Below are 72089 nucleotides of genomic sequence, written 5' to 3'. Positions count from 1 at the left end.
TCGGAAGATTCTTTGAAAGATCCCTTTAGCCAGACAGCGTTTGTAAGCTTGCTCACTGAGGCACCACAGCATTCCGCCGGCTCCCCTTCCATCATTCGCGGTTTCACAGTGAAGGTCTTGAGCCACAAGCCGAAGTGTGGAGGAGTTCACAGGAAGGCTTCGCACATGACGATGAACGCTGAGATAAGAAGAACAGAGTTCGGGGCGAGATCGTGAAAATCTAACCCGTAATAGAACATGAGCCCCCGCACGAAGGGATGGAGGGCAAACCCTAATCCTTGGATAAAGTGGGAAAAGAACACGACCCTCTCGCCGGATCTGGGGGTAGGGATGACCTGCCCCTCCGCGGGAAGCCGATGGAGGATTTCTGCGGTCAGGTATCTGGCCGCCCTAGGCTTTGCGATATCCTCCTCTGTGATAGAAGAAGCCACCCACCAGCCTTGACGGCTGGATCCGGACATGACTGAGGCTTATGGAGGGTGAAACCTGGGTGTTGGAACTCAAAGTAGTAAGAGTCAAGGAAGAGGCAAGCGTGGAGAGGAAAGGCGGGTCTATGCCCCTTCATAAAGGCCGAGAATATCGAACGCCTCCTCCCGGGCCTTAAAATTTGCCTATTCCCAAGGAGTTGTACCCTAAAGACGGTTGGGTTACCCACGTCCGTGTCGATAAAAGAATCCCTTAATAAGGGGACACGATCTCTGCTTGGATAAGACGTGTCGATGACAACCACGTTTAGGAACGTGATGACGCAGGCGAAACAACGGTTTGAAATTACGACGGGCAGATATGACGTCATCAGCAGATTAGATCCGTGGAATATTATATTCTCTCTGCATTTGTGTATGGTGTGTGTTACAGGTCCGGATACAATCATCACGTCCGGAGACTATCTTGGAGTTCGGAAAGAAGGGAACCCGCCTTGCAATGCCAAAGACAAATCTGCGCGCCGGACTCCTTGTCATTGTAGCCAGGTTCAGGGGCTACTGAGGGAGTCCTGGACTAAGGGGTCCTCGGGCGTTCGGCCTATTAGCCATGAGCCGGACTGATGGGCTATGAAGACATGAAGACCGAAGGCTGCACCCGTGTCCGGATGGGATTCTCCTTGGCGTGGTAGGCAAGCTTGGCGACCAAATATGTAGATTCTTTTCCTCTGTAACTGACCTTGTGTAACGCTAGATCCTCCCGGTGTTTATATAAACTAGAGGACTTAGTCCGGAAAGGACACATGCTCATTACCATAGTCATACAGGCTAGACTTCTAGGGTTTAGCCATTACGATCTCGTGGTAGATCAACTCTTGTAATACTCATATTCATCAAGATCAATCAAGCAGGAAGTAGGGTATTACCTCCATAGAGAGGGCCCGAACCTGGTTAAACATCGTGTCCCCTGTCTCCTATTACCATCGACCTTAGACGCACAGTTCGGGACCCCCTACCCGAGATCCGCCGGTTTTGACACCGACACTTGGCTTCCTTGTTCCGCCTTTATGACTCCTTCCCTATCGCCTCGATTTCCACACGCTAGGCGAATGCGAACAGTCCACCATTTTTTATTAGAAAGAAAACACCCAGTCACACAGGGACATCGCCTATATAAAGAGGTCAAATCCTCCAAGTTCCATCCACATTGCGCAAAAAGAACGCCAAGATTAGCCCCGAAAAAGCTTCCAAACATGGCCAGCGCCCCAGGCTCTTCTTCGCGCCCCCATGGCCCACAAGAGGGTGATTGGCAGAGTGCTCAGTGCCTCATCTTCAGTTTGAGTCGACTCCAAACGCAGGGATATCTTCCCCTCACATATCTAGTCTCCGTTCGAGCGGGATTGGCCTCAATAGGTAACGACATGATGGCCGAAATTTCCCCACCCCCAATAAGGAGGAGAGGGTGTGCTTCCTTCCATTACTTTTGTGGGGCTTAAGATTTCCAATCCATCCCTTTCTCAAGGGTCTATTGTAATTTTACGGCATCCAACTGCACAACCTCACCCTAGGTTCGATTCTGGACATCTCAGGTTTTGTCGCCCTCTACGAGCTGTTCTTGGGCACCGAGGCCCATTTCGAACTATGGAGAAAGTTCTTTTGCCTCGTCCCTCGCCATCGAGGAGGCTCTATATTTGAAGTGGGTGGTGCCGATGTATGACGTATAGCCGGATCCGGATACCCCGTTGGAACTCCCAAAGTGATATATCCACAGTGGTCCTCGGAGTGGTTTTATATGGATGGCGTCCCACTGCCGGACCCAGTTCGGCGCGGCCTTCCTGAATTTTCCAGTGCTCCCCTAAAGAAGCACCTCAACTGGCGTCCCCGAAGTCCTAAGGAGGAGTACAGAGCGGAAATAAAAAGATTGGTCAACAAGGTCAGATTATTAGCCCATACCAAGCTCTCGATAATCGAGGTTATGGCCATCTCAAGAAAAAGATGCGTCCAGCCTCTCTAGTCCAGAGTAACTCCCTTATGGTGCTACAACGAAGAAGGCGACGCATCTCGTTACAGACGCAAGGGTCTGGATACCCCAGCCGAACCGGTTGTGATCTTGGCCGATCTGTACAAGGGCAAAAAGGAAGACTTCCTCCGTAAACTGTGGAGAAGGTTACTCCATGTACAACCCCATTGAATGGGTAAGATTTCGATTACCTGTGTTGCTTTATTGCTATCACGGCATGCTAATCCAATTGTTCTTTGTTGTTACAAAACAGTCATGGAGGAACATGATCGGGGACGTTCACTGTCCTGCCCCACAGCGACAGGATCACAATCGCGATGAAGACCCTAGCTTCCACGAGGATCCGGATATATACGTAGAGTTCGATGATGGGGTATTTTATCAAGCGAGCCTTGATGGCTCGGAAGTGGCTATTACAGCCGACTACCCCCGCCCCTATTCCTTCTCCATCGTAATTATTCAAAGAGCTTTCTTAAGAAGAAACCCCTACTAGCACCTTTATCTGTTATACTAAACCGTACTTTGTAGGATCGGCGCTCGGCAGGACACACCTCCTCGAGAGCGACCCCTGCGCAGGGTAGTCGTTCAAAACGAAAGGAGACCGGGAGCGCCGTAGAAACCCTACAGTCTTCAAAGAGGTACGTCCGCTTAAAACATGCCTAGGCACGAGTTTGGATCGTTAAAGTTCCCTTCTATCCGTGATTTAGGAGGAGCACACGGCAGACTGTGGGAAAATGCCCTGCTAGCCGAATGTCAGCCAATCTTGCGCCAGACTCATCAACAAGGGTCGACGCAATGCCAGTTCCGCCACCTTATGAGGATTCGGATGACATATCTGTCATGAATTCCAAGGTGGAGAGCGTCATGAATCACCGTCGACTGAAAGAGGCCATGCGCGCTCCAACCTTTTCCAAGCAGGAATTTACCGCGCTCAGTTCGGTGGATGCATATATCCGAGCCGCTCGAGACGGACTTGCCGGAGTTACCCAACTGTTCTCAATGGATATACAGGTAAGAGCTTGTGCAGTTTTAATAGACATATGCCAGTAGCCCCCGAGACTTGAAGCGGTGAGGCCAACCGATTTAAGGGTCAATATAACTTGCAGGTTCTCAAGGAGAAGAATATTGTGCTATCCCAGGAGCTAAAAACAAACCAGACGCAGCTGAAAGCCGTCACCGCCGAACTAGCGGAAATGAAAGAGGACACAATGAGCACGGCCCAGAAGAAAAAACAAGAGGAGGAAAAAGACAAACAATCCAAAGAGATAGAGAGCTTAAAGGCTCAGCTATCGGCCGCCCAGAAGGAAACTAAAAATTTGAAGGGCGGCATGTTCGGTATGACTTTTAAAACCACCATAGAGATTCATGTTTAGTCCACAATTCAGAATGTCATAACTCTGTTGCTGCAGGTCTATTAACTGGTCGGCCGGAAGAAGTGTCCGGATTTCAAGGCGATGTGCTGAAGGAGCTGTTTGTGGTACATGCGCGGGTCCGGAAATCCATGAGGAGTATGGTTAAAGCTTTATGGCCATTCGAAACCCCTCCTAAAAGTATGGAGGGTTTGGCAAGCCCGTTCAAAGGTGCCCGGTGCCGCTTTGAGCTATGGAAGACGTCCACCTACCGTGAAGGCGCGCGAGAAGCCTGGGCGATGGTGAAAACATGCTTCACCAAGCTAGATCCGAATCATATGGCCCGAGTGGGTCCACAGGGACCAGATGGGAAAGAAATTCCGTTGAACTTGGTGTACGACCAAGTAATGATAGCTGCAAAATATTCACAGGAAGACTGTAGGTTAGACAGTCTGATAGATGGAATAGATAAGGAATAGGCATTTTGATTCAATGTATTAATGTACTTTATGATCAACCTGTATCTTCAGCCGAACATGTCGAAAATTTGTCATCGCAGGCTTTCGGCTTTGACCTCCAAACCAAAAAGGTGGAGTGCTTCTGGACACTATTAATGAAAGAACATTCATTATGTCCAGAAACCAGGCAACCCAGTCATTGTGCTCGAACAAACAAAAAAATTTAGTTCGGGAGGTATGTTATATTACGTATGTAAGAAACATCTTCCAAGGAGAATAGTTCCGTTAAGGGTTCCTTTCCTTGGGTTGGCATGTTGTAATTGTGCGTGCCAAGGCTTTGGTCCGTATTCCGCATTGTTTTAAGAGTTACTAGAATGTAACAATCTGTTGTTTGATTGCCGACCAATTATTCTCTTAAGAACGCTAGCTTTCAGCTTCACCCGTCTGAGGTACAGTTCGAGATTACCCGGTTGTAACAATCGCAGAGGTGCTCCCTTTATGCCCAAGCCGAACAATCGGGAACATAGGGCATAAACACAGGAGCGAGGCAACCCAGCTTGGCAAAAACTTAAGTCATAGAGGTGCATATAATGGCAAAAGAGTGTATATAAACAAAAGACATATAAACTTTGAGCTCTAGGCTCTGAGTAATAATAAGCTTCGGTTAAAGAAGCCCCCAGTCATGGTGGGGTGTATACATTTTAAGATGTGCACCCCTTAAGAGTTCGGCCTATCCGAACACATCCTAGGAAGCGTATAAGAACGAGAAAACAAAAACAAATGAAGAGGCAAAAAAGGAATGAAAAACAAACAGCTGAACTTATGCCTAGAATCTTCGGAGCCGAGCAGCGTTCCATGGATTCGGCTCTAGGCGATTATCCGATCCATTACGAAGGCGATAGGCTCCTCCTGTGAGAACTTCATGTTGGGGAACATAGTATTTCAAAAAAATTCTGACGATCACGCAAGATCCATCTAGGAGAAGCACAGCAACGAGCGGGGAGAGTGTGTCCATGTACCCTCGTAGACCGAAAGCGGAAGCATTAAGTAACGCGGTTGATGTAGTCGAACGTCTTTGCGATCCAACCGATCAAGTACCGAACGCACGGCACCTCCGCGATCTGCACACGTTCAACTCGGTGACGTCCCTCGAACTCTAGATCCAGCTGAGGTCGAGGGAGAGTTTCGTCAGCCCGACAGTATGGTGACGATGATGATGAAGTTACCGACGCAGGGCTTCGCCTAAGCACTATGACAATATGACCGAGGTGGAAAACTGTGGAGGGGGGCACCGCACACGGCTACGAAATCAACTTGTGTGTCTATGGGGTGCCCCCTGGCCACGTATATAAAGGAGGGGAGGGAAGAGGTGGCCGGCCCTAGGGGGCGCGCCAGGTGTGGGGAATCCTACTAGGACTCCCCAGTCCAAGTAGGATTCCCCTCCTCTTTCCTACTCATAGTAGGAGAAGGAGGGAAGGAGGAGGAGGGGAGAAGGAAGGACGGGGGCGCCGCCCCCTCCTAGTCCAATTCGGACCAGCCCATGGGGGGCACGCGGCCACCCCTTGAGGCCCTTCTCTCCTTTCCCGTATGGCCCATTAAGTCCCACTACTTCCTCCGGCGAATTCCCGTAACTCTTTGGTACTCCGAAAAATACCCGAATCACTCAGAACCTTTCCGATGTCCGAATATAGCCTTCCAATATATGAATCTTTATGTATCGACTATTTCGAGACTCCTCGTCATGTCCGTGATCTCATTCGGGGCTCCGAACAAACTTCGGTCATCAAATCACATAACTCATAATACAAATCGTCATCGAACGTTAAGCGTGCGGACCCTACGGGTTCGAGAACTATGTAGACATGACCGAGACATATCTCCGGTCAATAACCTATAGCAGAACCTGGATGCTCATATTGGCTCCTACATATTCTACGAAGATCTTTATCGGTCAAACCGCATAACAACATACGTTGTTCCCTTTGTCATCGGTATGTTACTTGCCCGAGATTCGATCGTCGGTATCATCATACCTAGTTCAATCTCGTTACCGGCAAGTCCCTTTACTCATTCCGTAATGCATCATCCCGCAAGTAACTCATTAGTCACATTGCTTGCAAGGCTTATAGTGATTTGCATTACCGAGAGGGCTCAGAGATACCTCTCCGATACACGGAGTGACAAATCCTAATATCGATCTATGCCAACCCAACAAACACCTTCGCAGACACCTGTAGAGCATCTTTATAATCACCCAATTACGTTGTGACGTTTGATAGCACACAATGTATTCCTCTGGTATTCGGGAGTTGCATAATCTCATAGTCAGAGGAACATGTATAAGTCATGAAGAAAGAAATAGCAATAAAACTAAATGATCATAATGCTAAGCTAACGGATGGGTCTTGTCCATCACATCATTCCCTAATGATGTGATCCCGTTCATCAAATGACAACACATGTCTATGGCTAGGAAACTTAACCATCTTTGATTAATGAGCTAGTCAAGTAGAGGCATACTGGGGACACTCTGTTTGTCTATGTATTCACACATGTACTAAGTTTCCGGTTAATACAATTATAGCATGAATAATAAACATTTATCATGATATATGGAAATATAAATAACATCTTTATTATTGCCTCTACGGCATATTTCCTTCAGTCTCCCACTTGCACTAGAGTCAATAATCTAGTTCACATCACCATGTGATTTAACACCAATCGTTCATATCTTTTTGTGATTAACACCCATAGTTCACATCGCCATGTGACCAACACTCAAAAAGGTTTACTAGAGTCAATAATCTAGTTCACATCGCTAAGTGATTAACACCCAAGAGTAATAAGGTATGATCATGTTTTGCCTGTGAGAGAAATTTTAGTCTATGGGTCTGCAACATTCATATCCGTATGTATTTTGCAAATTTCTATATCTACAATACTCTGCACGGAGCTACTCTAGCTAATTGCTCCCACTTTCAATATGTATCTAGATCGAGACTTAGAGTCATCCAGATCGGTGTCAAAGCTTGCATCGACGTAACTCTTTACGATGAACTCTTTGTCACCTCCATAACCGAGAAACATTTCCTTATTCCACTAAGGATAATTTTGACTGATGTCCAGTGATCTACTCCTAGATCACTATGGTACTCCCTTGCCAAACATGCTAAGGTATACCATAAGTTTGGTACACAGCATGGCATACTTTATAGAACCTATGGCTGAGGCATAGGGAATGACTTTCATTCTCTTTCTATTTTCTGTCGTGGTCGTGTTTTGAGTATTACTCAACTTTAAACCTTGCAATACAGGCAAGAACTCCTTCTTTGATTGTTCCATTTTGAACTACTTCAAAATCTTGTCAAGGTATGTTCTCATTGAAAAATCTTTATCAAGCGTCTTGTCTATCTCTATAGATCTTGATGCCCAATATGTAAGCATCTTCACCGAGGTCTTTCCTTGAAAAACTCCTTTCAAACACTCCTTTATGCTTTCCAGAAAATTCTACATCATTTCCGATCAACAATATGTTATTCACATATACTATCAGAAAGGTTGTAGTGCTCCCACTCACTTTCTTGTAAATATAGGCTTCACCGCAAGTCTGTATAAAACTATATGCTTTGATCAACTTATCAAAGCGTATATTCCAACTCCGAGATGCTTGCACCAGTCCATAGATGGATCGCTGGAGCTTGCACATTTTGTTAGCACCACTAGGATTGAATAAACCTTCTAGTTGTATTATATACAACTCTTCTTTAATAAATCCATTAAGGAATACAGTTTTGATATCCATTTGTCAGATTTCATAAAATGTGGCAATTGCTAACATGATTCGGATAGACTTTAAGCATCGATACGAGTGAGAAAATCTCATCATAGTCAACATCTTAAACTTGTCAAAAACCCTTTTCGACAAGTCGAGCTTTGTAGATAGTAACACTACTATCAGCGTGTGTGTTCCTCTTGAAGATCCATTTATTCTCTATGGCTTGCCGATCATCGGGCAAGTCAACCAAAGTCCACACTTTGTTCTCATACATGGATCCCATCTCAGATTTCATGGACTCAAACCATTTCGCGGAATCTAGGCTCATCATCGCTTCCTTATAGTTCGTAGGTTCGTCATGGTCTAGTAACATGACTTCCAGAACAGGATTATCGTACCACTCTGGTGCGGACCATACTCTAGTTGACCTATGAGGTTCAGTAGTAACTTGATCTGAAGTTTCATGATTATCATCATTAACTTCATCACTAGTTGGTGTAGGCATCACTAGAACTGATTTCTGTGATGAACTACTTTCCAATTCGGGAGAAAGTACATTTACCTCATCAAGTTCTACTTTCCTCCCACTCACTTCTTTCGAGAGAAACTCCTTCTCTAGAAAGGATCCATTCTTCGCAACGAATATCTTGCCTTCAGATCTATGATAGAAGTTGTACCCAATAGTCTCTTTTGGGTATCCTATGAAGATGCATTTCTCCGATTTGGGTTCGAGCTTATCAGCCTGAACCTTTTTCACATCGCAACCCCAAACTTTAACAAACGACAGCTTAGGTTTCTTGCTAAACCACAGTTCATATTGTGTCGTCTCAACGGATTTTTAGATGGTGCCCTATTTAACGTGAATGTAGTTGTCTCTAATGCATGACCCCAAAACGATAGTGATAAATCGGTAAGAGACATCATAGATCACACCATATCTAATAAAGTACGATTATGACGTTCGGACATGCCATTATACTGTGGTGTTCTAGGTGGCGTGAGTTTCCAAACTATTACACATCGTTTCAAATAAAGACCAAACTCGTAACTCAAATATTTGTCTCCACGATCAGATCGTAGAAACTTTATTTTTTTTTGTTACGATGATTTTCCACTTCACTCTGAAATTCTTTGAACTTTTCAAATGTTTCAGACTTATGTTTCATCAAGTAGATATACCCATATCTTCTTAAATCATCTGTAAAGGTCAGAAAATAACAATACCCGCCGCGAGCCTCAACACTTATCGGATCGCATACATCAGTATGTATTATTTCCAATAAGTCAGTTGCTCGCTCCATTGTTCCGGAGAACGGAGTCTTAGTCATCTTGCCCATGAGGCATGGTTCGCAAGCATCAAGTGATTCATAATCAAGTGATTCCAAAAGCCCATCAGCATGGAGTTTCTTCATGCGCTTTACACCAATATGACCTAAACGGCAGTGCCACAAATAAGTTGCACTATCATTATTAACTTTGCATCTTTTGGCTTCAATATTATGAATATGTGTATCACTATGATCGAGATTCAATAAACCATTCACCTTGGGTGTATGACCACAGAAGGTTTTATTCATGTAATAACAATTATTATTTGACTTAAATGAATAACTGTATTGCAATATACATGATCCAATCATATCATGCTCAACGCAAACACCAAATAACATTTATTTTAGGCTCAACACTAATCCCGATGGTAAAGGGAGTGTGCGATGGTAATCTTATCAACCTTGGAATCACTTCCAACACACATCGTCACCTCGCCCTCAACTAGTCTTTGTTCATTTTGTAACTCCTGTTTCAAGTTACTAATCATAGCAACTGAACCAGTATCAAATACTCAGGGGCTACTATGAACACTAGTAAGTACACATCAATAACATGTATATCATATATACTTTTGTTCACTTTGCCATCCTTCTTATCCACCAAGTATTTGGGGCAATTCCACTTCTAGTAACCATTTTCTTTGCAGTAGAAGCAGTCAGTTTCAGGCTTGGGTCTAGCTTTGGGCTTCTTCATGGGAGTGGCAACTTGCTTACCATTCTTCTTGAAGTTCCCTTTATTTCCCTTGCCCTTTTACTTGAAACTAGTGGTCTTGTCAACCATCAACACTTGATGCTTTTCTTTATTTCTACCTTCGTCGATTTCAGCATCGCCAAGAGCTCGGGAATCATTTTCGTCATCCCTTGCAAATTATAGTTCATCACGAAGTTCCAGTAACTTGGTGATAGTGACTAGAGAACTCTGTCAATCACTATTTTATCTGGAAGATTAACTCCCACTTGATTCAAGCGATTGTAAACTCCCACTTGATTCAAGCGATTGTAGTACTCAGACTATCTGAGCACATGCTCACTGGTTGAGCTATTCTCCTCCATCTTGTAGGCAAAGTACTTGTCAGAGGTCTCATAACTCTCGTCTCGGGCATGAGTCTAAAATACCAATTTCAGCTCTTGGAACATCTTATATGCTCCGTGGTGTTCAAAACGTTTTTGAAGTTCCGGTTCTAAGCCGTAAAGCATGGCGCACTAAACTCTCAAGTAGTTATCATACCAAGCTTGCCAAACGTTCATAACGTCTACATCTGCTCTTGCAATAGGTCCGTTACCTAGCGGTGTATCAAGGACATAATACTATTGTGCAGCAAAGAGGATAATCCTCAGATCATGGACCTAGACCGCATCATTGCTACTATCATCTTTCAACATAGTTTTTGTCGGGACCCCGATTCTAAGTCACACCGATCTAGCATGTAACACCTCATATCACTTTGCGGCCTCACGCACGATCTTCCCACAGGTGTCACCTTACCATGGCCCGGGACCGTTTGCGCCTTTTGGCTCACGTATATGATAGTGTCGCTAGCGTCCATATGACAAAGAACCCGGGCTGACATGACTAGTCGTGAACCCAAAGTGGCACTAACCTACGGGAACAGGCATACATGAAACAACATCGAGCATGTCGGTCGGCAGCGTGTGAATCCGGGCAGTAGCAACTGGGCTAACAGGACTCCGGGAACCTGGGCTGTAGCAGGCTAGGCAGGACTCCGGATGTCACCGCGTGACATTTCCCCGAAGGAACAGACACAGGAACGAAGTGAATCACATGCCGGCCAGTCTAAGTGTTCCGGAGCAGTAGTGCCGGGCTAGCAGGACACCGGTAAACCGGGCTGTAGCGGACTACCATGGCTCGGTGGAAGCACTAGACTACATTTCCCCATAAGAGAGGCTACCAAGGATAGACAACTAGGTTGTCGGATCCCACACATAGCAATACACGTTACACGTACACATAACATGCAAGTATGTGCTGTACAACATGGCATCACAACATAACGCAAACTCATATAGATAAAAAGGCCCAGAAGAGCCACATGGCATTAAGTACAAACAGGGGTCACATGACCCATCATTCAGAGCATACAAGCAACGGAAGCATTACATGTCTGAGTACAGACAACTACAAAAGAAAAGGGCGAGAAGCCTGACTATCTACAAGCCCCTCCCAAGGGTACAAGATCGTAGCTGAGGTACAAGCTACTCGTCGAAGTCCAAGCGGAACTACTAGTAAGACTGAAGTCTCCGCTGCAGAAACATAAATAAAGCAACATGAGTACAAAGGTACTCAGCAAGACTTACATCAGATCCTATCATACATGCATTTGTATCAAGAAGGTAGTGTGGGGTTTAGTTGCAGCAAGCCAGCTTTGACTCAGTGGCTATCCTGTTCTACGACTACGAGAAACTTCTTTGAGGTAAGAAGGCGCACACGAGTCCACTAATCACCACCTCAATACACCACTATGGATTCATTCCCGTCTCACTACGAGAAGCCATCCATAGCACTCACACTTATCTTGAGCATTTTAGAGTATCCACTTCAAGTTGTCTATGTACCACGTAAGCATCCAAGAAGTCCATAACCTAGGACACCGCTATTCGAATAGATCATGATAACCCTGCAGGGGTGTACTGCTTCACACACGCTCTCGCCACTTACCGCCATGTACACGTCATGTACCTCGGCAACCTTCAAGCAGAAGCCTGGCGAGGGTGTCGGCCACGACCTGACTAACCACACAAGACTCTAGTCCAGGTTTATCGCCTATTCGGGTTCCATCCGCAAGGAGATCCGGCCGGGGTGTCGCTCATGGCCCCAAACGATGTGTGCAGGGTTCCCAAGCCCACCTCACCGGATGGATCTACGCTTGGTACACCGTGCCACTTGTGCCTAGTCTGTCCCAGGCCCACCTGGCCGGGTGCCACTTGGTAGACTACTAACACTACCTACAAACACCAGAAACTAATTGCAACTCCTGGACAGAGATCAAGTTGGTTAATAAGTCGAGAGGGGTCGAGTTACCGGAACCCAATGTGTGGTAGTAGCTAGTCATTGGACAACATACATAGAACTCAGTGCTTAAGGACGGTTCCAGTGAGACAACCCACCATGTACTCCTACATGGCCTCTCACCGCTACCTTTACCAAATCGTGTTCATACACTTAACTCTCAGCACCAGAACATATCGTAACACTCCAATTCATTCCCAATGAATCAGACCTGACACAACTATAAGCAATAGCAGGCAAGGCATGGTAGGAACACAACATGGCTCAAACAACTCCTACACATGCTAGTGGGTTTCAACTATTTACTATGGCAATGACAGGTCATGCAGAGGAATGGGTTCAACTACCGCAGCATAAAGTAGCAGTTGAATCGTTGTTGTCCTAATGCAGTAAAAGAGAGCAGGAGCGAGAGAGTAGGATTGTATCGGAATGAACAAAGGGGGTTTGCTTGCCTGGTAGATCAACAGGGTGGCACTGCTCCTCAGTCAGGTACTCTAGAACACTCTCCAGAGCAGGACCTATCGAGAAGGAACGGTGTCGACAATCAAAACACAATCATATGCAACAATATGATGCATGAATATGGCATGAATATGTGATGTGTTTTGAGCCAATGCATTTAGCATTCAACTTGGGAGAGATCCATTTGAACCAAAGGTTCAAATGCAACTCTAATGTAAGTCCCTTTAAATGCCATAAGTGTGTTTTCATATATACAGCATGTATAGGTTAGTTTTTCATGCATGAAAATGGCACAGATGGATAGCTTGAATTTTTCTAATCATTTTTCATATATAAATTATTTAGATCTGAGCTACGGTTGAATTTCTATGATTTTTAGAAGTTTATATCATTTTCTGGAATTTCCTGATTTAATTTAAATCCAGAAAATGAATAACTACGTCAACATTGCGTCATGCTTGCGTCAGCAAGTCAACAGCGCTGACTGGGTCAAACCTGATGTGTGGGATCCTCACGTCAGTGACACAGTGTTAAACAGGGGGTTTGCTAATCTAATTAGAAGATTAGGGCGCACTGGGCCCACATGTCAGTGTCACAGGGGGGGTTAGTTAGCGGGGTTGACCCGGTTTGACCGACGATTAGTCGCCGACGAGGGCGAACGCGGCGGAGGGGCTCGGGATCGTCGCTCCGGCGACCATTTGGGCGGCGGAGACCACGGGCAAGGAGCCAGCGCTCGTCCGCGTCATCTGGAGCAAGCGGGAGAGACGGGGGTGGCCGGAGCTCATCGGAAACGAGCTCGAGGCGGCGGTCGGAGCTCGGGCTCGAGCGGCTGCGGGCTATAGAGCACGGGGAGGCAGGAGAAGAGGGGAAACCAACGCGGGGGCTCACAGCGGATCGGCGGGCGCCGTTGGAGAGCTCGGGGAAGGGCTGGAGTCGGCGGGGCGGGGATGGAGATCCACGGCGGCCGGAGGCGAAGATGGCGATGGCGACGGCTCCACGGGGCGCTCCGGCTTGCGTGGCTCAGCGGAGAGCTTCAGAACGAGGAGGCGGAGCTCCTGCGCGTGTCGGAGAGGTGAGGGGGAGGCGGTGGCTGCGGCAATGGCGAGTGGCAGCGACGGCAGCGTTCGGCCGTGCGCGGGAGAGAGACCAGGGGAGGGGGGAATGGGCACGGGGGAGAGCGAGGGGGGGCGGGGGGTTGCGTGGCGACGTTGCAGGGGGTCGCGGAGCAAGCACGGAGGCAGGAGCTGGCTGGGCGCGTGGCCGCGTGCGGCGAGCGCGTGCTCGGCGTCCTCCTGGCACGGTGAAGACGACGACTGGCAGTGCCAGTCGGCTGGGCCGGCCTGTTGGGCCACCGGGCTGCACAGTGCCCGGCTACACAGGTAAGTGGCCCAGGTAAGTTCCTTTTTATTTCTGTTTCTTTTCTATTTTTCTGACATTTGTTCTGATTTAGTAAAGTACTAAATCATTTTATTTACTTCTGTCAATTTTTGCAGGGACCTAAGGGATTAATCCAAAGCCCCTCACCAAAATTCAGAATTTTTGGACATATATAAAATATATAACATATATATATCCAATGCAAATAATTACTGCATTAATTCCAAAAGGCCAAGATAAATATTTATGAGCTCCTAAAAATATTGGTTTGATTTTTATCTCTGTCCAATATTTTCAGAGAGCAACATGAACATTTTCTTGGACCCTTTTGGAGCAACTTTTATCTGGGTCATTTCCAGAAACGATTCTGAGGGTTTCACAAATCTCCACTTCAAATTTAAATGGAATTTAAACATGATGCACACATGACTAGCTAGTCTAGGTCATACCAGAACTAGGGATGTGACAACTCGCCCCCACTTGAAAGAATCTCGTCCCGAGATTCAGGGGTCGATGGAAAGAAGGTGGGGTACTCCAGTCGAAGACGATCTTCTCGCTCCCAAGTAGCTTCTCTCTTGGAATGATGAGACCACTGAACCTTGAGAAACTTGATGTTCTGACGTCGGGTAACACGCTCTGCTTGATCAAGGATGCGAACAGGGTACTCTTGATATGTGAGGTTATCTTGGAGATCAAGCGTTTCGTGGTCCACTCCGCGGATGGGATCCGAGAAGCAACGCCTGAGTTGGGAGACGTGGAAGACATCATGGACTCGAGATAGATGTGGGGGTAGTTCCAACTGGTAGGCAACCTCTCCTCGTTTGGCGAGAATGAGGAACGGACCAATATAACGAGGAGCCAACTTGCCCTTTATACCGAATCGATGGGTACCCTTTAGAGGAGTAACCCGAAGGTAAGCCTTGTCGCCAACTTCATAAGCCACTTCCTTATGACGGCGGTCATACTGGCTCTTTTGACGAGACTGGGCTGTTTTCAAATTCTCACGAATGATCCGAACTTGCTCTTCTGCTTCCTGGATCATGTCCGTTCCAAAGAATTGTCTTTCACCGGTTTCTGACCAGTTCAAAGGTGTTCGACATCTTCGTCCATACAGAATCTCGAAAGGAGATTTCTTAAGACTGGATTGATAGCTATTGTTATAAGCAAACTCGGCGAAAGGTAGGCATTTCTCCCAATCCATACCGAATGAGATAACGCAAGCTCTAAGCATGTCTTCGAGAATTTGGTTGACCCTTTCCACCAGACCACTTGATTGAGGGTGGAAAGCGGTACTGAAGGAAAGATGGGTGCCCAAGGCAGTTTGGAAACTCTCCCAGAAATGAGAAGTGAAGAGACTACCACGGTCTGAATTGATCTCTAGTGGAACACCATGAAGTGACACTATTCGAGAAATATATAAGTCAGCGAGCTGACTAGCAGTGATACTCTCTCGAACGGGTAGGAAGTGAGCCACTTTGGAAAGACGATCAATGACTACGAAGATAGCGTTATTCCCTTTCTTGGTCCTGGGAAAGCCGGTGATGAAGTCCATACCAACTTTATCCCATTTCCACTCAGGAATGGCTAAAGGTTGAAGGGTGCCAGCAGGCCTTTGATGCTCTGCCTTAACGCGACGACAAACGTCATAGTTAGCTATGAACTCAGCAATTTCTCTCTTCATCCTAGTCCACCAGAACCTCTGGCGTAGATCCTGATACATCTTAGTACTACAGGGATGAATCGTGAGAGGGGATTCATGCGCCTCCTTAAGGATCAATTGCCGAAGATGTTGCTTCTTGGGAACCACCAGACGGTTCTCGAAGAGAACAACACCTCGATCATCTATAGAGAAACTACCAGCAATACCCTTGGCAATGTTTCTCTTGATCCGGGTAATCCCCGTATCATGCTTCTGGGCTTCTATGATATGATCCACAAGAGTAGGCTTCGCCACCAAGGTAGAAAGGAATCCTTGAGGAGCAATGTGTAGGTTAAGCTTACAAAATTCCTCATGGAGAAGTGGTTGGCCCTGCTGCAACATAAGATTGTTGCAATAGGACTTACGACTTAGCGCATCAGCCATGACATTGCCCTTGCCTGGGGTGTAGGTAATCCCTAAGTTGTAATCTGAGATCAACTCCAACCAACGTCTTTGCCTAAGGTTCAAATCTGGTTGGGTGAAAATATACTTGAGACTCTGGTGATCAGTGTAAATCTCGCAACGTTTACCGAGAAGGTAATGTCGCCATGTCTTAAGTGCATAGACTACGGCTGCAAGCTCTAGATCATGTGTAGGATAAATCTCCTCATGTGGATGCAACTGTCGAGATGCATAGGCAATCACATGACGATCCTGCATAAGGATGCAGCCTAGTCCCTGTCGTGAGGCGTCGCAGTAGATAACAAAGTCCTTCGTGAAATCCGGTGGCACCAGTATGGGAGCAGAAGTCAGGCGTCTTTTTAGTTCCTGAAAACTGTACTCACACTGTGGGGACCACTCAAACTTTTTATCCTTCTTGAGAAGTTCCGTGAGGGGTTTGGCTACTTTGGAGAAGTTTTCGACGAAACGGCGACAATAAGTGGCTAGACTAAGGAAACTCCTAACTTGTTTAACTGTTTCAGGTGGATTCCAATCAAGGACGGCCTGAACTCTCTCGGGATTGACAGCAATGCCCTTACCAGAGATCACGTGGCCCAGATAGGTCACTTCTGGCAACCAAAATTCACACTTGGAGAACTTGGCATAAAGGCGGTGCTCTCTGAGTTTTTCTAACACAAGTCTAAGATGTTTGGCATGCTCTTCCTCGTTCTTCGAGTAAATAAGGATATCATCGAGGTAAACCACGACGAACTTATCTAAGTACTCCATGAAGATCGAGTTCATCAAGCGGGAGAATGTAGCTGGAGCATTGGTTAGACCAAAGGACATAACGGTGTAATCGTACTGGCCATAACAAGTGACGAAAGCCGTCTTAGGAATGTCCCCGTTTCTGATCTTGATTTGGTGGTAGCCTAACCTCAAATCCATCTTGGAAAAGACTGCGGATCCAGCGAGCTGATCATACAGGTCGTTGATCCTGGGGAGCGGATATTTGTTCTTTATCGTGACCAAATTAACGGGACAATAATCTACAACCATCCGGTCCGTACCATCCTTCTTCTTGACGAAGAGGACGGGGCAAGCCCAAGGAGAAGAACTAGGACGGAAGAAACCCTTTTGCAAGGATTCATCGAGTTGTTTCATAAGCTCGGCTAGCTCTAAGGGTGCCATCTTGTAAGGTCTCCTAGAGATTGGGGCAGTTCCTGGGATAAGATCTATGACAAACTCTACATCTCTGTCAGGTGGAATACCTGGCAGTTCTTCTGGAAAGACATCCGGAAAGTCACGGACTACCGGGATATCCTCAAGGTCTGGAAGAGGGCTGGCATTAAGAGAATAAAGCTGACGCTTTGCAATTCTGGTGGAGACAGTGACTATCTTGCCAGATGGGTGTGTGAGCTGAACAGACCGGGTGTAACAATCAATCTTGGCATAATGAGCTTTCATCCAGTCCATACCCAAGATGATGTTAATATCTGAAGACTTGAGAGATATCAAGGAAGCTAGGAATACAAGTCTGTCAACATGTATCTCATTGCCATAACTTATCCTAGAAGTTTGCCATTTGGATCCAGGAGTTTGAATGAGTAGTGGGGAGGGCATATCACAAAATGACATGTCGTGCAAGCGGGCATAACTTTCGGAAATGAAGGAATGAGACGCCCCAGTATCAAATAGAACCGAAGCTGGATGATAGTTTACAAGGAGTGTACCAAGAATGACATCTGGATCATCCTGAGCGTCTTTAGCCGAGACGTGATGCACACGTCCACATTCAGTGGGAGCTGACTTGGTACTGATCATCTTGCGTGATGGCTTACCACGGCCAACGGACTTCTCGGGCTGGGGTGGAGCAACACGGGTCTGAGTGCAAATACGGGCGGTGTGGCCTGGCTCTCCGCACTTGTAACAAATCTTGGAGATAGGACATGGACCCGCGTTGGCAGGCGGTCCACCAATAGGCCTGGGTGGAGCATACGGCTGGACTGGGTGAGGCGCCACATAAGATGGCCTCGGTGTATAACCGGGTGGAAGAGCAGAGTTCGGAATCCAAATCCGTCGCTTCTGAGAACTAGAACCGGAGGAAGAACCCAAATCACGGGTGTGCTTACGAGACTCCTCGTAGGTGAGCTGAGCTGTCTCCGCATTAATGGCCTTGTTCACAAGAGCCTGGAATGTATTGCAATGGTGCAGGTGGAGATCTCGACGCAACTTGGGGTTGAGACCCTTCCGGAACCTAGCCTGCTTCTTAGCGTCCGTGGACACTTCTTCTGTAGCATAGCGGGCGAGGTTCTCAAACTCTCTACTGTAAGCATCAATAGCCATCTTACCCTGGGTAAAACTACAGAACTCTTCTCTCTTGCGGTCAATGAGAGCCTGAGGAATGTGATGCTCGTAGAAAGCCTCAGTGAAATCCCTCCAGGTCGGTATCTGGCCAGCTGGAAGCATAGCCTCATAGTTCTACCACCAAAGACTAGCAGGACCTTCCAGGTGATATGCAGCAAAAGTGACCTTGTCACCTTCAGCTATGTTCGCAGAACGCAGCTTGTGTGTGATACTACGGAGCCAGTCATCTGCATCGAGTGGTTCAATGGAATGATGGAAGGTAGGTGGTTTCAAACCAATGAAATCATAGATGGTCGCTGACTCTTTGCACTGAGGTGCGGTGTTCTCCTCGATACGTGCTAACAAGCGGTTAGACTCGTGCTTGTTCCTCTCCATCTCTAACATAAACTCTGCCAACGAAGGCTGGTCGGAAGGATCCTCCTCATCCCTACCACCTCCGTGGTTCAGGCAACGAGCAACAGAACTTCGGTTAACTGATGACATCCTGAGAAGCGGAACCAAGGACGAGGTCAACAACAACTATAGGATGCAACATGTAGCATAAGGAAATTTAGTATCTCTCAAACTCCTAGGACAAATCCGGCAGCATAACGGCAGTAAAATGCTCAAAATGAGACATTCTGCAAAAGGCGGGGTAGCACCATACTCAACATCGTCACTCAAGGTTCTGAGATATTACTAAACAGGCTACACCGGAGGTACTCGAACTGGGATATGACTCTGATCAACCAATCCTAAGAGACTACGGAGTAGTAACACGTGATCCTGATAGACGGAAGAGAAAGCCTAGTTCCTTAACCCCGTAGGAAAGATAGGATGACTCAGATCAAAAGGGCATGAGGTAAAAGAAGTAAAAAGAGCCTTACGTTCCCTTCCACAATCAATTCCCTTACATAACTAAAGAATTTCTAGACTCAACTTCGACTAGGTTGGCTTGGAAATCCTACAGGCAGTCAGGCTCTGATACCAAAGCTGTCGGGACCCCGATTCTAAGTCACACCGATCTAGCATGTAACACCTCATATCACTTTGCGGCCTCACGCACGGTATTCCCACGGGTGTCGCCTTACCATGGCCCGGGACCGTTTGCGCCTTTTGGCTCACGTATATGATAGTGTCGCTAGCGTCCATATGACAAAGAACCCGGGCCGACATGACTAGTCGTGAACCCAAAGTGGCACTAACCTACGAGAACAGGCATACATGAAACAACATCGAGCATGTCGGTCAACAGCGTGTGAATCCGAGCTGTAGCAACTGGGCTAACAGGACTCCGGGAACCCGGGCTGTAGCAGGCTAGGTAGGACTCCGGATGTCACCGCGTGACATTTCCCCGAAGAACCAGACACAGGAACGAAGTGAATCACATGCCGGCCAGTCTAAGTGTTCCGGAGCAGTAGTGCTGGGCTAGCAGGACTCCGGTAAACCGGGCTGTAGCGGACTACCATGGCTCGGTGGAAGCACTAGACTACATTTCCCCATAACAGAGGCTACCAAGGATAGACAACTAGGTTGTCGGATCCCACACATAGCAATACACGTTACACGTACGCATAACATGCAAGTATGTGCTGTACAACATGGCATCACAACATAACGCAAACTCATATAGATAAAAAGGCCCAGAAGAGCCACATAGCATTAAGTACAAACAGGGGTCACATGACCCATCATTCAGAGCATACAAGCAACGGAAGCATTACATGTCTGAGTACAGACAACTACAAAAGAAAAGGGTGAGAAGCCTGACTATCTACAAGCCCCTCCCAAGGGTACAAGATCGTAGCTGAGGTACAAGCTACTCGTCGAAGTCCAAGCGGAACTACTAGTAAGACTGAAGTCTCCGCTGCAGAAACATAAATAAAGCAACATGAGTACAAAGGTACTCAGCAAGACTTACATCAGATCCTATCATACATGCATTTGTATCAAGAAGGTAGTGTGGGGTTTAGTTGCAGCAAGCCAGCTTTGACTCAGTGGCTATCCTGTTCTACGACTACGAGAAACTTCTTTGAGGTAAGAAGGCGCACACGAGTCCACTAATCACCACCTCAATACACCACTATGGATTCATTCCCGTCTCACTACGAGAAACCATCCATAGCACTCACACTTATCTTGAGCATTTTAGAGTATCCACTTCAAGTTGTCTATGTACCACGTAAGCATCCAAGAAGTCCATAACCGAGGACACGGCTATTCGAATAGATCATGATAACCCTGCAGGGGTGTACTGCTTCACACACGCTCTCGCCACTTACCGCCATGTACACGTCATGTACCTCGGCAACCTTCAAGCGGAAGCCTGGCGAGGGTGTCGGCCACGACCTGACTAACCACACAAGACTCTAGTCCAGGTTTATCGCCTATTCGGGTTCCATCCGCAAGGAGATCCGGCCGGGGTGTCGCTCATGGCCCCAAACGATGTGTGCAGGGTTCCCAAGCCCACCTCGCCGGATGGATCTATGCTTGGTACACCGTGCCACTTGTGCCTAGTCTGTCCCAAGCCCACCTGGCCGGGTGCCACTTGGTAGACTACTAACACTACCTACAAACACCAGAAACTAATTGCAACTCCTGGACAGAGATCAAGTTGGTTAATAAGTCGAGAGGGGTCGAGTTACCGGAACCCAATGTGTGGTAGTAGCTAGTCATTGGACAACATACATAGAACTCAGTGCTTAAGGACGGTTCCAGTGAGACAACCCACCATGTACTCCTACATGGCCTCTCACCGCTACCTTTACCAAATCGTGTTCATACACTTAACTCTCAGCACCAGAACATATCGTAACACTCCAATTCATTCCCAATGAATCAGACCTGACACAACTCTAAGCAATAGCAGGCAAGGCATGGTAGGAACACAACATGGCTCAAACAACTCCTACACATGCTAGTGGGTTTCAACTATTTACTGTGGCAATGACAGGTCATGCAGAGGAATGGGTTCAACTACCGCAGCATAAAGTAGCAGTTGAATCGTTGTTGTCCTAATGCAGTAAAAGAGAGCAGGAGCGAGAGAGTAGGATTGTATCGGAATGAACAAAGGGGGTTTGCTTGCCTGGTAGATCAACAGGGTGGCACTGCTCCTTAGACAGGTACTCTAGAACACTCTCCGGAGTAGGACCTATCGAGAAGGAACGGTGTCGACAATCAAAACACAATCATATGCAACAATATGATGCATGAATATGGCATGAATATGTGATGTGTTTTGAGCCAATGCATTTAGCATTCAATTTGGGAGAGATCCATTTGAACCAAAGGTTCAAATGCAACTCTAATGTAAGTCCCTTTAAATGCCATAAGTGTGTTTTCATATATACAGCATGTATAGGTTGGTTTTTCATGCATGAAAATGACACAGATGGATAGCTTGAATTTTTCTGATCATTTTTCATATATAAATTATTTAAATCTGAGCTACGGTTGAATTTCTATGATTTTTAGAAGTTTATATCATTTTCTGGAATTTCCTGATTTAATTTAAATCCAGAAAATGAATAACTGCGTCAGCAAGTCAACAGCGCTGACTGGGTCAAACCTGACATGTGGGATCCACACGTCAGTGACACAGTGTTAAACAGGGGGTTTACTAATCTAATTAGAAGATTAGGGCGCACTGGGCCCACATGTGAGTGTCACAGGGGGGGTTAGTTAGCGGGGTTGACCCGGTTTGACCGGCGATTAGTCGCCGGCGAGGGCGAACGCGGCGGAGGGGCTCGGGATCGTCGCTCCGGCGACCATTTGGGCGGCGGAGACCACGGGCGAGGAGCCAGCGCTCGTCCGCGTCATCTGGAGCAAGCGGGAGAGACGGGGGTGGCCGGAGCTCATCGGAAACGAGCTCGAGGCAGCGGCCGGAGCTCGGGCTCGAGCGGCTGCGGGCTACAGAGCACGGGGAGGCAGGAGAGGAGGGGAAACCGATGCGGGGGCTCACAGCGGATCGGCGGGCGCCGTTGGAGAGCTCGAGGAAGGGCTGGAGTCGGCGCGGCGGCGATGGAGATCCACGGCGGCCGGAGGCGAAGATGGCGACGGCGACGGCTCCATGGCGCGCTCCGGCTTGCGTGGCTTGGCGGAGAGCTTCAGAGCGAGGAGGCGGAGCTCCTGCGCGTGTCGGAGAGGCGAGGGGGAGGCGGTGGCTGCGGCAATGGCGAGTGGCAGCGACGGCAGCGTTCGGCCGTGCGCGGGAGAGAGACCAGGGGAGGGGGGAATGGGCACGGGGGGGAGCGAAGGGAGCCGGGGGGTTGCGTGGCGACGTTGCAGGGGGTCGCGGAGCAAGCAGGGAGGCAGGAGCTGGCTGGGCGCGTGGCCACGTGCGGCGAGCGCGTGCTCGGCGTCCTCCTGGCACGGTGAAGACGACGACTGGGAGTGCCAGTCGGCTGGGCCGGCCTGTTGGGCCGCCGGGCTTCACAGTGCCCGTCTACACAGGTAAGTGGCCCAGGTAAGTTCCTTTTTATTTCTGTTTCTTTTCTATTTTTCTGACATTTGTTCTGATTTAGTAAAGTACTAAATCATTTTATTTACTTCTGTCAATTTTTGCAGGGACCTAAGGGATTAATCCAAAGCCCCTCACCAAAATTCAGAATTTTTGGACATATATAAAATATATAACATATATATATCCAATGCAAATAATTGCTGCATTAATTCCAAATGGCTAAGATAAATATTTAGGAGCTCCTAAAAATATTGGTTTGATTTTTATCTCTGTCCAATATTTTCAGAGAGCAACATGAACATTTTCTTGGACCCTTTTGGAGCAATTTTTATCTGGGTCGTTTCTAGAAATGATTCTGAGGGTTTCACAAATCCCCACTTCAAATTTAAATGGAATTTAAACATGATGCACACATGACTAGCTAGTCTAGGTCATACCAGAACTAGGGATGTGACAGTTTTTCTCTAGGAACATATCAAAAAATAAACGGGGAGCTACATCGCGAGCTATTGATCTACAACATAATTATGCAAATACTATCAGGACTAAGTTCATGATAAATTAAAGTTCAATTAATCATATTACTTAAGAACTCCCACTTATATAGACATCCCTCTAGTCATCTACGTGATCACGTGATCCATATCAACTAAACCATGTCCGATCATCACGTGAGATGGAGTAGTTTTCAATGGTGAACACTATGTAGATCATATCTACTATATGATTCACACTCGACCTTTCGGTCTCAGTGGTCCCAGGCTATATTTGCATATGCTAGGCTTGTCAAGTTTAACCCGAGTATTCTGCGTGTGCAAAACTGCCTTGCACCTGTTGTATGTGAACGTAGAGCTTATCACACCCGATCATCACGTGGTGTCACGGCACGACGAACTGTCGCAACGGTGCATACTCAGGGAGAACACTTGTACCTTGAAATTTAGTGAGAGATCATCTAATAATGCTACCGCCGTACCAAGCAAAATAAGATGCATAAAGGATAAAAATCACATGCAATCAATATAAGTGATATGATATGGCCATCATCATCTTGTGCCTTTGATCTCCATCTTCAAAGCACCGTCATGATCACCATCGTCACCGGCTTGACACCTTGATCTCCATCGAAGCATCGTTGTCGTCTCGCCAACTATTACTTCTACGACTATCGCTACCGCTTAGTGATAAAGTAAAGAAATTACACGGCGATTGCATTTCATACAATAAAGCGACAACCATATGGCTCCTGCCAGTTGCCGATAACTTTTAGAAAACATGATCATCTCATACAACAATTTATATATCATCACATCTTGACCATATCACATCACAACAAGCCCTGCAAAAACAAGTTAGACGTCCTCTACTTCTTTGTTGCAAGTTTTACGTGGCTGCTACGGGCTTCTAGCAAGAACCGTTCTTACCTACGAATCAAAACCACAACAATTTTCGTCAAGTGTGATGTTTTAACCTTCAACAAGGACCGGGCGTAGTCGCACTCGATTCAACTAAAGTTGGAGAAACAGACACCCACTAGCCACTTGTGTGCGAAGCACTGCGGTAGAACCAGTCTCATGAACGCGGTCATGTAATGTCGGTCTGGGCCGCTACATCCAACAATACCACTGAATCAAAGTATGACATGCTGGTAAGCAGTATGGCTATTATCACCCACAACTCTTTGTGTACTACTCGTGCATATAACATCTACGCATAGACCTGGCTCGAATGCCACTGTTGGGGAACATAGTATTTCAAAAAAATTCCTACGATCATGCAAGATCTATCTAGGAGAAGCATAGCAACGAGCGGGGAGAGTGTGTCCATGTACCCTCGTAGACCGAAAGCGGAAGCGTTAAGTAGCATGGTTGATGTAGTCAAACGTCTTCGCGATCCAACCGATCAAGTACCGAACGCACGACACCTCCGCAATTTGCAAACGTTCAGCTCGGTGACGTCCCTCGAACTCTAGATCCATCTGAGGTTGAGGGAGAGTTTCGTCAGCACGACGGTGTGGTGACGATGATGATGAAGTTACCGATGCAGGGCTTCGCCTAAGCACTACGACAATATGACCATGGTGGAAAATTGTGGAGGGGGGCACCGCACATGGCTAAGAAGTCAACTTGTGTGTCTATGGGGTGCCCCCTGGCCACGTATATAAAGGAGGGTAGGGAAGAGGTGGCCGGCCCTAGGGGGCGTGCCAGGTGTGGGGAATCCTACTAGGACTCCCTAGTCCAACTAGGATTCCCCTCCTCTTTCCTATTCCTAGTAGGAGAACGAGGGAAGGAGGAGGAGGGGGCGCCGCCCCCTCCTACTCCAATTCGGACCAGCCCATGGGGGGGCGCGCGGCCACCCCTTGAGGCCCTTCTCTCCTTTCCCGTATGGCCCATTAAGGCCCACTACTTCCCCCGGCGAATTCCCGTAACTCTCCGGTAGTCCAAGAAATACCCGAATCACTCGGAATCTTTCCGCTGTCCGAATATAGCCTTCCAATATATGAATCTTTATGTCTCGACTATTTCGAGACTCCTCGTCATGTCAATGATCTCATTCGGGACTCCGAACAAAATTCGGTCATCAAATCACATAACTCATAATACAAATCGTCATCGAATGTTAAGCGTGCGGACCCTACGGGTTCGAGAACTATGTAGACATGACCGAGACATGTCTCCGGTCAATAACCAATAGCGGAACCTGGATGCTCATATTGGCTCCTACATATTCTACGAAGATCTTTATCGGTCAAACTGCATAACAACATACGTTGTTCCCTTTGTCATCGGTATGTTACTTGCCCGAGATTCGATCGTCGGTATCATCATACCTAGTTCAATCTCGTTACCGGCAAGTCCCTTTACTCGTTCCGTAATGCATCATCCCGCAAGTAACTCATTAGTCACATTGCTTACAAGGCTTATAGTGATGTGCATTACCGAGAGGGCCCAGAGATACCTCTTCGATACACGGAGTGACAAATCCTAATCTTGATCTATGCACTACAAAAAAAGACACATCCGTGACATTTTGGGCCGAACGAAAAAAAATTCTGTCATACATATGACACTTCTATGACGATAATTGTGACAAAACCCGGTATCATCATAGATGTGGTGGGCTCCTACTTCTATGACAAAAAATCATGACAGAAAATGGGCTTTTCGTCCTGGGCGGGCCGGAGACGCAGCTGCATGACATTCTTTGGGCCATCCATGACGGAAAAAACCATGGTAGAAGCGAGGGCGAGGAAAATTTCGGGGAGTTCCCGGTTACGGTGAGAGGTCAGGGGCCGAGCGATGCGCGTTTCTCTCGTACACGTACGCGCGTGTGTGTGAGGCATTGGCTCTAACTGAACCCGAGCGAGGCATTGGGCTCTAACTGAACCCGGGCGATTGCACTGTAGGCTACGCGTTACTGAACCCGAGCGATCGATCGATGGCTGTTAACTGAACCCGATTGAGCGATTCCTTCGCTACTGCTGCTAACTGAAGTCGACCGATGCTGCCTCTGGGATGAACAGTGAGCGTTGCGGGGGGGTTTGGATGAACAGTGAGCGGTGGCGTTGCCTCTGGATGAACAGGACCCCGTGGTGTGGTGGAGGGCTGGATGAACAGTAGACGGTGGAGGGGTGCCCGTTGAGGGGTGGTTGAACAGGACCCCGTGGTGTGGAGGGCTGGATGAACAGTAGACGATGGAGGGGTGCCCGTCGAGGGGTGCTTGAACAGTAGCCGGTGGAGTAGCGCGCGGTGGAGGCTGGATGAACAGGAGCCCGTGGAGGCTGGAGGAGGTCGACGGTAGCCCGTGGAGGCTGGAGGAGGTCAACGGTGGAGATGAACAATATCTCGTGGAGTCCCGTTTTGCGGTACGCCACACCCCTCCTGATGAACAGGACCCCCGTTTCGACCGTAGGAGGTCCGTTTTGTCCGTTTTGCGGTACGCCACACCCCTCCCGATCAACAGGACCCCCGTTTCGACCGTAGGAGGTCCGTTTCCTCCGTTTTGCGGTACGCCACACCCCTCCTGATCAATAGGACCCCGTTCCGAATGTAGGAGGTCCATTTCCTCCGTTGTGCGGTATGCCAGGCCTCATTTCCATCGCCTGTTCCGTCCAAGCCCTCCCAATGAACACGACCACGCATTCCGTTCCGACCCAGCCGGTTGGCTCCCACGCGATCCGTTGCCTCCCGATGAACACGACGCATTTCGTTGCCTCCCCATGAACACGACACATTCCGTTGCCTCCCCATGAACACGACGACGACGCTGTTTCTCCGTTCCGACCCAGCCATGTCAACGAGCCCTCGCCGTACGTATGCGCGAGTAAGCGTTCGAGACCCCGCCCGTATGTACACATACGTGGCCGTATTTTATTTCTTGCACCCTGGCCGCTGTACGTACGTGTACATGCTACGTGTGTGCCTCTACTACGACACGTGCGCGACTCTACATCCACCAGTATATATGTACGTACACGTTCGTGACCAGAATGACAACGCTACGTACGCTTCGACCAGGTGCGTCCCGACTGTCAGGCACTTCCTTGCGTGCGAAGATGTAGCTGGTGGGTCCCAGCAGTCAGGGGGGCGAATCTTTTTTTTGCCCGGACGCACTTCCTTGCGTGCGAAGGTGTAGCTGGTGGGTCCCAGCAGTCAGGGGGGAAACGTTTTTTTCGCGAAATACGGTGGCCCATCCGGTGGGTCCCCGCTGTCAGGTGGAGGAATAATTATTTTGCGCGTAATAAGGAGGCACTTCCTTGCTGCGGCCATGGACCCAGCTGTCAGCGTCTCCACGCACAGTACTCTTCCGATGGAAGTCGGTCATTGACCACATTGACCACGCCGCGCCGAGAGCACCACGGCGGTGGACGACGGCGAGGCCTAGGAAGGGGACGACACGGAGGCAGGGAAGACTCGGCAGTTGTTTCCCACGTGGAGGGGAGTATGACTATACGAGGGTTTACTGGTTCGTCTGCCGTCGCCGGAGAATAACAGCAGGTGTGGGTGAGTAGAGGGATGGCTAGGCCAGCGATGGGAGTACGGTGGGGCGGTGAGGCCTGCGCGGCAGCACAGCCGGCCGCGGGGAGGAGGGAGCAGGCAGTCCCACCGGCGCTTGTTTGAGCGGCTGGAGCAGGAAGAGCAGAGATTGAAGAAGCACGACGGCCGTTGGATGGACATCCAACAGTTAGTGCTTGTGCGTCAACCTTTTTTTAGGAAAGCCTCAAATCTGTGGAAAACAGCATACAGCCCATCTGCCATTATTTCTAATAATTTACAGCCCATTTGCTAATTCTTAAGGTTTTTTTGGAGCCCATATCCTTGTTGTTAGCATTACAGCCCATATTGTGGCCACGGTTAAAAAATTATACGAAATTTTGCATATTTCGGTGCGGTCCGAACTGTTTTTAATCCCGAAATTTTGACTCACATTCAAACTAATTTTAAAAATAAATTTATATCAATATAAAATCCAACAAATTCTCCACGCATAAAAATTAATGTAATTTAAAATCTTGAAATGAAAAAAAAGATATTTGAAACAAATTGCCGGTTTGATGTGTTTTAAAAATGTACCGCCCATTTCTCATTACTGATGGGCCATTTTCTCGGCCAGCCGAATGAAAGCTCTCCTCGTCTTGAAATATTTGCAGCCCAACAAGCCTGACAAAGCGACTTACTTGGCAAATCACAAAAAACTAGGTTGTGGCCATGGACCCAGCTGTCAGCCTCTCCACATACAGTACTCTTCCGATGGAAGTCGTTCCTTGACCACGTTGACCACGCCGCGCGGAGAGCACCACGGCGGTGGACGACGGCGAGGCCTAGGAAGGGGACGACGCGGAGCCGGGGAAGACGCGGCAGTGGAAGCCCGTGCGGAGAGGAGTACGAGGGTTCACTGGTTCGGCTGCGGTGTGAGGCTGCCGTCGCCGCAGGGCCTGGCCAGCGGTGGGAATAGTAGGGGGCGGTGAGGCCTCCGCGGCAGCACAGCCGGCCACGGGAGGCAGGAGCATGCGGCACGACCGGCGCTGCTTTGGGCGGCTGGAGCAAGAAGACCAGAGATTGAAGAAGCACTACGGCCGTTGGATGGACATCGTACGGTCACTGGAGCTAGAATCGTTCATATTGACTAAGTTGACAAAGCCCTTCATCCCCGTCAACTTAGTAGGCCCACAAGTCAGCCTCCCACCAAGGTGGGTCCCAGCTAGCCGGGGGAGTATTCATTTTTTTGTGCGTAATAAGGAGGCACTTCCGGTGGGTCCGAGCTGACAGCGGGGGGAACGTTTTTTTCACGAAATACGGTGGCCCGTCCGGTGGGTCCCTGCTGTCAGGTGGAGGAATAATTATTTTCCGCGTAATAAGGAGGCACTTCCTTGCGGCTGCCGTGGACCCAGCTGTCAGCCTCTCCACGTACAGTACTCTTCCGATGGAAGTCGGTCGTTGACCACATTGACCACGCCGCGCCGAGAGCACCACGGCGGTGGACGACGGCGAGGCCTAGGAAGGGGATGACGCGGAGCCGGGCAAGACGCGGTAGTGGATGCCCACGCGGAGAGGAGTACGAGCGTTCACTGGTTCGGTTGCGGTGTGAGGCTGCCGTCGCCGCAGAATAACAGGGGGTGTGGGTGAGTGGAGGGATGGCCTGGCCAGTGGTGGGAGTAGTAGGGGGCGGTGAGGCCTCCGCGGCAGCACAGCCGGCCACGGGAGGCAGGAGCAGGCGGCACGACCGGTGCTGCTTTGGGCGGCTGGAGCAAGAAGACCAGAGGTTGAAGAAGCACGACGACCATTGGATGGACATCGTACGGTCACTGCAGCTAGAATCGTTTATATTGACTAAGTTGACAAAGCCCTTGGTACGTCAACTTTTTTTTGAATGCATGCAGATCAGCTTAGTAGGCCCACATGTCAGCTTCCGAAACGGTGCGCCCCAGATGTCAGGGGGAGGAATCATTTTTTGGGCGGGTGAAGCTAGAATATCCGAGATTGAAGAAGAAGCTCGGCATCCGTTGGATGGACATCCAACGGCCACTGCTGCTAGAACCGTGTGTTGACTATAAGTTGACAAAGCCTTGCATACGCGTCAACTCTATTTTTTTAGGGGACGCGTCAACTTAGTAAGGCCAGAAGTGTGTGGCAGAGAACTTATAGCTCATTTGAGATTTGTAAGAATGAGTAGCCCATTTTTGAATTCTAATGCAATTTACTACAACCCATTTACAGTTTGTTAAAAGTACAACCCATTTCAACCAACCGTTCAAAACAGAATTCAATAAAATTTCCCACATTTTGATGGGATCCAAAATATTTTTATCCCGAAATTTCTAGTTAGATTAAATACAATTTCAATATAAATTTATATTACGTAAAAATCCAACGAAACATTGCGCTCACAACAATTAATGAAATTAAAATTTTCAATATCCAAAAATAATATTTTATAAAGTAATCACGTGTTTGGTGCATTTTTTATAGTTACTGCCCAGTTTTTATAATTACATCCCATTTATTATTTCTTAAAGCCCATTTTTTGTTAAGCCTAATGCATCCCTCCTTGGAAAGATTTGCAGCCCAACGGGGCGGAGAATAACAACTTGACCTTGCCTGGGTATTCCTAAAAAAGTACAGGTGGGCTAGCCATTTTCAGCTTGAAAAAAATTAATATCTGGGCTGGATATCTGGCCTGGGCTAGACGGGCCACAGCCCGCCCAGTTAATACCTCCAGCGATGTTTTCGTTGTTGTTCAGAGGAGAAAAATTAATATCTGGGCTAAACATTGAAAAACTCTGCAGTGCTCACATCTCAAAAACACAAATACTGGTCGAGCTTCTTGGTCCCAGCTGTCAACCGCTTCTTGTGCAATTCTCTCGTTTATTGACTACTACATAGGTTGACAATGGTGTGGGACCGTGATGTCAGGAAACCAGGAGGAAGCAAAATAAATTATAGTTATATATATATATATATAATATGGAGGCACTTGCGTACGTGAGGCTATGGACCTGGTGGGTCCCCATTGTCATCCTCTCCAAGTAAAGTCATCTCCTCGCCCGCGCGCGCTTTCCGCCTGAAACAGTCAGCGCCGCCCGCCCCGCTTCCCGGTGCAGGCGATTGCTCCGCCTTCAAATGACACAAGTGTCGTCTGTCCGTCCATCTCCCGCCCACATTAATGATACGCAGTTGCCGAGGCGGCTACTCCGGCGCCACACGTCCGTCCCTCCGCCCGCCCACCATTGCTATATAAACTGCTGCGCCGGCCATAGCCGCAGTCATCTGCATCCGTTCCCTTTCTCCTGTCCACACCACTATTGCCCACCATGGCTTCCTCGCGCTCCAGCGCTCTTCGGGACGGGCGGACGACGGACCACAAGTAGATGGCAGCCATTCCTGCCGACCGGGCGTCTATATACATCAGTGTTTGGAGTATGTACTAGTAGTTCATATTGAAATCTACTAAAGGACATATATATTCCAAACAATATGATATAATCTCTATAACCAAGGTAGTAGGGACGAGGAGTAAACGGAGGGAGTAGTAAATTTTTCTCCTCGTCCTGCGAGCCACCGCGCGCATGGGCGAGGGAGCGGGCGTAAGGCGGAGCAAGCTTCACCTCATCCTACGAGCCACCGCGCCCGTGGGCGGGGGAGACGGCATACTAAGCAAGCTTCTCCTCGTTCTGCGAGTTGACAGGACACATCAAAAGTACTCCAGTGTATAGAGCCTTGCCTCTAAGGTAGGCCCCACATGGTTTGCCTCTTTTTTTAACATAACACGTCAAGTCGCAATTTGTTTGTTCACCTGTGGTAGACGATCCTCCCTCCACCAAGTGGACAACCAGTACACGTGCCAAATTACCACGTGGGCTGCCTTTTTCGTACAGAAATGAGCTCCACCGTGTACCGTGCGGGTGTGGTTGAAAAAGAGACGGGAGTACGTGCGCCGTGCATGCACCTCTACTCTTCGTGCACTTCCCCCACCTACGTGGGTGTGTGTGAGAGATACAAACTGCGTTCGTGAGTTTTTTTGTTTTGGGGTGGGGGTGGGTCGGGGTTGATTTCGTGAATTATTTGTGGGAATATGTGTCGATGACATCTCAAACAAAATTTTGCATGCAATGTGTGTGAAATGGAGGCCTATCCATATCATACATAGAGGGTCGGGCAATCCACGAGAAGAGAGGGAGGGGTCATAGCTATCGATAGAGTCGAAGAGAGGATCAAGTGGGTGGGTGCGAGATCGATGAAGAGAGCCATCGAAATTGTGTGTGTGCAAGGCAAAGATATAGGGCGACCGGCCTACCGGAACGTTAGAGGGCACATGTCAAGTTTGTGTGTGGCAGGGAGACATGACTAGATCGCTCGATGTATTGGTGTGTGTGGGGGAGGGGGTGGGGGGAGGGGTGGGCAGAGGCCTAACTATAGAGGTAGAACGACTCATATATGTGTTGAGAAGGAGAGACCCAGCTATGTCTTGAGGGAGATCGGTCGACATCCATACATGACTGAAGGACGGGAAATATGATGGGACAGAGAGAGAGAGAGAGAGAGAGAGGAGAGAGAGAGGAGAGGGAGAGGGAGGGAGAGGGAGGGAGAGGGAGGGAGAGGGGTAGAGTGCTGGATGGGTGATGGAGTTGCTTCTCGAAGATGGTGGGAGAGGCCTACTAGACAAACTGAGGGTGGAACTGCAATGTTATCAATAAGAGTGGGGATGTGTTTCTGTGTGTGCCTGTGCGTGATAGATCTGTCGGGACGCATCCATGGATGATGAAGGGGAACCATGTGTTTGGTAAGCAAACCTAACTAGATCGGTAGATCAATTGTTGTTTGTCGGAGGAAGGGAGAGACACAACTAATGAGGTAGATCGATTGACGTGTGGGTAAAAACGAGTTATAAGGACCTAGCTAGCTATATGTATAGCGAGAGATCGGTTGGTGTACGTCCATTTGTTAGAGGCAAATAAGGCCCAGCGAGACGGATAGACAGAGAGAATGGAGCTAGGAAGTGGTGCGAGAGGCCCAACTACTAGCTAGATAGGGGGAGGAGTGTGCGGTTGTGAGATCGATGAAAAGAGGGGCGAGAGTTTACACGTGTGTCTGACCATATGAGAGACACGAGGCAAGGACACATAAAGGAGGAGATTGAAGGTGTGTGTGTATGTTGTAGGCAGGCATCGCTAGAGAGGTTTATCCATCGGTGTGTGTGGGAAAGGAGTTGTGGAGACTCTGGGAGAACGACCTAAAGAAAAAAATGAATGTGCCCGGTGGATAGAATGCCGGGGGAGGGGGAGGGCGTGTGCATGCACGAGAGAAAGTTAGTGGTAGCTACAAAGGTTAGAGGATTGTGTGGGTGTAAGAGACTAACAAAGATCATAATTTGATATGAAAGCGGATTCATATATTTGAATAGGAGATCATAGTGTTTTAAACATTGCATGCATGAATATAGCGGTGATACACGTGCTGTGCACATGTTATACCATAATGTGATAATGCATGGCGTTTGCAACTCACAGCTAAATGCCGAACAATCTAAACCATACTATACATCAAACAATCTCACATTTTATTTGAATTTGTGATAATGTGTGGCGTTTGCAGCTTACAACTAAATATCGAACAATCTAAACAATACTATATATCGAACATTCTTACGTTTTATTTGAATTTGTGGTAATGTGTGGTGTTTGCAACTCACATCTAAATACTTGTAGGCGTAGGGGGCGGGGCACCATACATAATGTGATAAACACATTATACATATGAGACATGGTTTAGATTATGAAGATCTAGCTAGAGCTAGAAATGTAATGTGATTTGAAATCAAAATAAAGTGGATTCAAAAAATCTAGTTCGAGTTCATATAGTACACATAGTTCATATGTAACTCGAGACTAATCATGTGGTGTGCTGTGAAGATAATACACAAACGATGGTTTAACTTGACAATAATGATGATTGTAGATCTTATTAAAACAGAGAAACGAATTCAAATGCTTTGACTTCACAACAATCATTACTGTAGATCTTATTCAAATAGAGAAACGAATTCAAATTTAATTCATATTGAAGCGGTAGTATGTACGTTTGGAATCCACTAAAACGTTCATTTGAGTAGTAGGTTGCATGCATTATACACGTAGCGAAATATTTTAATTGAACATAACATGAATTCAAAGTTTTGAATGACATTTGTAGTATGCATTGATTTGGTACAGTACACGTTGGGCTTGTCCGGAAATTTCAACCCGCGCCTTGTTAGCCCGAAATATTTAAGATATATCTTTGTCTCGTTGTGCTCCGACAACTCCCTCCATCTCAACCCGCACCTTGCTATTCCGAAATTACAACGCGCGCGAAAACTCCCACCTCCTGTGAAATCCCAACACGCGAAATGCCCGTGGTACCCCTGAACCGAAAGAACCGCCTCAAATCAGTGGGGGTACTTTCATAAGTTACCCCACATTTCAGACAAGCGCGTCTCTAAGCCATGGTTCCCCACTGCCATCCCATCCGCCCACCCATTCGTACACCGAGGCCCCGAAAACCCGCGACGAAACCCTACACCCTGCTCTGTCCGCCACCCAGCCGGAGCCTCTTCCCCGACGACGTCGTCCACAGCAACACCTCGACGTCCCTCATCCACCGTACCGGATGAGGATCCATCGTCGATCTCATCATCCCGCCGGTTCAGCTACCCCGTCCTCCACCTCCAAGGAGCTGCCCCGACGTTCCCCTCGTCTTTCGCGCCACCTCCATTCCCACACCGCCGTCTTCACCTGCACCACCGGAAGAGCATCATCATCACCGTTTCCTCAGATGAAGCTGCGGCCTAATCGGCGCCACCAAAGAGGTTGTACACTAATTGCCGCATTTTCTTCTTGATTCGATCTCACGGTGCTGCCGGCGCTCGGTCCCGAGCCGACACGGCGCGGCTCCATCCACGGCGGCGTCGCCGGCCACTTCCTCCATGGCGTCGCTCCCTCGGTGGCGACGTCCACATCAGTAGGAGCTGCTGCTGCTTTAGCTCTCGCTCGCGCTGCTGCTCTGCTCTTGCTCTAGGTCCCCTGCCTCGTGTGCTCTTGCTATTGCTCTTGCTCGCACTGCTGCTCTCGCTCTTGCTCTTGCTTGCGATGCTGCTCCGATTTAGCTACACTTCAGTCGACTGAATCGACTCTTGGGTCAGTCGATTTTCAGGGGGTGGGAGCTCGTCGGGGTGAAGGAAGAACCAGCCGCGGCGGGGAGGGGGCTCGCCGGAAAGGTACCCCACTATCTATCTTAGCGTTCAGGATGGGGGCGGTGGTCGCCAGCGGTGGCGGGGCGTTGGCGGGACGGTGGCGTGGGGATCGCCGGAGAAAAATCTCGGCACGGGGGGGCCTAGAGGGATGGCCGGGGCGGCGGCGGACCGGCGGTGGGGAGTGTTTTCGGGGCGGGCGGGGCGGCGCACCGCCGGCCGCGGGCGGCGGGGGGCTGCTGTTTGGCCGGTGGTGGCTGGCGGCTCAGGGGGGTGGAGGTTGAAGATGAACCGCAGGCCCTTGATTTCGTATCCAACGGCTGCAAAATCGACTGACCAGAGATGAAAAAGTCAGTCGATCGACGTGTAGCCTCACCTTGCTAGTGCGTTCAGTTTCGACAGCAAAATTCAGTTTCGACAGCAAAATTCAGTTTCGACAGTTAAGTTCAGTTTCGACAGTTAAGTTCAGAGATGAGCGGCTGATGTATTTTACATCTAGCACTTTGTGGTTATGTATTTTACGTCATGTATTGGAGATGCTATTAGTATTCCACTCAGGTTAAAACTCACCGGAGCTGCTCCAATGACGAAACCCTCCATCACAGCGGAGCAGTACCTCGGGCTCCATCTCCAGACGACTAAGATCTTCTTCCCCTCCTCCGACAGCAAAGTCAGCGGAGCATCCTCACCGGCCAACCCAATCACGCTGAGATCGACATGTCTTCGCCAAAGAGGTTGTACACTTGTTGCATCTCTTTTTTACTCTACATGTTATATATATTGTCCACTAAGCACACAGATTTGTTCCTTTAGTGTCTTCTTGAAAGAAAAAACATAGGAATTTTAATTTTCACTTGTCCTCCTTTTCAAATTCCTATTCATGAAGCACAAGACTAAGAGATAGTAGCATAATAGCATTATAACCGTACATTTTCTTGTGGTTTGACTTAATCTCACCATGCTTCTTTGCATCCTGTGATCTTCCAATTGTTGTGAATCAAACACCCAGATTGGCAGAAATCCTGTGTTTTTAAATTCTCTTGCACGTGCATTCCTATCCTATTCCTGTCTATTTCCTATCCCTGCATTGTTGGAATCCTCCAATTCAAACGAGCCCTTACAGAATTACTTCTCTTACACATAGTTGTCAAAGAAAACCTTGTGTGGTTTGTCCCGCTCCTGCTGCGCCGTCGTCCACCCCAGCTCAGCTGCTCCAACGACAGAAGGGTCCAGCACAGCAGGGATCCGGCCTCCAGACTGTCTTTCGCCGCCTCAGATCTTCTTCCCCGCCTCTGGCAGCCATGAAAACTGCATTACCATCATCAACCGAGCAGATGACCTCGAGGACTACACGGGTCCGCAAGAGAGGTCGCACTCTTTCGTGTCCGCTTACGTTATGCATCGCTTAATATTACATGCTACTTTATCATCTTGTTCACCGATTAGACTCTGAGTCAGCTCCAAACTAATGGTCAAACTTGAGTTTTTATCGGTTGTGGGGTACATATCGGGGCCGGTATCAATAGTATCTATCTACTATCTGGTTAATCTCTGGTGTCTACTATGAGTTTCATGTTGGGTGGGAAACAAACAGTAACAAAGCCATTATCTGTATTTTTTAACTGAAGCCATTATTTGCCTGCTATTATTGGTTTTGGGTCTATCCACAGGTTGCTACCATCACTCTGGATTTCTGCATGCACTCCTTACATAATCTCACTATGTTTTATTCCTATGCATGACAGTTATTGTAAACAATGGAAGTGAACATGTAGAGAAAAAGAGACGAGCCTTGCGTGGCAATAAAATTTCATGCAGACGTCGCTCCATGGTAGGCGCAAAGGCAGCCCCCCCTCCACGCATTTCGGATTGTAATCGAGAGGAAGATATCTGTTCTGAGGGGGATTCAGAAGGAGAAGACAACTCCTATTTACCCCCTGAGGTCTTCGCTCTAACTTGGCATGCTGATGTTGGTTATATCATGCATATGGTGTCTTGCATTGCTTACTTTATACATCAAATATGTCGTCTGCTTAGTTTAGACATCCTTTGTGTGAATGCCATCTGTTTAGTTTATTCATCGTTTATGTGAATTATGCAACGCCATCTTGTTTAGCCAGGCATCATATATGTGAATTTTGCAATGCCATCCTGCTTAGCCAGTCATCTTATATGTAAATTATATCAGGCCATCCTTTTTTTCGTTACATATTACATTGGTCAACAATGTTAGTACATTCAACTGCTCTTCGTGTGCATCAGCCATTTGACACGGTGATGGCAAATTCTGGAGTGAAAACAAGGTCTTCAGAGCAGACTATGCTATCTAACGAAGCGCATATCTCGCTGGTTACGGATAGCTCCTCAGAGGAGGATTGAGAGACAGATGACCAGTCCTATTCCCCCCCCCCCGAGGTGTATGCTCTAACTTGGCAGGGTTGTGTTGCTCATATCGTGTGTATGGTGTCTCGCATTGCTATGTCATTTGATTAGTTTAGACATGCTTTGTGTGAATGCCACCTGTTCAGTGTCTAATTACCATATATGTGAATTATGCATTGCCATCTTGTTGCAAGACATTATATATGTGAATTATACAATGCTATCTTGTTGCAAAGGCATTATATATGTGAATTATGCAATGCCATGATGTTTAGCCAATCATCATGTATGTGAATTATATCGTGCTATCATTTTTTTGTATTACGTCTTCCATTTGTCGACAAAGTTTGTATATTCCACTACTCTTCCTGTGCATCAGCCATTTGAAGCGGTGATGGAAGTATCTGGAGTGAAAACAAGGTATTCATAGCAGACAATGCTACCTGCTGAAGCAGACATCTTGCTGGTTACAGAGAGCTCCTCAGAGGAGGATTCAGAGACTGATGACCAGTCCTATTTCCCCCCTGAGGTCTATGCTCAAACTTGGCAGGGTTATATTACCCATGTCATGCATGTTGTCTTGCATTGCTTAGTTTTTACATCATATATGGATTGCCATCTGCTTACTTGCTTACTATATAAATCATATATTTGAATTATATCATGCCACCATGTTTACATAGTACATACACATCATCTATCTGAATTATGGCATGGCAACCCATTTAATAAAGACATCATATAGTTATATCATCTCATCCTGTTTAGTGTTTACAGTCATCATATTTTGAATTATGGCATTCTATCTGTGAATGTATGTGAATTATGGCATGCCAACCTATTTAGTAAACACATTATATAGTTATGTCAGGTCATCCTGTTTACATAGTCTCATATTTTGAACTATGTATTTCCATCTTTTTTAGTTAGCCGTCATAATGTGAAATTGTGTCATGCTATCCTGTTTGGTTAGACAACATAAATAAGAATTATTTCATGCCCTCTTTTATTCCCCACTATCTATTGCACCTGTCTATCATACAATGTCTATACTTTCAATTACTTTTCTTGTTTATCAGCCATTTGAATTGGAGAGCGTGATGGCAGTATCTAAGGGAGTAACAACACAGTCTTCAGAAAAGATAGTGCTACTAGTTGATGAAGATAGAACCACAGTTGTACTTGCCCAAGGACCAGATCCACCACACATAACCCAGACTCTCGCAGATTGTACCCCTACCCAGTTGGACACAGAACCAGCTACACCCCTTCTAACCCCAACCCCGGCAGATAGTAACCCAGTTCCAGTTGACACAGCACCGTCTCCACCATAGAGCACCCAAGCACGAGCAGTTAGTAAGGGAACTGCAGTGCCCAAAGCACGAGGACCACCACTCCGAATCCCAACTCAACACTTAAAGGAGAAGAAGATTTGTTCTCAGGTCAGGTTCTGTAGCTATGGTTCATACTCCTTTGCTCTTGCATTACTGTATTTACTCATACCAACTATTTTCAATTTTGAAGGATGGAATTGAAACTCCAATGGCGCAACAGGTATGTTTTAAACCTGTTTCTTTAACTGGTTTGCTGTTGTAACCTGCCCTATGTTGATTTCAGTTTCAATTGAATAAACAGTTATGTTCTCATGTCATGCACATTACAAGTGTTGTTATTGCTCTATAGTTACCCACACTTATATTCTGTCTATTCTGCTTTGTCTTGAACAAATATTATTTGAACTGTGTCTCTATCTTGATTTGGCAACAAAAACTAGAATGATATAGACCATAAAGTGACCATGGTACATAGATATATGTTTGTTTCATGATGTTATCCTGTCCACTTTACTACTGCACTCATTTACCAAAATGAGTTTCATATACAACATGGTAAACATGTGATGTGTCTGCTTGTTTCTCTTTTAGAATGCGGACAAAATATTGGAGAACAGTACCGCGTTATCCAATGGTAAAGGAAGTAATGCAGATAAGGTTCAAGATAGTGAGACATCCCTGCTGGTCTCCAAGAAAGCTGATAAAAACTATGTTGACGACAGTGAGAGAACCCAAAAGTCCTGTCTTGATGTAGTGTTCGAGTTACTGGCCACTACTGCTAGCACAAGCTCTTCGAACTCGCTGCCTGAATCAGTTCATCTTCTTGAGTCTCAACTTCAAGTTGAAAGACATCGATCAGATGTGCTGCGACAGGAAGCAGAAGGACTGAGGAAGTCCCTGCAGAATTCAGATGCATATTTTCTCGTGCAACAGCAAGCGCTGGAGGATTTAAGCGCCAAACAAGAGAAAGTTAATAAGCTTGCTAAGCATCTTGCCAGCATTATGGGTACATAGGATATTGTTTCTTGAGATCTTCTGAAGTGGTTTCAGTTCTGGATTTGTTTTGCTGCGGCGTTTATTTGTGTTGGTCGCCAACTTTGACAACCAGTGTATATGATTTGTTGCTTTGTTCCCTATATTTGCACTGGTGGCGAACTTTGATGCCCAGTGGATGTAATAGCCGTGATAGCCTAGCGTTAGTTGCTTGCTTATTTATTTCCTTGTTGTCTTGTTTATTTGTTTGCTTGTAGTCATTGCAGTTCTTTTTCCGCGGTTAGCTAGTGGCTGCAATAACCTATTTTTTAAAACTAGGCCACAATAACCATGGGCTAATATTTACTGTAGTGACACTGGGCCTCCTACTGGCCGTAGAAACAGTGGGCCTTCTACGGGCCATAGAAACAATGGGCCTTCTACGGGTCGTAGAAACAATGGGCCTTCTGCGGGCCGTATCATCAATGGGCCTTATACGGGCCATATGATTGATTGGCCAAACATGGGCCAAACAGACCGCATTATGGTCGTAAACGGGCTAGAGTTGGAATCGTCCGTTCATGGGCCGACCATAACGGGCCATCGTTAATAGTCCGTATTTGATGACGTTATGGAAACGGTCCAACGTATTAACGGACCACAAACGGGCCGACTGTAACCATGAGCTGAACTTGGCCCACAAGCAGAAAATGACAGTAACGGGCCGTAAGTAAACGAATGCTGGAAATGAGCCCAAGAATAAATGGGCTCTGAGAAGGCCGAAAGATAACATGGGCTGGAAACGGCCCAACAGAATAATGGGCCGTTAATGGGTATAAAGTGATACACTGTTCATTACGGGCCAGTTTCACCACGGGCCGTTAATGGGTGTAAAGTGATACACTGTTCAATACGGGCCAGTTTCACCACAAGCCGTTAATAGGCCAAGAGTTACATAGGGCCTCATATGGGCCGAAAGACGTCATGGGCCATACATGCGCCAGAAGTGAAAACAGGCTGGAATCATATTGGATGGCCCAGATGACGCTACTGGGCCTAATTCGGAAGGGCGTAACGGGCCTTGGGTTAGCGGGCTGTAAATGGGCTATATGCGAATAGGCCGTTAACAGGCTTTCCATGGGCCGGCCCGCCACCTTTTGACCAAGTCAAACGGGCCAGCCTTTTCACAGGAATGGGCCTCTGTTGGGCCATGCCACGTGTCGACGTATCATAGGCGCCTTCCGTCCAATGAGTGGATGACATCTGTCTCAACGATGAGCCGACACGTGTTTCCTCCAGCCTATGATGATTTTACACGTGGAAAATCCCCATTGGTCGGGGATGTTAACGGGTTATCGGATCCAAAACCCGACCCGATAGCTTAACGGCGTTCCGTTACGGTGGATGCCACGTGTCGGTCACCCTTGATGAAAGCACTTCTGTGACGCGCGATTTATCGTCATGGAAGTGGACACTTCCATGATGATAATTTTGGCAATGTCATGGAACACTTCTACGACGGCACAGGTAAGACTATCTTGATTTTGTCATAAATTTGTCATGGATGTACATGCATGACAGAAAACGCGACCTACTGTGACAAACACGTATCATCACGGAAGTGTTTTTTTTGTAGTGATGCCAACCCAACAAACACCTTCGGAGACACCTATAGAGCATCTTTATAATCACCCAGTTATGTTGTGACGTTTGATAGCACACAAGGTGTTCCTCTGGTATTCGGGAGTTGCATAATCTCATAGTCAGAGGAACATGTATAAGTCATGAAGAAAGCAATAGCAATAAAACTAAACGATCATAATGCTAAGCTAACGGATGGGTCTTGTCCATCACATCATTCTCTAATGATGTGATCATGTTCATCAAATGACAACACATGTCTATGGCTAGGAAACTTAACCATCTTTGATTAATGAGGTAGTCAAGTAGAGGCATACTAGGGACACTCTGTTTGTCTATGTATTCACACATGTACTAAGTTTCCGGTTAATACAATTCTAGCATGAATAATAAACATTTATCATGATATAAGGAAATATAAATAACATCTTTATTATTGCCTCTAGGGCATATTTCCTTCACTTCATCTATAATGAAGGGCCCCTCCCATTTTGGTTTGACCTTGTGCTTCTTCTTCTCTGGGAGGCGTAAAACGAGTTCACCGACATTATAAGTCTTGGCCCACACTTCTCTGCTTTGGTATCTCCGAGCCTGTTGTTGATAAAATGTGGAACGGGCTCTTGCAATATCGCGCTCCTCCTCCAGGCCGTCTAGGTCGTCCGGCCGATCAAGCTCGACTTCTCTCTCTTCATACATGCGCACTCGACGTGAGTCATGAATAACGTCGCAGGGCAAAACGGTCTCTGCATCGTACACCATGAAAAAGGGTGTGTATCCGGTCGTGCGGTTGGGCGTAGTCCGCAATCCCGAGAGTATGGAATCGAGTTCCTCGACCCAGTGTTTACCTGACTCCCGTAGGGATCGCACTAGTCTGGTTTTGATGCCGCTCATTATCAGGCCATTAGCCCGTTTGACATGACCGTTTGTTTGAGAGGCTGGTATACGAAGGTGTAATCGAGCTTAATACCCAGGTTAGCAACCAATTTTTCACCTCATCGGCTGTGAAATTGGAGCCATTATCAGTGATGATGCCGTGCGGGACACCATAACGGTGTACCACGCCGGATATGAAGTCGATCACTGGCCCGGCTTCAGCCGTTTTTACTGGTTTGGCCTCTATCCACTTAGTGAATTTGTCCACCATAACCAGCAAATATTTCTTCTTGTGGCTTCCCCCTTTAAGGGGTCCGACCATATCTAGCCCCTAGACTGCAAAGGGCCAAGTGATGGGGATTGTTCTTAAGGCAGTGGGTGGCATATGACTTTGGTTGGCGAAAAGCTGGCATCCCACACAGCGTTGTACAAGGGCATGTGCGTCTGCTCTGGCCGTTGGCCAAAAGAAGCATGTACGAAAGGCCTTGCTTATGCGAGCTTCGGAGATGCATCTTTGAAGGACGCCAGTAGTACTTTTCTTGTAGAGTTCACCTTCGTGAACTTTTTAGGCTTTAGAGCATCGAACTATGCGACGGGCCTCATTCTGGTCATCAGGGAGCTCCTGCCTATTAAGGTAGGCCAAGAAGGGTTTGGTCCATGGAGCAATGGCAGCCATGATTACATGGGCGGAAGGTGTCATTTCGGTGCCCGAGCCCCCGATGATATCGGAATTGTGTTCGGCTGCTGGGGGTATGATCGGCTCCGTACTAGTATTTCCCCTCTTGTCCCACCATACCACGGATGGCTTGAAGAGCCTTTCCACAAAGGTGTTAGGCGGGACGGGATCGCGCTTAGCGCCCATGCGAGCAAGGATGTCCGCTGCCTGATTACTATCTCGAGCGACATGATGGAATTCGAGCCCCTTAAACCGAGCTGATATTTTGAGTACGGTGTTTCGGTATGCCGCCATTTTTTGGGTCTTTTGCATCGAATTCTCCACTTATTTAGGATATTGCAAGGTTCGAATCCCCACGCACCTCTAGGCATTGTATGCCCATAGAGACAGCCATTCGGAGACCGTGTAGTAATATCTCGTATTCGGCTGCATCGTTGGAATCCGTATACATGATTTGTAACACGTAGCGGACTGTGTCCCCCGTAGGGGATGTCAAGATGACACCAGGCCCTAGTCCGGCTAACATTTTAGAGCCGTCGAAGTACATGATCCAGTTGGAGTATGTGTTGTACTCTTTAGGGAGCTCGGCTTCCGTCCACTCGGCGACAAAATCGGCTAGTACCTGAGATTTAATGGCTCGGCGTGGCTTGTATGTTATTTCAAATGGTAGGAGCTCGATGGCCCATTTGGCTATGCGGCTGGTGGCGTCCCGATTATTTATGATGTCGTTGAGTGGTACTTCGAATACCACCGTGATCGAACACTCTTGAAAGTAGTGCCGTAGCTTCCGGGATGCCATAAATACCGCATAAGCTCTCTTTTGATAGTGAGGATATCGAGATTTGCATGGTGTAAGGACCGCCGATACATAGTCCACCGGTTTTTGGACGGGGAATTTATGTCCCTCTTCCTCTCGTTCAATGACGAGTACGGCGCTCACTACCTGGTGAGTCGCAGATATATAGAGCAACATAGGCTCGCCAACACTTGGTGTGGCTAGGATTGGGTTACCTGCTAAAAAAGTTTTTATTTCTTCCAATCCGGCTGTAGCCGCGTCCATCCATTCGAAGTGGTCGGTGCGCCGAAGTAGTCGATAAAGTGGTAGCGCCTTTTCTCCCAATCTGGAGATGAAGCAGCTTAAGGCTGCCAAGCACCCAGCTAGTTTTTGGACTTGTTTTAAGTTTGTTGGTGTTGCCAATTGTGACAGGGCTCGGATTTTGGCTGGATTCGCTACGATTCCTCTATTGGAAACAATGAACCCGAGTAGTTTCCTGGCTGGAACGCCGAAGACACATTTCTCCGGATTGAGCCGTATGTCCTATGTTCGGAGGTTGTCAAATGTGAGGCGCAGATCGTCCACCAATGATTCGACGTGTTTAGCCTTGATGACTACGTCGTCCACATATGCCTCCACTGTTTTGCCAATTTGTTTTTTCCAGGCATGTTTGAATCATGCGTTGGTAAGTGGCGCCAGCGTTTTTGAGCCCGAAGGGCATAGTGTTGAAGCAGAAAGGCCCGTACGGGGTAATGAATGTCGTTGCGGCCTGGTCGGACTCCTTCATCTTAATCTGATGGTATCCAGAGCAGACGTCAAGGATACACAATGAATCGTGTCCTGCGGTTGGGTCAATGATTTGGTCAATGCGGGGTAGCGGGAAGGGGTCCTTAGGGCAGGCCTTATTGAGGTCTTTGAAATTGACACAAAGGCGCCAGGATTTATCCTTCTTCGACACCATGACCAGGTTCGCTAGCTAGTCCGGGTGCTTGATCTATCTGATGAACCCGGCCTCAAGTAGTTTGGCTAGCTCCTCCCCCATAGCTTGTCGTTTGGGTTCGGAAAATCGCCGCAACGTTTGCTTGACTAGTTTGTACTCCTTTATTATGTTGAGGCTATGCTCAGCCAGTCTGCGTGGGATTCCAGGCATGTCTGAAGGGTGCCAGGCAAAGATGTCCCAATTTTCATGCAGGAACGCTTGTAGGGCGGTGTTGACCATCGGATCCAGCTGTGCTCCAATGGATGTTGTCTTGTTAGGATCCGTTGGGTGCACTTGAAATTTGACTATTTCGTCTGCTGGTTTGAAAGAGGTGGATTTGGACCTCTTGTTGAGGATTACGGCGTCTTTGTCCACTGTGGAACGCGGAGTGGTTAACTCTTCGGCCGCGAGGGCCTCGGATAGTACCTCGAGGGCCAAGGATGTTGTTTTGTTTTCGGTACGGAGTGCTATATCTGGATCGCTGGTGATAGTGATTCTCCGTTGGGCCCTGGCATTTTAAGCTTCATGTACCCGTAATAGGGTATGGCTCGAAAGCATGCGAATGCGTCCCGCCCCAAAAGGGTGTGATATCCGATATTGAAAGGGGCCACGTGGAAGAGTAACTCTTCAGACATGTAGTTATCAGGCGTGCCGAATACTACATCGAGTTTAATTTTCCCCGAGCATCGTGCTTCTCGGCTGGGGATAATACCCCGAAAGGTGGTACTGCTTTGCTCGATGCGACTATTGTCCATTTGCATTTTGTCGAGCGTATCCTCGTAGATGAGGTTAAGTCCGCTACCGCCATCCATGAGCACTTTGGTAAGTCTAAAGCCATCCACAATTGGGTTTAAGACCAAGGCGGCTGGTGCTCGGACTGATCGGGCCCTTGGTTTGTCGTGGACAGGGTGTAGGGGGCCCACATAACATAACCCTCAAGCACATCAGGCAGTTTCTTAAGGGGGGCGCCCTACACCCTCGTGGACAGGGTGTGGGCACCCTGATGCACCCTGTCCACGAGGGTGTAGGGGGGCACATTAATAAAAAGTGATGATGAAGATTCTCCCCCTAGATATGAATTGCCTGATGTGCCTGAGGGTTATGTTATGGATGAAGAAACTGCTAGAGACCTTTTTTCTTGCAAAGATAGATATGATCTTAAGAAACTGTTAGCTATGCTGAAAAAAAGTCTTTGAATGCTAGAATGAAATATGACCCTACTTTTGCTACTTCACCTATCTGTATTTCTGATAAGGATTATGATTTCTCTGTCGATCCTGAGTTAATTACTTTGGTTGAATCTGATCCTTTTTATGGCTATCAATCTGAAACTGTTGTGGCACATCTTACTAAATTGAATGATATAGCCACCCTATTCACTCATGAGGAAAAAATTCGTTACTACTATATCCTTAAGTTATTTCCGTTCTCATTAAATGGTGATGCTAAAACATGGTTTAATTCTCTTGCTCCTGGTTGTGTGCGTAGTCCCCAGGATATGATTTATTACTTCTCTGCTAAATATTTCCCCGCTCATAAGAAACAAGTTGCCTTAAGGGAAATATATAATTTTGTGCAAGTTGAAGAAGAGAGTCTCCCACAAGCTTGGGGGAGGCTTCTCCGATTACTTAATGCTTTGCCTGATCATCCTCTCAAGAAAAATGAAATACTTGATATCTTTTATAATGGACTAACCGATGCTTCCAGAGACCACCTGGATAGTTGTGCTGGTTGTGTTTTCAGGGAAAGAACTGTTGAGCAAGTTGAATTCCTATTAAATAATATATTGAGTAATGATAATGATTGGACACTTCCTGAACCAACTCCTAAGCCAAATCCGAAGAAAAGGGGTATTCTATTTCTCAGTCCTGAAGATATGCAAGAGGCAAAGAAATCTATGAAAGAAAAGGGTATTAAAGCTAAAGATGTTAAGAATTTACCACCTATTGAAGAAATACATGGTCTTAATAACCCGACACAGGTAGTGAAGGTAAATTATCTCTATAGATTTTATGAAGGTGATATTTCTCATAATAAGTCTGCTAGTCAATGCTTGGATGAGTTTGATAATTTTATTGTTAAACAAGAAAACTTCAGTGCTTATGTTGGTAGACAGTTGAAACGTAATGCTTATATGGTTGAACACTTGAGTGATTATATGTCTAGAATTAAAGGTGACCTTAAGCTAATTAGTAAACATGCTTCCATGGTTACCACTCAGGTAGAACAAGTGCTTAAAGCACAAGATGATTTGCTCAATGAATTAAATAATAAGAAAAATGATAATGTTGTTAGAGTTATGACTAGAGGGGGTAGAATGACTCAGGAACCTTTGTATCTTGAGGGCCACCCTAAGAGAGTTGAGCAAGATTCTCAGAGAACTAATGTTGATGCACCTAGTCCTTCTAAGAAGAAGAAAAAGAAAAATGATGGGACTTTGCATGCTTCTAGTGAACATGTTATTGACACAACTGAGAATCCCAATGATATTTCTATTTCTGATGCTGAAACACAATCTGGCAATGAACATGAACCTAGTGATAATGTTAATGATGATGTTCATGTTAATGCCCAACCTAGCAATAACAATGATGTAGAGATTGAACCTGCTGTTGATCTTGATACCCCACAATCAGAGAATCAATGTTATGATAAGAGAGACTTTGTTGCTAGGAAGCACGGTAAAGAAAGAGAACCATGGGTTCAGAAACCCATGCCTTTTCCTCCTAAACCATCCAAGAAAAAGGATGATGAGGATTTTGGGCGCTTTGCTGAAATGATTAGACCTATCTTTTCGCGTATGCGTTTGACTGATATGCTTAAAATGAATCCTTATTCTAAGTATATGAAAGATAATGTCACAAATAAAAGAAAGATACCGGAAGCTGGAATTTCCACTATGCTTGCCAATTATACTTTTAACGGTGGAATACCAAAGAAACAAGGATATCCAGGAGTATCAACTATACCATGCTCCATTAAAAGAAACTATGTTAAAACTGCTTTATGTGATCTTGGAGCCGGTGTTAGTGTTATGCCTCTCTCTTTATATCGTAGACTTGATTTGAATAAGTTGACACCTACTGAAATATCTTTGCAAATGGCTGATAAATCAACTGCTATACCTGTCGGTATTTGTGAGGATGTGCCTGTTGTGGTTGCAAACGTTACTATTTTAACGGACTTTGTTATTCTTGATATTCCCGAGGACGATAGTATGTCGATTATCCTTGGTAGACCTTTTTTGAATACAGCAGGGGCTGTTATTGATTGCAACAAAGGCAATGTCACTTTTCATGTTAATGGTAATGAGCATACGGTACATTTTCCAAGGAAACAACCTCAAGTCCAAAGTATCAATTCTATTGGAAAATTTTCAACGATTACTATTGGAGCTTTTGAATTCCCTCTTCCTACTGTCAAGAAGAAATATGATATTCTTATTGTTGGGGACGTGCATATCCCCGTTGAGGTAACCTAGTGTTATTCGAAAATTCTCCGGTTTCATGCGATTCGGAAAGAGTTTGTTAACAAGACTTGATCAACCTTGTTAGTGGATTCCTTCTGATGAGCATCAGATGGATGAAGTTAGAAAGCACAACTCTCTGTACCCTCCTTTTACTTTCTGTTATTTAGATTAAATAAAGCAAAATTAGTATTTTCTGTCTGTTTTCTGAATTATCCTTGCAATAAAAATACCCCGAAAATAAAAGTTCTCGAAATGTCCTGAAAATGAAATATGATTTTTTGTAGAACATGTAAGAATTTCTGGCACTGAGAACACACCAGGGGGGCCCAGCATTTGTCCACAAGGGCACAGGGCGCGCCCACCCCCCTGGGGCACGCCCCCTGCCTCTAAGCCCCACGTGGACCCCCTCCACTTATTACAGCACCCACTCACTTCGTCTTCCTCCAGAAAAATCCTCCCATAGCTCAAATCCGTGTTCTAGCTCATCTTGCTGCCATTTTCGATCTCTTTGTTCAAAGCTCCATTCACAAAACTGTTTGGGAAGATTATTATTCGGTATGTGACTCCTCCAATGGTCCAATTAGTTTTTGTTCTAGTGCTTTATTTATTGCAAATTTTTGCTGCTAAGGTGACCCTGTTCTTGAGCTTGCATGTCAAATTTATATGGTCCAAAGTAGTTTTAATGCATGATATAGCCTCTAGGCACTTATGGGAGTAGTTTCCATCAATCTTGTTGAGTTTGGTTCACTTTTATTTTGAGTCACTAAAATTTTAGAAATTTTCAGAGGGAGAAAATGTTGAAGAGATTGTTGAGAGGCTCTTCGAGCCGAAGCTCGAAGAATAAGCAGAATGAGGAGAATAAAAAGCCCAAATACAATCTTCCTCGCACTGCGGAGGTTCGGCCATGCGAATGGCCTTGTGATGCATTCTTGAGAGCCACCGGAATTTACGATGACTTTTATTACTTGGCTGAGAATGCAGGCCTCACCGACTTCCTCCACGACCAGCGCGAACAGTATCTCCTACTCACTAATATTTACGTGCAAAATTTTTATTTCCATACTAAGAAATCACCACCTTCAGTGGAGTTTGACTTATATGATGAGGTTAAGGAGATGTCACTCCATGATTTTTGTCGGGTCTGCAAGATACCCTTTGTGGGCAGCATCGAGGAACCACACCGTAGTGATGTGGATGGATTTATTGATAGAATTAAAGTAGGAGAAACGAGGAAGGTTTCCGATGCAAGAATTACTAGTATACATTTTCCTGTTCTACGTTACTTTGCGATATTTGCTAGTAGATGCTTAATTGGTCGTGGGAACAGTGGAAATCTTAGTGCTCCTGATCTTCTCATTTTGCGCCATGCTTTGTTTCGTGATACAACTTTCAGCCTAGGCGCTATTATTGCTAAACGATTAAGTCTGAACCGTACAAAGGGCCCCATCTTCGGAGGCATCTTTGCTTCACGCCTTGCTGAACACTTTGAGATACCTATTAGGCATTATGATAAAGAGGAAAAGTTGTTGCCCCCTCTTTTTCTAGATTATAAGAGTATGGTAGCACAAGAGTTTATTGTTTAAAATAAGAAGATGATGCTTAAGTATAATTTGATATTTGATAAAACTCATTGTGAGATTATTACATTGCCTGCACCCTCTTTGTTTAACATACTTTCAGGCACGTACCTCATCTTGCCAGAGGCCATTTATGCATACTGGAGGCTGACACAAGTCCCGGAGCCTGAGCCTGTGCCACCAGTTGACCCTTATCAACAGTCTATTTATCAGTGGGATCCGGAGGAGATAGCTAACCAGTGGCACCCTGAGGACCCTCCTCAGTACACCGGAGAGAGTAGCTTCGATACGTGGGCATAGACCAACTTAGGTCAAAAGCCTAAGCTTGAGGGAGTACGTATTTCTCACTGACATTACATTCATGTTCACACACTCATTCTAGTTGTCGGTGTGCTCATACTTTTTCATTGTAATATACATGCTAGTTTATTTTCTTTTCTAAGCCTTCTTCTTGTGTGTTTGAAAAACCTTAAGAAAAACCGGAAAAATTAGTTGTAGCTTTTAGCCAGTTCACTTTCCATGCTTGTAGTAGTAATTAAAAGAAAACCCAAAAAAGATTTCTCGTTCTTCTTTTGCTTCTTGGGAGATTTCTCGTGTAAATAGTCTTATTTCTTTTCTTTGGGGGTCGAGAGGAGAAGACCATGATGAAAATGTTGAGTGGCTCTCATATGCATTATTGTTGATTTAACCAAGAGCCCATATTACCTTGTCTTCTCGCTTGTATTAAATGCTTGCAGATTCCAGCTTAGTCCAATGCACGTGCACTATTATTATTATCCACACCGTTCGGTCATGCGAGTGAAAGGCAATAATGACGATATATGATGGACTGATTGAGATGGGAGAAGTTGGTATGAACTCGACCTATCTTGTTTTTGTAAATATGATTAGTTCATCGTTCCTGATTCAGCCTATTATGAATGAAACATGTTTGCAATGATAATTAGAAATTATAGTTGCTCATGCCATGCTTAATTTGCTAGGAGTTTATAATGGTTTACCTTGCGTGCCAACATGCTATTAAAATGGTTGTGATGTGGTATGAGAGGGTGGTATCCTCCTTTGAACGATTCGAGTGGCTTGACTTGGCACATGTTCACGCATGTAGTTGAAACAAAATCAACATAGCCTCCATGATATTTATGTTCATGGTGATTTATATCCTACTCATGCTTGCACTCATTGTTGATTAATCTTAATGCATGTTCATGACTGTTGTCGCTCTCTAGTTGGTCGCTCCCCAGTCTCTATAAGCCTTCACTTGTACTAAGCCGGAATACTGCTTGTGCATCCACTTCCATAAACCCCATAGTTATTCCATATGAGTCCACCATACCTTCCTATATGCGGTATTTACCTGCCATTCCAAGTAAATTTGTATGTGCCAAACTCTAAACCTTCAAATGAAATTATGTTATGTATGCTCGAATAGCTCATGTATCAACTAGGGTTGTCTATATCTTCCATGCTAGGTGGGTTAATTCTCATGATGAGTGGACTCCGATCATCACTCACGAGAAAATGGCCGGTAACCGGGATGCCCAGTCCCGTGCTCAAATCAAAATAATTGCAAACAAAACTCCCCCAGGATTGTTGTTAGTTGGAGGCACCCGTTGTTTCGGACAAGCCATGGATTGATGTTTTTTGGTGGTGGGGGAGTATAAACTTTACCATTCTGCTTGGGAACCGCCTATAATGTGTGTAGCATGGAAGGTATCGAGATCTCTTGGTTGTTACATTGACAATGAAAGTATGCCACTCAAAATATTATTTATTTCTGTTTCAAAACTCGAGCTCTGGTACCTCTGCAAATCCCTGCTTCCCTCTGCGAAGGGCTTATCTATTTACTTTTATGTTGAGTCATCATCCTCTTATTAAAAAGCACCAGTTTGAGAGCACCTCTGTCATTCGCATGCATTGCTATTAATTTACATTGAGTAGGACTGTGACTGGATCTCTTTTACCATGAATTACAATGTCTAGTCAGTCCTTGATCTTCATGGGTGCTCTGCATTTATGTTTTTCGGTCTCAGAAACGGCTAGCGAGATACCATCCTGTTATATCATGTTATGATTGTTTTGAGAAAGTGTTGTCATCCGAAATTTATTATTACTAGTAAAAGTGCCCGTGTGTTGCAACAGGCAAACAAAAAAACTCAAAAAAATTATAATGTCCAAATAAAACAATTCAAGTTCATCAAATTGTGCCAATCTGATGTAAATCTTACAAATAAACTCAATAATAAAGAATAATTCATGCAAGAAAGAGGAACCTGAGCTTAAGAAAAGGAGGAACTTGCACACCATCCTGCTAGAATGTGCTTGAATGGACACTCCTTCTGCACATGGTCCACAATCATCTACTGGAAAAATAAATCAAAAGGTCAATGTTTGTGTACCCACAGGGAGATCAATGTTTTGTTTTAATGTTCAATGGAGAGGTTGTGGCTCATGCCTAATGACATTTACAAGAGGAAAATTCAAATCATCTCTAGGTGCTAGCACTTTCTAGAAGGTACAGCCTTAGAGGTTCACTCTCAAGTAAAATACAAAATACGTAAACAGACCTGACAATACAACTCAATAGCCTCTATTGTGTAAGCATGGTTCCCATCCCATGGCAAACGTGGAGAACTTGCTGAGAACATGTTTGTTAGTTAAGGCCAACATGAAAGAAAACTAATTAAAATATATGAGAGTTCCTTTTTTTTTATGAAAGTACTCCCTCTGTAAAGAAATATAAGTGTGTTCAGATCACTACTTTATAGAGAGAGTATGTAGCAAAAATGCATGTGTGTTGCAACAGGAGGAAAACAAATCACACCCCTTTAACCCAAGCTGCGAGTTTAGGCATGAAATTATATTGTTGTTCATCATTTACAAAAACTGAAACATATAAGTATTCTGATGTTCTACAGATTTTTAATAAGTTGATGGTCATATTGAACAGCAAACTTGTGTGCCTATACCTATAAAACATAAGCTATTTCAAATATGAAACTTGGAACGTAGCTTGACAAAAGTTGGAAGAGTCCAGTGTGACTAAACAGGCTAAACATGGATTGGCATGGAGACTGAAAGACCAATCTCCAGTAAAGGTGCAATAGCAAAGACCATGAGCTTCTTATTTCTTTCCTTGAAATTACCAGTTCCGACTGTTTAATTATTTATTTACTATAATCAAGTGAGTAGATACGCAAAACAAAGGGAGAACAACTCTATAATCTTACTATGAAATGACCAGTAATGTTTTCTGGATCACAAAATTAAACATGACAGTGAGTGGATGAATACCCTAAATACTGACAAATTTATGGCTATTTTATTGTGAATAGTTAGCTCTTTGAAGTGTAGCTCCTGATCAGTTTAGCAACTGAACATGGATTGAGCATATTTAATATCTTTTTTAATCTCGTTTAGCTTACAATTTGTAATAAATATAGTTCATCAGAATTTAACACTACATGGGAAACTAAATTGAATGAGACCTTGTATGTAAAGCGTACCTGATGCCTTGAGCTTACTGCAGAAATGTAGAGACAAAAATATCAGACATAAACTGGTTAAATTGCAAGACTTCTGGCTGATATATATATATATATATATATATATATATATATATATATATATATATATATATATATATATATATATATATATATATATATATATATTGAAGCCCTGTCGCCAAAATAATCTATCAACTTCTGTTCTACCTGGCTCAGATCGGCTTTAGTGTAGATCGCATTGTACTGGATAATCCCCACGAAATCAAATGAACCATGGACCCTCGCCTACTCTTTAGCTGTGAACACCGGCAGCTTGGAACATCAGGTACACATGTTTAAGGTGCAGATCCAACCTTGAATACACTTGTTTCATCATTTGGATTTTCTAAATAGAGGTAAGAGTTTCACCAGAAAATTAGAACGTGTCTCAATCCTTCATGCGCATGACATCAGACAGGTTCTGGGCGGACGCTCATGAACAGTAGAACAAGTTCACCAAATATGGATTGATAGTGAAAACACTAAAGAAAGAATCGAAAGTGTTCCTTGGCCATTACAAATCCATGTACATATGGGGGGGCACTGCTAGCAGAGAGCATGAGGACAATAAGAGAAGATGCATTGTTAAGCCAGCATCGCCCCGAGCGCCATCAGCAGGCCGCACACACCAAGCTCTCCATCGCGCCACATCAATCTTCGTCGGGAGGAATCTATGGTCTGCCTTGTACTAGCCAGAGACATTGATGAATTAATACACACGAGCCATGTTGGTCTACAAATTCAGTCCGTAGAACAACAAAACACCAGTTATTCAAGCTAAATAAATGGTTTGAGAAAAATAGAATCAATGTTGTGTACAAAAACTCTTAGCTGATCACATTGGAACTGTGACTTTTACGTGGTTCTCAAAAAACAAAATAGTACCCTGAAACATCGGTACTCAAATTTAGGTGCACTGCTAGGAGTCGAGAAAGTAATCTAACTAATTTGAATATAAGACATTTTCATTTATGTCAGATTTCAGAAAAGTTATAAAAAGATTGCCTGTATCTTTATATATCCTTATAAGGAAATTAATAATCTGGCATTTTCAAGAAAGGAAATGAGCAAGTGATCAGGTAAGACAACAATTGCGTACCAATCAATTAAAAAATACAACCTTTGTTCATTATAGCAATCATATATTATCATACGGTGTCAGTTTAAAATACTTGTACCATCAAAGAAGACACACACCATCTGATATTTCCCACAGCTCTGAAAGTAAAAAACCAACAAGTGCAAGAATTGGAACAGAGAAGAAGCTTACCTGGGCAAGTGGGCATGATGCCATTGGGGCTGGATGCCATGCTCGAGACAGTAGAGCTCTCCCATTCTCTCTTGCCAAGCTCTACCTTCAATACCAGCCGGAGAGCAGCCGTCCATGCTGCTTTCGAACTCTTCTTCCTCGCCATTGCAGGCGGACACTCTTTTTCAATCTCTCCCTCCGTTCTGCTGGTGCAGACCAGCCCGTCATGCCGCCCTGCCAAGCTCTCCCTCCGGCCCTCGTTGATGAAGTAACCTCCACCCGAAAGAAATCAACACAACATTACCAATATGCATAAATGAAGCTACACCTAGAGCCATAAACTGACAACTATACAAAAGCAATTTCTACACTTGGATTAATAGAAATGCAAAGGAAGCAAAAAAATTAGAATCTCACAGATAGGTGATACAACATAGTGCTCCAATCCATAAAGAGCCCTCTCTTAATTTCATTTGAATACCTATTGGACCACAACATAAGATCATCAGTTAGAAGTAATGTGCAATTCCTCAAAAACATCCCGAAAGAGCTTGGAGTTGCTGCGCCTCCATATATTCCAGAGGACCGCGATAAGCATAGTAGACTGAATCTTGTCGAAATAATTTTTATTCCCAAAGATATTAGACTGAATCAACATTGAGTGGATGAAAATTTTGAAGTTCAGACCACAGCAAGGCTAGGGAGGAGCAGCTGGTTAACATATGGGCAATATTCTCTAATTCATCACAGAAAGCGCAATTGACTAACTGGCATATGAGCACTACACAATCTCGCCATCCATTACCACTTTACCTATCAAATTGAGTAGCAATATTAATATTAGCAGCAATAGGCAGTGTATATCAGGACCCATCAGCAGCATACATATATCAATGTTAGCAAATGAAGCAATCAGCCACAGCATGTTTTCACCACAACACCGGCCAATAAGAATCTACCTAGCGCTGCCTCAATATATGACTTGCAGATTAGAGAAGAGCCAATAAAAAATCTACCATCATGTTGGTACATGCGCTTGATTGATGATTCTTCTACCTATTAGTGCTAAGCAAACATTGCACTAAAAAGGACCATGGCATAATGACGGCAACTAAAACGACATCAGGGTTCCATATTGGAGGCTGTGACCTGTGAGGTTGCGGATGTGATGGAGCAGATGACTTCGAAGAGCGGCAGCAACTGGATCATGACTTGGGGCGAGGAATCCATGGTGGTCATTCTCGTCCACCACGAAGGCTCTCCCATTCGCTCGGCAATTGCATCGGCAACTCCCCAGCGCTTATCTATGGCGTCGGTCGCCTCCAGCACCACATCGCCCCTCCCCGCGCTCCCACCATGCCGCCACACATATCGAACTCCCCATCGCTGTCGCCTCTGTCAATCCCCCTCTAATATCTCTCGATCTTGATCTGGAAAAAAATTGTGAGGCATGCGGCGGATCCTGTCGATCTTGTGTGCATTCGGGGACCGGGGAGCGAGGACGGGCACCGCGGAGCAGGGGATGGGGGCACGGCGGCGGAGGGACCATCGTTCTCGCAGAGAAGGGGGTGGGGTGCAGCGGTGGAGGAATCCCGTTCTCCTATGGGCAGTCTAGGCTGCGTACGAAACATTTGTTTTCACTTATACGGTCAGACTATATTGGACTGCGGGTTGATTACTACAAACTTTAAGGGCTTTTTTGCAAAATTTCTGATGACGTACGGCGAGAAGCAGTCGCCGGTTTATTAGTAGGTAGAGATTGCTCGCTAGTTGATTATGACATTGATATGAGTAAACATGAGTCCTAAATGTTCTTGTGAATATGATTAGTTCATAATCTTTGCTAAAAACTTGAATGCTCGCTTTAGATATTTAGAACAACAAGAGCAAACAGAGTTTGTAAAAGTTTTTCTTTATCACTTTCAGTTTGTCAACTGAATTGCTTGAGGACAATCAAAGGTTTAAGCTTGGGGGAGTTGATACGTCTCCAACGTATCTACTTTTCCAAACACTTTTGCCCTTGTTTTGGACTCTAACTTGCATGATTGAATGGAACTAACCCCGACTAACGTTGTTTTTAGCAGAACTGCCATGGTGTTATTTTTGTGCAGAAATAAAAGTTCTCGGAATGACCTGGAAATCCACGGAGACACATTTTGGAATTAATAAAAAATACTGGCGAAAGAATCAGCATCAGGGGGCCCACACCCTGTCCACGAGGGTGTAGGCCCCCCCGGGGGCGCGCCCCCTGCCTCGTGGGCCCCCTGGGACTCCACCGACCTCAACCCTGACTCCATATATTCATGTTCAGGGAGAAAAAATCAGAGAGAAGGATTCATCGCGTTTTATGATACGGAGCCGCCCCAAGCCCTAATCTTCCTCGGGAGGACTGATCTGGAGTTCGTTCGGGGCTCCGAGGGGAATCCGTCGCCATTGTCATCATAAACCATGCTCACTGCCGTGCGTGAGTAATCCCATCGTAGGCTTGCTGGACGGTGATGGGTTGGATGAGATTTACCATGTAATTGAGTTAGTTTTGTTAGGGTTTGATCCCTAGTATCCATTATGTTCTAAGATTGATGTTGCTATGACTTTGCTATGCTTAATGCCTGTCACTAGAGCCCGAGTGTCATGATTTCAGATCTGAACCTATTATGTTTTCATGAATATATGTGAGTTCTTGATCCTATCTTGCAAGTCAATAGTCACCTATTATGTGTTATGATCCGGCAACCCCGAAGTGACAATAATCGGGACCACTCCCAGTGATGACCGTAGTTTGAGGAGTTCATGTATTCACTAAGTGTTAATGCTTTGGTCCGGTACTCTATTAAAAGGAGGCCTTAATATCCCTTAGTTTCCAATAGGACCTCGCTGCCACGGGAGGTAGGACAAAAGATGGCATGCAAGTTCTTTTCCATAAGCACGTATGACTATATTCGGAATACATGCCTACATTACATTGATGAACTGGAGCTAGTTCTGTGTCACCCTATGTTATAACTATTGCATGAGGAATCGCATTCGACATAATTATCCATCATTGATCCATTGCCTACGAGCTTTTCACATATTGATATTTGCTTAGTTACTTTTTGTTGCAACTGTTACGATTGCTACAAAAACTGCTACTGTTACTTTTGCCACCATTACCGTTACTTCCATACTACTTTGCTACTAAATACTTTGTTGCAGATATTATGTCTTTCAGGTGTGGTTGAATTGACAACTCAACTACTAATACTTGATAACATTCTTTGGCTCCCCTTGTGTCAAATCAATAAATTTGGGTTGAATACTCTGCCCTCAAAAACTGTTGCGATCCCCTATACTTGTGGGTTATCATCTGCTGCCGTACATACATTAGGTCACATATGTCTGGAGGGCCTGAATTGCTTGGGGAATATTTATTGTGGTGGGTGGGTGGGCTATAATCCAAATCCCAACCCACGATTGGATCTGGAGCTTGAAGAATCTCCGTGGTCACCAGTTCAGGATCAGGAGGGTCTTGGTGACTTCTGGGCTCAACGTCTGGTTCTATGTTCCGAGGACATGAAGTCTCTTCCGAGGAAGGGTATCCGGCTTGCTGGGCTCGGAAATCCGAACATAGCTGGTTCTTAACTTAGGGGAAGAAGCGTCCTTGGCTCATTCCTCAACGACCGCTACCAGATGGGTGATCGGTGGGGACTTGTGTAACGCCCCGCGACCGACGCTCCAGAGGGCTTCCATGTTTTTCATTGTTGTCATGTTTTTCGTTTGTTTGTTGCATTCATTATCGCATCATTCGCATTGCATCGGCACTCCGTTCCCGTCATGTTTTCAAAACTTGCATCCGCTCGTAGTTGACCGTTCCGAGTCCCATCGGGTTTTCGCTTCCCTCTTGTCCGTGACCGCCTTACCCCCCCCCCTTTTGCGTGCGTGTCCGAAACTTCCCCGAACCGCACGGTCATGACCAGTAGGTCCGAAACAATCCCAAGTTATCCTAAACATCATCCGTTCTTTGTTTAGACCACCCGAAGCGTCCGATAAAAATCTAAGGGCTAATCCCCTCTCATATTAGCCGCCTACTATATATAGTGGGCAACCCTAGAAACTAGGGATCCTGTCCCATCCATCCATCCAATCCCTCCGCCGCCGCCGTTCCACCAAATCCCCTCGGGATCCCCTTCTCCTCGTTTTCCTCCACCCACCAACAGGAGCCCGAGCCCCTTCTCCCCTTCTTCCCGAGCTCCTCCGCTGTTCCCTGCCCGAGCTCGTCGCCCACGCCTGCAGCTCCTCGCTGGAGCAGGCAACCAGACCGCAGCCGTGCCTCCTCCTCATCACCTCGCCGGAGTTTAGCCGCCGGACCAGCAGGACCAGCCCCGTCGCCCCTCTCCTTCCTTCCTCCACTTCTTCTCTCTCGCTCCCTCTGATGGTGTCGCGGCGCCGCCGTTTTGCAGGAGCCTACCGCCCCGATCTCCTGAAGGTTCCCGTCGCCTCCGCCTCGTTCCAGGGAGGGAATCCCTCGTGCCCGCTCCTCCCGTCTGCCCGAGCGCCGCCGCCTCATGACCCTGCATCCCTCGCCGCCAACCTCTGCTTCCCCTACATCCTCTGCTTCAAGCAGGAGGATGAGACGTGCCCCGACCCCTGCCTCGCCTTAGTTCTCGCCCGGTCGCCGTCTCACCGCCGGATCCCGACGTCCCCGCCACCCACTTGTCGCCGGAGGTCGCCTCCTCACCAAGTCCCTCACCGCGCCACCTCCCTGCTTCGCTCCTGCACGAGCAGGACGAGGAGCGCACGCCTGTGCCCGAGCGAGGACCGCATCGCCGTTGACCGCGTCCCTGTTCGTCTGGAGCCAGCGCCAGATCGCACCAAGCCCAGCCGCGCCAGGCCCAGCAGCCTCCTCCTCCACCGACTGGGTCGTGCCCATGGTGAGCAGCCCCCCCAGCGCCCTCCTGTTTCTTTTTTTCCACTGTTGGGCCAGCAGTTTCGGCCTGCGTATGTTTTTTTTCAGCGTTTGCGAATTTGTCTATTTATCCAGAGAACTGCAGTTTTACAGAAAAACCCTCAAACATCTTGCATATAATAACTCTTTAACACTGCATCATATGTAAAAACTTCATATATGAAAAAGGCTTAGATTTCTGTCTAGTCTCATAATATGCAACTTTCATCCATGTTTAAATGTTTAAAATTGTTGTTTGCATTAATTTGCATAAAGCACATGTTAAAATGATTTATTTCATAACTAAATAACCGTAGCTCCATTTTAAATAAACTTTATATGTAAATGGGGTAGAAAAATGCCTAGTTTAGCATGGTACACTTTATTTTGCTGATTAACAACATTAAAATTGTGTTTAGGGTAGAACAGTAGCAAATTCAAATTATGCATATGGGGATTTTCCGGAATTGTTGTTTGTTGTTCCGGCCTCATTTAAACTTGCCTAAATAGTTAGTTTACTTATGCTTCACCTCTTGCCATGTTAATCAACATTTAATATTGTTGGGTACATAAATGAGAGAGAACTAAATAATTGATGTGGTGCTTTGTCAATATGCAACTCGTTGCATATTGAGCTCCACTGAATTTGTAGTATTGTTTGTTGCATTTTGCCATGCCATGCATATTTAAACCGGACATGCATCATACTTGTTTGTGCATCATGCCATGTGTATGTGGTGGTTGTTTACTATATTGTTTGTTTCTTTCCGGGTTGCTTCTCTCGTTAGCTTCGGTTTTGTTCCGGAGTTGTGAGGATTCGTTCAACTACGTCTGTTTGTCTTCTTCATGGATTCGTTCTTCTTCCTTGCGGGATTTCAGGCAAGATGATCATACCCTCGAAATCACTTCTATCTTTGCTTGCTAGTTCTTCACTCTATTGCTATGCCGTGCTACCTACCACTTGTTATATCATGCCTCCCATATTGCCATGTCAAGCCTCTAACCCACCTTTCCCAGCAAACCGTTGTTTGGCTACATTACTGCTTTTGCTCAGCCCCTCTTATAGCGTTTTTAGTTGCAGGTGAAGATGAAGTTTGTTCCTTGTTGGAACATGGATATGTTGGGATATCACAATATCTCTTATCTTAATTAATGCATCTATATACTTGGTAAAGGGTGGAAGGCTCGGCCTTATGCCTGGTGTTTTGTTCCACTCTTGCCGCCCTAGTTTCCGTCATACTGGTGTTATGTTCCTTGATTTTGCGTTCCTTACGCGGTTGGATGATTTATGGGACCCCCTTGAGTTCGCTTTGAATAAAACTCCTCCAGCAAGGCCCAACCTTGGTTTTACCATTTGCCTACCTAAGCCTTTTTCCCTTGGGTTCTGCAGACTCAAGGGTCATCTTTATTTTAAACCCCCGGGCCAGTGCTCCTCTGAGTGTTGGTCCAACCCGTTAGTCGCCGGTGGCCACCAGGGGCAACTCTGGGCTCGCCTATCGGAAGCTTGGACAATCCGGTGTGCCTTGAGAATGAGATATGTGCAGCTCCTATCAGAATTTGTCGGCACATTCAGGCGGCTTTGCTGGTCTTGTTTTACCATTGTCAAAATGTCTTGTAAACTGGGATTCCGAGACTGATCAGGTCTTCCCGGGAGAAGGAATATCCTTCGTTGACCGTGAGAGCTTATAATGGGCTAAGTTGGGACACCCCTGCAGGGTATAAACTTTCGAGAGTCGTGCCCGCAGTTATGTGGCAGATGGGAATTTGTTAATATCCGGTTGTAGAGAACTTGACACTTGACTTAATTAAAATGCATCAACCGCGTGTGTAGCCGTGATGGTCTCTTTTCGGCGGAGTCCGGGAAGAGAACACGGCTTTTGGGTTATGTTTGACGTAAGTAGGAGTTCATGATCACTTCTTGATCATTACTAGTTGACGACCGTTCCGTTGCTCCTCTTCTCGCTCTTATTTGCGTATATTAGCCACCATATATGCTTAGTGCTTGCTGCAGCTCCACCTCACTACCTTCTCCTACCCATAAGCTTAAATAGTCTTGATCTCGCGGGTGTGAGATTGCTGAGTCCTCGTGACTCACAGATACTTCCAAAACAGTTGCAGGTGCCGGTGATACCAGTGCAGGCGATGCTACCGAACTCAAGTGGGAGTTCGACGAGGACCTTGGTCGTTACTATGTTTCGTTTCCTGATGATCAGTAGTGGAGCCCAGTTGGGACGATCGGGGATCTAGCATTTGGGGTTCTCTTCTTTTATTTTGGTTCCGTAGTCGGACCTATGTGTGTACTCTGAATGATGTATGAATTTATTTATGAATTGTGTGAAGTGGCGATTGTAAGCCAACTCTTTATCCCATTCTTTTTCATTACATCAGTTTGTGTGAAGATGACCCTTCTTGCGACAAAACCACAATGCGGTTATGCCTCTAAGTCGTGCCTCGACACGTGGGAGATATAGCCGCATCGTGGGGTGTTACAACTTGATTTCCCTCTGGTCGGGTTTAAGCCCAATCTGATCATATTCTGTTGCGACCCCCAAGGCGGTGATGTGATCTAGCAGCTCGTTCAAGGACAAGACATCTGTCGGATCCATCTTTTCGGAGTGTTCGAGGCTCACGCGGAGATGATGTTTGGTGATTGTGGGGTCGCCGCTAGCTTAACGGCCGAAAGAGCGCCCATGGTAAAACCGTCGAGCTGGAGGACCTATCCTGGAGTTAAGGTCCTTCCAGAAGTAATATCATCATTAATGACAAGGCGAGCCATCGATCCTTCTATGGACAACACAAAGGAACTCTCAATGAAAGCACCAATGTCGGTGTCAAAACCGACCGATCTCGGGTAGGGTGTCCCGAACTGTGCGACTGAGGATTGAAGGTAACAAGGGACAGGGGGAACATGATGTTTACCCAGGTTTGGGCCCTCTTAATGGAGGTAAAACCCTACGTCCTGCTTGATTGTATTATATGAGTATAGGGGTTACAAGAGTTTTTTTGACAGAATTAGGGGTTACAAGAGTTGATCTACCTTGAGATCGTAATGGCGAAACCCTAGATGTCTAGCCTATATGAATTTTGATAGCCTCTGCGGACTAAACCCTCTGGTTTATATACACACCGGAGGGGGCCTAGGGTTGTACATAGTCGGTTCATGGAAGAAGGAAATTACATATCCGGACGCCAATCTTGCTATCTGCGCATAGAGGAGTCCTACCCGGACACGGGGGAAAGCCTTCTGCTTTGTGTCTTCATGGCCCATCAGTCCGGCCCACATAAGTTATCCTGGACACCCGAGGACCCCCTAATCCAGGACTCCCTCACTCGGACCCGCCCTCCCCCACACGGTCGGGGACCGTCGCCCCTCCGGAGGCATCTGCGCCCGCTTCACCGACACTGCTGCTCCTGGGGGCCACCGATGCTGTGGTCACCCCCGTCGCCTCCCACCCGCCCCGGACAGTGTCGTACGCACGACGGACCTGAGCTTCCTCGACACCGGTGACTGCTTCCCGTCGCAGTGCCCATCTCGACATGGACCGCCCGTCCAGTTTCCCGGCGCCGTCCATCCCCAAGCGTGCTGAGCTCCGGGCGGCTGCCCGGAACCTCAAGCCAGGTGCGACTGATATCCCCTCCAGTTCTTCCAGTTGCTCATTTTCCGCACTTGAGGCTATTTCGCTAGGTCACCTTGCCAAGGTGGCCGCCGACTCGTCCATTGTTTTTAGGGGGAATTAGGTGCCCTTAGAGCAGATTGAGGCGCTTCACGCCCGCGAGATCCTTGACGGGAAACTTGCCGAGACCCGGGCCCATCTCCTGCGTGCGCCGGTACCCCAGCCGCCCCCCGTGGTGTCGGTTGAGGAAATCCGTGGCCGCACTCGCTCCTGCACTACCACCCTTAGGGCCCGCAGCGCCTCCACCATATTGGGGTCAAGGAGCCCCCCAATGGCGCCTTGATGCGGACCCTTTTCTGGAACATCCGCGGCTTCGGCCAAGACGGCCGGCGTTGCCACTTAGTCGAGTACATGTAGATGAACACATTGACATTGTAGCCATCCAAGAAACCATGCCGACGGACTTCTCCCTCCAAGAGCTTGAACGTCTGACCTCTCACCTGTTTGCCTGGCACTGGCTCCCTTCTAGTGGGAGCGTCGGCCATTCGGGTGGCATCCTTTTAGGCGTAAAGGATAACACCTTTGAGGTGGGCGGCATGGACAAGGGCAAATTCTTCGTTAGTATGGAAGTGTTTGAGTGCTCGCTCAACTTTAAGTGGGCGATTGTGATTGTCTATAGCCCTGCCGATCACCGTCGATCGGTGACCTTCCTTGACGAGCTTCGGAGGAAGGTCACGACGGCCCAACTGCCAGTAGTGGTCGGTGGGGACTTCAATCACTTGCGATCCCCCGAGGACAAGAACAATGACTTAGTGAACCTCCCCCGCATGCAGATGTTCAATGAATGCATCGCGGATTTGGGTCTCCACGAGTTGGAATGGACTGGGGCCAAGTTTACCTGGACCAATAGACAAGCCGACCCGACGCGATCCATCCTGGATCGCGTCCTAGTATCCCTAGAATGGGAACTCCGGTGCCCCCTTGTCTTTCTGCGAGCAATTACCTGCATTGGGTCAGACCACGTCCCCTTGCTGCTTTCCACGTCTGACGACTGAGGGAGTCCTGGATTAAGGGGTCCTCGGGTGTCCGGGCTGTGTGATATGGGCCGGACTGATGGGCCGTGAAGATATGAGGTAGAAGGCCATCCCCCGTGTCCGGATGGGACTCTCCTTTGCGTGGATGGCAAGCTTGGCGTCCAGATGTATAGTTTCCTTCGTCTATAAACCGACTCTGTACAACCCTAGGCCCCTCCATGTCTATATAAACCGGAGGGTTTAGTCCGTAGAGGCTATCAGAACTCATATAGGCTAGAAAACTAGGGTTTGGCCATTATGATATCTAGGTAGATCGACTCTTGTAACCCCTATACTCATCAAAGTCAATCAAGCAGGAAGTAGGGTATTACCTCCATTAAGAGGGCCCAAACCTGGGTAAACATCATGTCCCTTTTGTCTCCTGTTACCTTCGATCCTCAGACGCATAGTTCGGGACCCCCTACCTGAGATCGGCCGGTTTTGACACAGACATTGGTGCTTTCATTGAGAGTTCCACTGTGTTATTGGTAGAAGGTTCGATGGATCGTTCGATCATCAGCAACGATGTTGTTTCCTGGGAAATTTTCCTCTCCGGTCAACTTTTTGTGTTTGGCGGCTTCGCTCTGTGTGCCAATTCTATTGGTCACCTTGAACAGATCGACAGCTTTGCCCCTGGTCATCAGATCAGATTCGGAAGCATGAATTATTTCGCCGACATCCAAGGAGACTTGATATTTGAAGGGTTTTCGGCCTTGACCACCGAAGGAAGACTGTCGGATCCGTCATCAGGCACCATTCAAGGACCAACTGTCATCCCTACCCTGGCCCTAGATCCAGAGCGGGCAGCTTCATCTGAAGAAGGGTCTCTGAAACCCACCGGACTCTATTCTCCTACGGAACTCTTGTCCGGAGATCTGGAGGCAACCATGTCTTCGGCAAGCCGGGAATCAAGCTGGACTCTCCCTGTCATCAGAGAGCCAAACTCGCCTCTGGATACTTACTCCGGACTCCCGAGGTCTGCGCCTAGTGAGCGCAACCTGGTTGAATTTGTTGTGCCTAGCCCCGCAGGACCTCGGTTCCCCGTCCGGTCTGCGCTCTTAAGCGAGGCCTTGGACTTAATGCGATCGCTCGCCATTACGGAAGTATCGCCTCCGAACTACGCCCAGCCCAGACTAGGGGTTGAGAGTGGGGAATTTGACGACCCACCCACCACCCACTTAATAGCCACTGTCAAGGATTTGACCGACACGCTAGATTATGCCTCCGAAGGCATCGACGGTATGGACGACGATGCTAGAGACAGACAAAGCCATGACCCGCCATTCACCGAGCGCTGGACGGCTACCTCCATATATGATGTGTATATGGTGGATACACCCAGAGAGGACGGTGACGAAGGCAGGAAAGATTCGATCGAGGACAAGCCCGTTGAGGCACCACCAAAACATCGACGTCAGCGGCGCTGCTCAAAATCGCGCCGCGCAAAGGAAAGCAACACCGGCACCGGAGACAACGACACCCCGGACGATGCCGAAGATCCTCAAGACCCGGTCGAGCCTGCATCCGAGCAGGATGAATGGGAGGTGGGACAAGTTAACCCCGACGAGCCGGTCGAGAACGAGGACTCGAAAGATAGTAACTATCTACCTATCTCAGAGGACGATGTCAGCCTTGGCAACGAAGACTTCATCATGCCAGAGGAACCCCTCGAGCAAGAGCGCTTTGAGCGTCAGCTAATCGCAATTGCGCGAAGCTTAAAGATGAAGCAGCAACAGCTCCAAGCCGAACAGGATACACCCAACGACAGATGGACCCAAGTCCTAGCTGCCGAAGAGTACGGCCTCGAGTGCCCAACAAAGAGTTATCCGAAGCATCGTCTACTACCACAATTCGACGACGAGGCCCTTGAGCCAATACCGTCAAGATATGAATGCGCTGATGAACCAGACCGACCACCATGTGGGCGATATAAAGCGGTTGCTTACGCCGAACACCAGCCCCTACCACCTCGCCGTCGAGGCAAAGAGGTAGCAGCTCCGGGTTATACCTATGATTTACGCCAGGACCTGGACAATAGAGCAGGTCAGGCCAGATCAATCTATGGATCAAGGGGACGTGGCCCAACGCGAGACACCGGCCATCTAGCCTGGCGCGACAGGCATAACCTCACCAGGGCCGAAAACCGAATACGAATGTCATCCGAACTCCGTCGTGACGTTGCCCGATACAGAGGCGCCGCACACCCGTTATGCTTTACCGATGAGGTAATGCAGCACCAGTTCCTGGAAGGGTTTAAACCCATAAATATTGAAGCATACGATGGAACGACCGATCCCACGGTATGGATTGAAGACTTTCTTCTCCATATTCACATGGCTCGTGGCGACGATCTCCACGCCATCAAATACCTCCCCCTAAAACTGAAAGGGCCAACACGACACTGGTTAAACAACCTCCCAGAGAACTCTATTCACTACAAAAAAATACACTTCCGTGAAGATACGTGTTTGTCACAGTAGGTCGCGTTTTTTGTCATGCATGTACATCCATGACAAATTTATGACAGAATCAAGATAGTCATACATGTGTTGTCGTACAAGTGTTCCATGACATTACCAAAATTATCATCACGGAAGTGTCCACTTCCATGACGATAAATCGCGTGTCACAGAAGTGCTTTCGTCAAGGGTGACCGACACGTGGCATCCACCATAACGGAACGTTGTTAAGCTATCGGGTCGGGTTTTGGATCCGATAACCCGTTAACATCCCCGACCAATGGGGATTTTCCACGTGTAAAATCATCATTGGCTAGAGGAAACACGTGTCGGCTCATCGTTGGGACAGATGTCATCCACTCACTGGACAGAAGGCGCCTATGATACGTCGACACGTGGCACGGCCCAACAGTGGCCCATTCCTGTGAAAAGGCCAGCCCGTTTGACTTGGTCAAAAGCTGGCAGGTGGCCCATGCAAAGCCTGTTAACGGCATGTTCGCATATAGCCCATTTACAGCCCGCTAACCCCAAGGCCCGTTACGCCCTATCCGAATTAGGCCCAGTAGCGTCATCTGGGCCATCCAACATGATTCCAGCCCGTTTTCACTTCTGGCCCATGTATAGCCCATGAGTCTTTCGGCCCATATGAGGCCCTTTGTAACTCTTGGCCCATTAGCGGCCCGTGCTGAAACTGGCCCGTAATGAACAGTGTATTACTTTACACCCATTAACGGCCCGTGGTGCAACTGCCCCGTAATGAATAGTGTATCACTTTATATCCATTAACGGCCAGTTATTCCGTTGGGCCGTTTCCAGCCCAAGTTAACTTTCGGCCTTCTGAGGGCCCATTTATTCTTGGGCTCATTTGCAGCATTCGGTTACTTACGGCCCGTTACTGTCATTTTCTGCTTGTGGGCCAAATTCAGCCCGTCGTTACAGTCGGCCCGTTTGTGGACCGTTAGTCTGTTGGGCCATTTTCATAGCATCACCAAATACAGCCTATTAACGATGGCCCGTTATGGTCTGCCCATGAAAACGGACGATTCCAACTCTAGCCCGTTTACGGCCATAATGCGGTCTGTTTGGCCCATGTTTGGCCAATCGATCATACGGCCCGTATAAGGCCCATTGATGATACGGCCCGCAGAAGGCCCATTGTTTCTACGGCCCGTAGAAGCCCATTGTTTCTACGGCCCGTAGAAGGCCCACTGTTTCTACGGCCAGTAGGAGGCCCAGTGTCACTACAGTAAATATTAGCCCATGGTTATTGTGGCCTAGTTTAAAAAAATAAGTTATTGCAGCCACTAGCTAACCGCGGAATAAGAACTGCAATGACTACAAGCAAATAAATAAACAAGACAACAAGGAAATAAATAAGCAAGCAACTAACGCTAGGCTATCACGGCTATTACACATATTACATCCACTAGGCATCAAAGTTCGCCACCAGTGCAAATATAGGGAACAAAGCAGCATATCATATACACTGGTTGTCAAAGTTGGCGACCAGCGCAAATAAATGCCGCAGCAAAACAAATCCAGAACTGAAACCACTTCAGAAGATCTCAAGAAACAATATCCTAGGTACCCATAATGCTGGCAAGATGCTTAGCAAGCTTATTAACTTTCTTTTGTTTGGCGCTTAAATCCTCCAGCGCTTGCTGTTGCACCAGAAAATATGCATCTGAATTCTGCAAGGACTTCCTCAGTCCTTCAGCTTCCTGTCGCAGCACATCTGATCGATGTCTTTCAACTTGAAGTTGAGACTCAAGAAGACGAACTGATTTAGGCAGCGAGTTCGAAGAGCTTGTGCCAGCAGTAGTGGCCAGTAACACGAACACTACATCAAGACAGGACTTTTGGGTTCCCTCACTGTCGTCAAGATAGTTTTTATCAGCTTTCTTGGAGACCAACAGGGATGTCTCACTATCTTGAACCTTATCTGCATTACTTCCTTTACCATTGGATAATGCGGTACTGTTCTCCAATATTTTGTCCGCATTCTAAAAGAGAAACAAGCAGACACATCACATGTTTACCATGTTGTATATGAAACTCATTTTGGTAAATGAGTTCAGTAGTAAAGTGGACAGGATAACAGCATGAAACAAACATATATCTATGTACCATGGTCACTTTATGGTCTATATCATTCTAGTTTTTGTTGCCAAATCAAGATAGAGACACAGTTCAAATAATATTTGTTCAAGACAAAGCAGAATAGACAGAATATAAGTGTGGGTAACTATAGAGTAATAACAACACTTGTAATGTGCATGACATGAGAACATAACTGTTTATTCAATTGAAACTAAAATCAACATAGAGCAGGTTACAACAGCAAACCAGTTAAAGAAACAGGTTTAAAACATACCTGTTGCACCATTGGAGTTTCAATTCCATCCTTCAAATTTGAAAATAGTTGGTATGAGTAAATACAGTAATGCAAGAGCAAAGGAGTATGAACCATAGCTACAGAACCTGACCTGAGAACAAATCTTCTTCTCCTGTAAGCGTTGAGTTGGGATTCGGAGTGGTGGTCTTCGTGCTTTGGGCACTGCAGTTCCCTTACTAACTGCTCGTGTTTGGGTGCTCTGTGGTGGAGACGGTGATGTGTCAACTGGAACTGGGTTACTATCTGCCGGGGTTGGGGCTAGAAGGGGTGTAGCTGGTTCTCTGTCCAACTGGGTAGGGGTACAATCTGCGAGAGTCTGGGTTATGTGTGGTGGATCTGGTCCTTGGGCAAGTACAACCGTGGTTCTATCTGCATCAACTGGTAGCACTATCTTTTCTGAAGACCGTGTTGTTACTCCCTATATACTGCCATCACGCTCTCCAATTCAAATGGCTGATAAACAAGAAAAGTAATTGAAAGTATAGACATTGTATGATAGACAGGTGCAATGGATAGTGGCGAATAAAAGAGGGCATGAAATAATTCATATTTATGTTGTCTAACCAAACATGATAGCATGACACAATTTCACATATATGATGGCTAACTAAACAGGATAGCATGACACAATTTCACATTATGATGGCTAACTAAAAAAGATGGAAAGACATAGTTCAAAATATGAGACTATGTAAACGGGATGACATGACATAACTATATAATGTGTTTATTAAATAGGTTGGCATGCCATAATTCACATACATTCACAGATAGAATGCCATAATTCAAAATATGATGACTGTAAACACTAAACAGGATGAGATGATATAACTATATGATGTCTTTATTAAATGGGTTGCCATGTCATAATTCAGATAGATGATGTGTATGTACTATGTAAACATGATGGCATGATATAATTCAAATATATGATTTATATAGTAAGCAAGTAAGCAGATGGCAATCCATATATGATGTAAAAACTAAGCAATGCAAGACAACATGCATGACATGGGTAATATAACCCTGCCAAGTTTGAGCATAGACGTCAGGGGGGAAATAGGACTGGTCATCAGTCTCTGAATCCTCCTCTGAGGAGCTATCTGTAACCAGCAAGATGTCTGATTCAGCAGGTAGCATTGTCTTCTCTGAATACCTTGTTTTCACTCCAGATACTTCCATCACCGCTTCAAATGGCTGATGCACAGGAAGAGTAGTTGAATATACAAATGTTGTCGACAAATGGAACACGTAATACAAAAAATGATAGCATGATATAATTCACATACATGATGATTGGCTAAACAGCATGGCATTGCATAATTCACATATATAATGCCTTTGCAACAAGATAGCATTGTATAATTCACATATATAATGTCTTGCAACAAGATGGCAATGCATAATTCACATATCTGGTAATTAGACACTGAACAGGTGGCATTCACACAAAGCATGTCTAAACTAATCAAATGACATAGCAATGCGAGACACCATACGCACGATATGAGCAACATAACCCTGCCAAGTTAGAGCATACACCTCGGGGGGGAATAGGACCGGTCATCTGTCTCTCAATCCTCCTCCGATGAGCTATCCGTAACCAGCGAGATATGCGCTTCGTCAGATAGCATAGTCTGCTCTGAAGACCTTGTTTTCACTCCAGAATTTGCCATCACCGTGTCAAATGGCTGATGCACACAAAGAGCAGTTGAATGTACTAACATTGTTGACAAATGTAATATGTAACGAAAAAAAAGGATGGCCTGATATAATTTACATATAAGATGACTGGCTAAGCAGGATGGCATTGCAAAATTCACATATACGATGCCTGGCTAAACAAGATGGCGTTGCATAATTCACATAAATGATGAATAAACTAAACAGATGGCATTCACACAAAGGATGTCTAAACTAAGAAGATGACATATTTGATGTATAAAGTAAGCAATGCAAGACACCATATGCATGATATAACCAACATCAGCATGCCAAGTTAGAGCGAAGACCTCAGGGGGTAAATAGGAGTTGTCTTCTCCTTCTGAATCCCCCTCAGAATAGATATCTTCCTCTCGATTACAATCCAAAATGCGTGGAGGGGGGGCTGCCTTTGCGCCTACCATGGAGCGACGTCTGCATGAAATTTTATTGCCACGCAAGGCTCGTATCTTTTGCTCTACATGTTCAGTTCCATTGTTTACAATAACTGTCATCCATAGGAATAAAACATAGTGAGGTTATGTAAGGAGTGCATGCAGAAATCCAGAGTGATGGTAGCAACCTGTGGATAGACCCAAAACCAATAATAGCAGGCAGATAATGGCTTCAGTTAAAAAATACAGATAATGGCTTCTTTACTATTGGTTTCCCACCCAACATGAAACTCATAGTAGACACTGGAGATTAACCAGATAGTAGATAGATACTATTGATAGCGGCCCCGATATGTACCCCACAACCATTTAAAAACTCAAGTTTGACCATTAGTTTGGAGCTGACTCGGAGTCTAATTGGTGAACATGACGATAAAGTAGCATGTAATATTAAGCGATGCATAACGTAAGCAGACATGAAAGAGTGCGACCTCTCTTGCGGACCCGTGTAGTCCCCGAGGTCATCTGCTCGGTTGATGATGGTAATGCAGTTTTCATGACTGCCAGCGGCGGGGAAGAAGATCTGAGGCAGCGAAAGACAGTCTGTGCTAGACCCTTCTATCGTTGGAGCAGCTGAGCTGGGGTGGACGACGGCGCAGCAGGAGCGGGACAAACCACGCAAGGTTTTCTTTGACAACTATGTGTAAGAGAAGTA

General features: G+C 46.5%; 1 long non-coding RNA gene across 2 annotated transcripts; it reads right to left on the bottom strand.

Annotated features, from left to right (window-relative positions):
- Window positions 1–54000: 54000 nt before the first annotated feature.
- On the bottom strand, window positions 54001–56407 carry LOC109753859 (uncharacterized). 2 transcript variants are annotated; one of them, XR_012204369.1, is made up of 4 exons: window positions 55963–56407; window positions 55231–55294; window positions 54835–55086; window positions 54001–54252 (listed from the first exon to the last, which is right to left on the bottom strand). It is a non-coding gene; the product is annotated as an uncharacterized lncRNA (long non-coding RNA). The 2 variants fall into 2 exon arrangements; XR_002230556.4 differs by lacking the exons at window positions 55231–55294; window positions 55963–56407 and having other exon boundaries at window positions 54835–55125.
- Between the last annotated feature and the right edge of the window lie 15682 nt (window positions 56408–72089).

This window comes from Aegilops tauschii, chromosome 1 (genome assembly GCF_002575655.3).
Source record: "Aegilops tauschii subsp. strangulata cultivar AL8/78 chromosome 1, Aet v6.0, whole genome shotgun sequence".
Classification (NCBI taxonomy): domain Eukaryota; kingdom Viridiplantae; phylum Streptophyta; class Magnoliopsida; order Poales; family Poaceae; genus Aegilops; species Aegilops tauschii.
This window is presented reverse-complemented; position numbering and strand designations above follow the sequence as displayed.